Source organism: Pinus tabuliformis, chromosome 9 (assembly GCF_031772625.1).
Source record: "Pinus tabuliformis cultivar Carrire ecotype Pingquan chromosome 9, CPIR1, whole genome shotgun sequence".
Lineage (NCBI taxonomy): Eukaryota > Viridiplantae > Streptophyta > Pinopsida > Pinales > Pinaceae > Pinus > Pinus tabuliformis.
The window spans coordinates 887,011,969-887,084,057 of NC_142307.1; positions in this window are offsets into that span (position 1 = coordinate 887,011,969).

The window sequence follows — 72,089 nt, forward strand, 5'->3', positions numbered from 1 at the left end:
TTGAAATTCTTTGGTCTCAATTATATATGTAATTTCCAACAGTGGTCTTCATCATGGCCATCTTTTGAACAATTTTTACAGGTAAGTTTCTCTCCCTCTTTCTTGATAATAACATTCTTTTTTCCTTTGCCTTTAAACTTCCCCTTTCCTTTGTCTCAAGATTTAAAAGGTTTATTGTTGGTCTCTTGAGGAACATTATTTCCTCTTGATTCTAAATGAGTTTCCTGAACACATACTTCATCTAGATTGGTGGTATTAAACATAAGTATAGTATGTCTCAAATAACTATGTAATCTACCTATATACTTAAGGAGAGTATCTTGTGAATTCAAATCAACACCCAAGATTAAATATCTTATTCTAAATTCTTGTGTGTAACTTTGGACACTTTGACATTTAGCTTGTCCAAAATTTTTCCAATCCATTATTACTTTTTTCATGTAGGATAATGGATAATATTATCATCGTAATGTAGTTATAAAATCATTCCAAGAAGAGATAATTTTACCACTTTTCTTTAAATCTTCTTGAGTTATGGCCTCCCACCATATGAGAGTTGTACCTTCCAAGTGGAGAGAAGAAAGTTGGATCTTTGTGACATCATCATCAACCTTTTGAATCATGCACTATACTTTAATTTTATGAACCCAATTATCCAACTTTTTAGCATTTAATTCCCCATTGTACATAGGAAATTCAAACTTGACATCAAGCTTAATCGAAGTATACTTAGCATGTCCTATTTGGAGATGGAGGAGGAGTTCTATGAGATGAAGGAGTTGAGGATGGAGGTGTAGATGGAGGTGAAGGAGGAGGTAGAGGTGGAGGCTTGCTCCCATTACCACCATTACTTTTTTGTTGATTAGAACTTTCTCCTTGCAACCATGTTGTTCTCTCATTGTACAACACTTTCAACCTCTTAGACATATAATAGAAATCCTTTCTAAAAGCTCTCTCATCCTCCGAAATGAGTTATTGTTGTTATTCATGTGCGATCACTTGTGGAGTTTGCGACCTCCTTTAGCCAATTTGAGGGTTTGGTTCTTCAAGTAATCCTCCTCTTCTAAATTTAGACCTTGTAATCATTCAAAAAATGCACTTGAAAATTCTGTCAAAACTTCACAAAAACCATGCGCTGATACCAAATTGTCTCAAATTAAAAATGAAGGTTTCATGAACTATTTTGCAAGCTAGTTTATGTCTTTTAGGCAACGGATTGTGATTGAAAAAGCACACAAACTAAAATAAATTTTCCATATTTTTAAGAATTAAAATGGACAATAAGAAGCATCAAAACACAACAAATTCATGACAGAGTTCACCCCTCCTGGGCTATGTCTTCAGTTTCAGCTTCCAATGGTGGCCCTTCTTATTATATGCTCAAATGTTCAAATATGTCAACATAAAATGCTCAACTTGCAAAAGTGACACTGCCATTACATCCAGAATGCCCAAAAACCCTTGTGTAGGCTCCTCTTGGGCTCAATAAGGCTGAAAAATGGCCAAGATAGGCCTCCTTCAATCTACTTGCAACAACCTCTACAAAATTTCCCGCTCTACAAAACTTCACAACAAAACATCTTTTGGCATATTGGTAGAGTGGCCAAATAAAAACTTGGAGTTCTCAAGTTCAATCTGCTCTTATCAGCTAAATGGTCAATGTTTTGTTTAAACATTAAATAAATAAAAAAATTAATGGGTCGAGCCCCTCTGCCATTTCTCCACTCCCCACCTAGTAACATGGTGTTATATACAACCAAGGCGCGCAAGGCATAGGCCACGAACCTCCCTAGCCTCTCTTCTAGTCTTGTGCAATCAGTGAAACATGGGTCTGGGGCATGGGAAGGGTGCCACGCGCCTCACTCCTCCAACAAATATTTGGTGTAACATGTTGGCCGTGCAATCACCCAAGGGAAGTTTTGGGGCTTAAAACCCATATTTTGACTAAATCCGATGTAAAGACTCCGCGTTTTGTGGGCGTAGAGCACGAGCTTGTAAATGAGTCATAGGGTTGTCCACAATCATTTTTTAAAATGTAATGTCCACTTTAGAGATCTACCCATGGTCTGCGTACCATGGGATTGTATAAATAGAGTGAGGCTCTAAGTTGTAAATTAGTGAAAAGAAGAATAATGAAGTAATAGATGGAGAATTGAGTCTTATCTAAGTGTAGAGTCAAGTCGTTGGGTCGTAAAGTAGGAGAAGGCTCTGCAGCTGAGTGTGCAGAGGCCTAGTAGTCTGCAGCTGAGTGTGCAGACCCCTGCAGCTAAGTGTGCAGAGGCCTAGTAGTCTGTAGCTAAGTGTGCGGACCCTTGCAACTGAGTGTGCAGGGCGAGTCGAGTCTGTAACCATTGGAGAAGTAATAAAGAGAAGTTTCATATCATTTCTGTGTTTCTTTTTCCTATTTTGTGCATTGAATGTATAGGGTATAAATTTCAATTTCACTTTTTGTATGTTGTGCTAACTTATATGATTGTGTTGATTAAGTGAATATAAGATAAAGTATCTGTTTATGTGAAGTTAACTTACAATTATAAGAAGATAACTAAGATATGCGGTGTAACATGGGAAATAGTGTAGAACCCTGCCCTAGCAGCGCGAAAGCACCTCAGCCCCTGGTTAGGGTTGTGCGAAGGTGATTATAATAGATCGTGAAGGCCTCGCAGGTTAGGATAGTGCATGAAGTGACCTGCGCGAAGGTATTTACAGTTGGACTAAATCGACCCCTCAGACATCTCAAGGGTGCAGAAACTTGGTTCCATCATCCCCCCATACTACTTTGGGTGAGACCTAAGTTCATGCTCCACAGGCTATTGCCAAAGGGGACAATAGTGTAAGGATTTGTTTGGCTAATTAACTTTGAACCTGGGTCAGGCCCCCTCAGGCCCACAAATGGTTCCGTTGCTAGGACCAAAATCTGCATAGAGATGTCTGATGTCGTATCATTGGAATCCAACTAAGAAAGAAATTGAAGGTTGGTTGGATAGAAGAATTCACGAGTTCGCAGTGTAGGAGAACAAGAACCCACAACTGATAAAAGAAGAGTGGTTATAATGCTACCTATACACATAGATCCACGAAATCTTTTTCGCATCTTTCACTACTGAGTTGTACGAGTGGATCGCGAAGCTAGCAGATAGCGAAGGCAGGTGGAAACTAGACAATCTTATTGTGTGGACCCCAGAGTTGGTGTGTAGATTGGAAGCATCAGAGGATAATATCGCGCACGGATTATAGGAGGATTCATTACTAAGTTCGCGGTAGATACTTCAGTCAGCTATAGTGAAGCGGAGCGACTCTTTCTCAAACGATCACGAGGTAAGTACGTAAAGTCTCTAAATACTTGGATTAAAATGCTATTGTGTGAAAAGAGGGTTATGCAATTACCTTGATGTCCGGAGCTACGTGAAGTGGAAAAACCTATAGAAACAAAGGAAGTAAGGGACCAAAGAATAGCCTTTTGATTTCACCTCTGCGAGGGGACGAGGAAGAGCTCGCGAAGATCTCTCTGTGAAGTGCGATCCATATGATAAGGCAAAGAATTTTGTGCGTACCACCCCCACCCACACCACCACCAGCTTCACCGCCTTAACCTCCATCTTTGCCTATACCACCTCCTCCACCACCGCAAGTCAATATGGCAAGCACGATAAAGTTGCTTGTGCTCAAGGGAGTAGGAAATGAGGATCTGGACCAATTTTGGTTCGTTATAAGAGCCGTATGGGAAGCACAGGGAGTTACAGATGACAACATAAAGAAAGCGACACTGGTTAGTGCCCTGCAGGACCACGCACTGACCTGGTATATTAAGTATTCTAATGATAATCCAAATACAGGAATCACGGATATTCAATCAGCGCTAAACAATGAATTTAGCAGGCTGAAGTTAGAAGTGCGGTCGATCATTGGATTCAAAGAGATCACAATGCTACCAGGTGGAACTCCTTGGAAGTTGGATTAGAGGTTGAATTGTATGATTCGTGAAGCTAATAAGATGGACAACATTGCGAATGGTTCGTAGCATTGCTAACATCGCATTTGAGGAGCACGCTATCATAGCAGAAATTTAAAAACCAGGTAGAGGCCTAAGATATCACGATGAGGCTACATGAAACCCCGATGTAGGATCCTAACTTGGGAGTTCAGCAGATCCACGCGCAGTTGAAACACTTATGCCTTGAGATGCAGAGTTTGAAACAGGACGGGATAGCTCGCTCGGAAGTGTGTGAAGAGGTGTGGTTCATAAAATGCAAGGGTTAGGGTCATGATAAGGACCATTGCCTGGTGTTCGCAAATTACCTCGTAGGAGGAGGACCGATGTCGTTAAGACCAGAGGCACAAGCAGGACCTAGCGCAACACCTACTTTGTGGTGCACGATTTGTCAAATAGTAGGAAAACACACTACGGACAACTACCATTTGTTACAGAAGTATACACAGAATTCGTAACAGTTGTTATGTAATTTTTGTAAATCAATTGGACATGATGAGCACACTTGTAGAAGCTATCAGCTAATGATGATTAGAACTCCCACCTACAAAGTTCAGGTCGAAACCCGACCCCTAGACCAGAATGCAAGAGTAGCGTGAACAGGATTTCAGGGGCGCGGACGAGGTCGAGGTGGAGGAGGACCTGGAAGAGGTCACAGACAGCTGATATGCTACAACTGCAGAGGGCCAGGACATTATGCCCATGATTGCACGAACCCAATGCATCCATCATGTCTGTATTGTACCTTGTTTGGTGATGAGATGGAAGATTGCCCTATGCTGATAGCTAAGATACGCGACAAGGGAGCGCTACCACCTCCCCCGACTCAGAACCTGCAAATGATGAGGTCTGAGCCGCACGAGGAAGATCCAAATGTGAACATTGTGCTCCAAAGTGGAATCGCGATGGGAGAGGATAAAGGAAAATAGCCCGAAGATAGTACTTGGGTTCGCAAGACTCCGGCGAAAGAAGTAGAGTTTGATTTGGAGCGTGCTAAGGAAACCTTCATGGAAGCTAAGAAGAGATTTGTTGATGCCTCCACTTTAGGAAGAAAAGATAGACCGAAGCCGAAAATGAACCCATCTATGCTTACGACATTCCTAGAAACATGCATAAAGTTATTGCATGACAGTAAGGCTGTAAAGGGACTACATGAACTCATTAACAGATGCGTTGGGACTGCGCTAGGAGAACCGCGCGTAGTCAGGAAGAATGGAAAGCATGCGATGAGGACGGGAAGAGAAATGAGGCTAACCGTGCAGATTGGAGAATATGAGATGGACCAAGTAATTTTGGATTTAGGATCAGATGTGAATGTTCTGCCGAAGCAGATATGGGAGCGCATGGGGAGGCCTACGCTGCAATGGTCTCGTGTTCAGCTACGAATGGCGAACCAACAGAAGATAATACCCATGGGATGATTGCAGGGAATCATCGTGGATATTGAGGGAGCGAGTGCGCTAGCAGACTTTGAAGTGATAGAGATTGTTGATGACAACAATCCCTACCCTGCGCTCTTAGGAATTGATTGGGTCACTGATATGAATGGGGTGATTAATATGAAGAAGCGCAAGATGATTTTTGAGAAGAAGTCTCTGCGTGTAGTTATACCCTTGGACCCTATTGAAGGATCGTGGTATACAAAGCCGGTACGTGACAATGATAGTGACAATGATTTGGATTGCATCTAAAAAATAACCATGTGAGAGCAAGATTCGGTAAATCCCACCGCGGACTGACGGATCTCATGGGAGTGTGAAATCTCCTGTACGTTAGATTCTGATGAGGAGATAGAGTGATGGTAGAACCAATTACATAAGGTAACCATGCTGAACTGTAATATGATGACAATATCACTACGTTGTGTATCAACGGATGTGAGGGATCTGCCTACTTATGATGGGTTAAGTGAGGTAGATACCTTCTTGGACAAATTTGAAAGGGAGGTGCTAGAAAAGCAACGCTTCCAGGCCTTGAATTGGGTACTGTGTGCTACGCCTGCAAGGTGGTGGGGTACGCACAAAGGGAACTTTGAGGACTAGCACGAATGCAAGACAATGATGTGCACGCGGTTTGAAAAGCCTAGGGTGCGATCGACCGATAAATACAATGGATTGGATGGCTCGCACGTGCATCTATCCAGGTGGGTATAGGCATATGGCAAACAACCTGTGCGGATGCACATGAACTTCACATTGGGAGATACGGTCAATGAGCATGTGTTGGGAGGGAAATTGCACAAACAAATCCTCAAGTTGGGATGAAAAAATGTGGAGAGAAAGATCACACAGAAGGTTATCCATGCAGAAGCATTTAACGAGGTGTGCAAAGCACTGAACAAGGTATGTAGTGCGCAGCGAAGTGATTGGGACCTGCGCGTACCAATAGTTTTATGGGCTTATAGGACAACGTGCAAGAAACTGATGGGATAGGTGCCTTCTAGGCTAGCCTATAGAGAAAACGTTGTATTACCGATGGAGTATATCATGCCTAGTCCGCACGTAGCAGTGCTCACAGGTATGACGGATCATGGAACCTCGGAAGAACGGATCGCGTAGTTGGAAAAACTCGAAGAAGAACACTTGGGACCTAATGAAGAGAGTTAGTAGGGTGATCTTAGTCTCCAAGCACTCATGAATGAAAGAGATCGGTTGAGGGAGTAAAGCACCCTAGTAGAAGCAGAAGTCTAGAAGCTTGAGGAAGAAATAAAGAGGAACTTTCTTGATAAAAATCCCCTGGTGATAGAACAGGATAAGCATGACTACGTTGACAAACTTTGGGACTACCGCCAAGAGTTGATCATTTTTATGCCTTGTATTGGACCGTATGTTATTAAGGAGACCTCGAATAGGGGCATGATGCGGTTGTTGAAGTCAAATGGCAAACTCTTCCCAGGAAAAGTAACCGGTAGCAAAGTTAAATGGAGAACTCTTCCCATCTGACTAGCCACAAGAAGCACAGTCTTAGTGCTCCAGGCAGTTGAAAGCAGGTGCAGAACTATAAACTACTCTGCCCGAGAGTTGTACGATGTTAAGGCTACGCACAGGAACGAAGTGTCACAGGGTCTGCGACAACGCAAGGGTAATTGTGTTGCCACGTGGGTTAGCTGGAAAGTGGCCATTAAAGTCACTATTCACGATGTGATGCTTGGTTTGAGACCAAATGGAGCGAGCGGTAGGAATTTAAGGCAGGATTTATGGGCTAGATTTGGGAAAATCTGCCGCCAAGGGAGCATTAATGGACCAGATTTGGGGGGAACGGTCGAATTCAAATTCAAAAGGCGTTATAAATTGCAAAGGGCTACCCAAAAAACAACACTTGGCCATTTGAGAATTATGTTATTGCGCGCCCAGAGATATATGAATCCAGATCTGTTTGATCTTTTAAAGTCGGAGGCATTATTTGAGCACCTACCTGAACCATTGAGAGAATTGTGGAACAGCAGTATGACCACGCCAGAGGAAGCCATGGATATCAGAGAAATGGCCGTTGAAGAGGCCGCGCAGGCCATGAGGATAGGAGATGCCCCAAAAAGCACCGGATAGTTGTAGAAATCCCTAAATCATCGTGCATGCCAAGGACCAAGAAAGACAAGCTGCCTATGGTACCAGTGCGCGTGTCCCCTCGAAACCTATTGAGAACTAAATTGACCATGGAAAAAAAGGGGAAAGCGGTTAATGTGAAAACCAATGAGGAGGAGGAAGACCTTGAGGAAATCCTGGTCGAAGAGGAGGAGGACGAAGAAATAGAGGAAGAAACCCAGGGTGCAGACCCTCTGACCATGTTGCCCACATATGTTCCTCTGCGGAAGGGGAAAGCAAGGGTGCCCAAGGACCTAGATGAGAGCAAGAGCTCTCTACAGGCTCCGCTGCTACCCGATGATATCGTTTCTGAAGGAGCGCACTTGGGACGGGTGCCGGCTCTAAAGTTTGAAGATTGAGATCTCGCAGACCACGAGAAATTCCCACACTTGGGAACCACGCATCTCATGAGGCCGCAGAAAAACAATGCGGCGTGAGTCATAGAGTTGGAGCTGCACAAGTGTTTGCATGGAGTAGAGAAAGCAGGGTTGTTAAACATGCTCTGGGTGCCGCAATACCATTGTGCCCCAGTAAATATCTTTGTCATCAGGCATCTACTCTGCCTTGTGCATGATGCGTGTTTTTGATCCAAATCGGATCCATAGAAGACTGTCAAAGAACCATGACTGTATCAGGTCGGGACAAATCTCTAAAGAAATCCAAAACAACGATAAAAAACACCCCTAAACCAGTAGCAACGGCAGCTAGTGTGGAACGACGAGGACCTCGGTCAAAGCGCACTGACCGAGGCCCATGGAGACTGTGCAGGAGGTCAAATTAGCCCCTGGGAGCCCCAGATCGGGAAAAGGAGGTGGAATTTGATGCACGATTAGCGCTTAGCGCTAATCGCACATCGTTGGGCGAACAGGGCCATAATGGAAAAGCCCGAGCACTCGGTCGCGTGGGGGAACCAGAGAACCATGGGCAGAAAAAGGTAAAAGTACTAAAGTACGAAGGCGGGACCCGCGCTCTGGAAATCAGTGGTATTGATTGCAGCGCCCTCAAACGGTAAGAGGTTTTGGAGGAGAGCGGAGCGATTCTATACATCGATTGACGCGTGGCAAGCGAAGGTGAGAGAAAACAGCCATTGATCGCGCACTATCGGTCGAGCAAGTCAACCACGTGAAATGTGTGTATGGCGTCGGATCTGGAGGCCCCAGATCGGATGGCTAAGATCACGCCCGATGGAGGAAGTGGAATCGATGAAGGAATACGCCGCATTTTAGAAGGATTTGGAATCCGTTTGACCGCCATGGTGGAGGAAGAACGCATCCACGACGTAACTGAAGAAATGAACCGACGAAGCAAGCTGGTGCGAGTTAGAGGAGGACATGTGGCCACTCCCTGAGCGTTGATGACGACGCCGAACAGGGAACTCCAAGCGCAGCTGTAGAAGGTGAATCAACAGAGGCGGAAGAGGAATCGAACAGTCTTGGAACGGATGGCTAAAAGCCATGAACAGAGACAGAATACACACAGGAGTCAATCAGTCAGAGAACTCCGAGAGGAGGACTAAACACCGAGAGACAGAAACCAGAGAAGAAGACAGTAAAGCAAAGTAGAAGAGACAGAGGGCCGAGCTGACCAAAGGCAACATCGAGCACCAGAGAGCTTGAAGATTCAAGCCATCCCATAGAGGAATCTGTCCGGACTGAGCATCACATTTGGCTCTTTCCACTGTAGACCAGAAGGTCATAGAGCTGGTAGGAAGAAGAAGTCTGTGTACTCAAGTGGCTTGGGGAATCCAAGAACCACCCTACCAAGCAAACCTACTTCAGGAGAACTCACATTGAGTCCCTGTATTGTAATTTCTCTGCTTAAGACACAATAAAACAAGGCCACCACTGAAAGTTGGACCGGAGATGTAGCCCTAGAGAATAGGGTGAACTCCTTATTAAAATTTCTTGTGTCTTTGGGATTGCTTACTGTATTTCTCTGCTATCTTTCCATTTTATTGTCTATTTATTGGCAATCTGATTGATCCGTTGCTTCAATAACACAGTACACACACTAGCACATGAGTCTGTAATACCTTTAAACAATAAATCTTAACTGATGTCACTCATAGGGTGAATATCAGATCAAGTGGTATCAGAGCTTTAGGCTGTAAGGTTAGACAAGCTTGTGTTGGTTTAGCTGTGAATTCTCACAAGATCAAAGCTCAAATGAGGAGAAGGAGAGTTGGTGGAAACTAATCCTGAAATTGGGAGAGTCTATCCTTGAAAGACAATGTCAGAGGAAGGTTCTGTGGGGCTAGACCCTCAATTCATAGAGAGTTTCCTAGCTATAAAGTCTATGGTTGAAGAAATGTACAGAGACTTTAGAAAGCAAAAGGTTGAAGATTCATTAGGTTCTAAGCAAGATAAAGAAGAATATGAGTCTCACTTCCATGACCACTCTAAAGGAAAGGGGAAAGAGGAAAGCTTTCTCACACCTCCTAATAGCCTTGTGCATAATAAGAAAGCATCTTTGATTAAGTTGGATGTTAAATTTGGTTTGCCTATTTATGATGGAGAGCTAAATACTAAAAAATTGGACAATTGGATTAGACAATTTGATGTGTATTGCGGAGTACAAAACATAGACTCAGACAAGAGTGAGATTCAACTGGCAAGCCTACTCCTAGGAGGCACTGCCTTGGTTTGGTGGGAAGGCAGAACCCAAGCTAATATGAAAGGACATGGCAAGACCATCTCTTTCTGGAGTGAATTTGTTGCTGCAATCAAAAAGCAGTTCTATCCATTGGCCTACATGCAACAAGCCATGATGAGTTGGCAAACTCTTCGACAGTTGAAGGGGCAAAGTGTGCAAGGGTATACTCAAGAATTCGGAAAGAGAGCATTGATGTTGGGTATCTCATTAGATTCACCAGAGACTCTTTTGAAGTACATTGGTGGTCTACATAGCTACATGAGGCATACCATCCTCATGTTTAATCCCACTAGTATAGATGAGGTATCTGTACAAGCTACTCATCTAGAAGCTAGAGGAAAGAATGGAAATCCAGAAGTTGGGGGACCATCCCAACCCACTGTAAGCAAGAGAAAGGAGAAAAGAAAGCAGAAGTGGAAAGAAAGGAAGGCTAACACTACACAAAAAGCCAAAGCTTCATGCACTCACTATAAAACGGAGGGGCATGATGATGAGCAATGTTAGATTCTGCATCCAGAGCTGAGACCTAAGAAGTCCGAGGGCAAGAAGAAGAAGACAGCTGCAGCTATTCAGAAAGATTTGGGGTCAGAGTCAGGAGATGAAACAACTATAGCAGCCACAGGTATAAAAGGTAAAAATTCTGAATCATCTACTAGGAATTCTGCTCGATCTGTTATTGATGAAGAAAATGAGAGAAAAAGACATGAGCTTTTCCATATTCAGGTTGCTTCCGAAAAATTTCAAAAGATTGATACTTTTTTTGATAGTGGCTCACAAGTAAATCTAATTTCTGAAGCAATTGTAAAGAAATTGGTATTAGCAACTACACCTCACAAGAAACCATACCCTTTAGGATGGTTGAATGATAAAGCACAACTACAAGTGACTAGACAGTGCAAACTCAAGTTTTCTTTTGGGTTAGCATTTGTAGATGAGGTTGAGTTAGACATAATTCCTTTGGATATATGTGGAATTGTTTTAGGAAGTCCTTACTTGTATGATAGAAAGGCTATTTTCTATAGAGCTGAGAACAAGTATCTACTTGTTAAATATGGAATCGAATACTTTGTAAGAGCTCATAAGCTCAAGAATAATTATACTCTCATAAACTCAGGACAGATGAAAAGAATGATAAATTCATGCAAACAATTCTTACTGATGGTTGTAAAGGAAAAGAAACCTGATAAAACCAATGTATTTGAGGGCTGTAATGCTGAACAACAAGCTGATATAGAAAAGGTTGTTTCAGAGTATGATGTCTTGTTTCAAGAACCTAAAGGTCTACCACCCAAAAAGGGAATAGTACATGATATTATTTTGCAGCAAGATGTTCCTTTGCCTAACAATGGGATGAACAGGTTGTCTACTTTAGAGAATGCTGAAATCAAGAAGCAAGTGCAGGAGTTTCTTGAGAAAGGGTTCATCAGGCCTAACACATCACCATGTGGGTCACCAATCGTTTTGGTGAGAAAGAAAGATGGCTCATGGAGAATGTGCATTGATTACCGAGCACTGAATAAGATAACAATCAAAAATCGTTATCCCCTTCCTCACATAGATTATCTTTTAGATCAATTAAAGGAAGTTGTTTATTTCACCAAGTTGGATTTGCACAGTGGATACCATCAGGTCAGAGTTGCAGAGCAAGATGCATGGAAGACTGCTTTCAAAACAAAGCAGGGATTGTATGAATGGTTGGTTATGCCTTTTGGCTTAACTAATGCTCCTGCTACTTTCATGAGATTAATGAATGATGTACTCAGACCTTTTCTTGATGATTTTGTTATTGTGTATTTGGATGACATTCTGATTTTTAGTAAAATGTGGGAAGAACATTTAAAGAATGTTAAGCATACATTAGATGTTTTGAAAAGAGAAAAACTTTATGTTAAACTCTCAAAATGTGAATTTGGCAAAACATCTATAAACTACTTGGTTCATATAGTAGGGCGAGGTGAATTGAAAATAGATCCCTCTAAAGTGGCAGTCATTGTGAACTGGCCTAAACCCAGGTCTGCTACAGAAGTGAGAAGCTTCTTAGGAGCAACACAATATTGGAGGAAGTTCATTTCTAACTTCTCCTTGATTGCAGCTCCCTTACATGCTTTAACAGGATTGAATAAGGTGTTTCAGTGGGGAGGCAAACATCAGAAAGCCTTCGACACCTTGAAAGAGAAAATTAGTACAACACCTGTACTAGCACTGTCAGATCTACAAAGACCATTTGAGATCCAAACTGATGCCAGTGACTATGCCATGGGAGCAGTGTTGACACAGCACGGTAAACCCATATGTTATCATTATGAGACTTTTAATCCTGCAATAGTTAACTATCCTGCATATGATAAAGAATTGTATGCATTAGTTCAGAGTGTGAAAAAGTGGAAACATTACTTAATGGGCAAAGAGAAAGTAATACATACTGATCATCAGCCCCTTCAATATCTACACTCCCAAACTAAGTTGTAGCAATCAAGACATTACAGATGGATGGGTTTTCTACAACAGTTTCATTTAGTCATCAGATATAAAAAGGGCATACATAACAAGGTTGCAGACATGTTATCTAGACCCATTATAAATGCATCTACCATACTCAAGCATAATTCTGTGCTACATGAAAGCTACATAGAACAATATGTTCAGGATATGGACTTTAAATATGTATATGCAACTTTGAGTCAAGGCAAAAGAGTAGAAGAATTGGACTATCATGTGAAGGACCGACTCTTATACCATTGTGGGAAACTTTGCATTCTACAAACTGAGAGGATAAAGATAATTAGGGAAGCACACACTTCTCTCATATCAGGTCACTTTGAGGTAAGTAAAACAGTTGCACAGCTGCAAAGATTCTGCTACTAGCTGAAAATGAATGAGACAGTTTCTAGATATGTAAGAGGGTGTGCCATGTGTGCTAAAAGCAAGCCCAGTAATAGAAAACTAGGCTTGTACACTCCATTGCCAGTTCCTTCTCACCCTTGGGAAAGTGTTTCCATGGATTTTGTTGGAGGACTACCTAAATCTAGGAAAGGTCATGATTATCTATATGTTGTTATGGATAGGTTCAACAAAATGTGTATTTTGATACCTTGCAATAAATAGATTACAGCTGAACAAACTGCAAAGTTGTTCTTTAAACATGTATGGGTTCATTTTGAATTACCCACTTCCATTGTATCTGATCAAGTCACCCGATTTGTGGGAAAGTTTTGGTCGAGTCTGTGGGAACTGATGGACACCAAACTGAAGAAAAGCACAGCTTTTCATCCACAAATAGATGGCCAGATAGAAGTAGTAAATAGGATGGTGATCCAGTTACTGAGAGGATATTGCAGCAAACATCCTAAGCTTTGGGATGAACACTTGTGTTATGTGTAGCATGCTTACAACAGAGCCAAACACTCTTCTACATAGAGATCTCCTTTTGAGACCTGTTTTGGTTTCACACCAAGGTCTCCTTTGGATTTTGTCTTTGGCAAAGATACCATGGTTGATGGACACAGTGATGTGGACAAGGCAACTAGGTTCATTGAACAGATCCAGGAGATCCACCGGGCAGTACAGGAACAACTGGAAAAGAGCTAAGCCAAGTACAAGGCTAGGCATGACAAGCATCGAATGGATCATAGTTTTCAAGTTGGAGGCCAAGTCTGGCTGTATATCAGCAAGGACAGGATGCAAGGTGAAGGTAAAAAGCTAAAGCCTATCAAGTATGGACCTTTTAGGATACTTGAGAAGATTGGTGAAAATGCTTTTCGCCTTGATCTACCAACTTACATGCACATCTACTCAGTCATAAATGCAAATTGCTTGAGATTGTTTGAACCTTCAATGATTGAGTACCCTGAAGAGAAAAGTCAATTGCCTTCTATTAATGACCTGCTCCCTAAATATCTTAATGAATTGTAGGAAGACACAGTGTTGGACAGGAAGGTGAGGACGACATGCAGGGGAGATGTTGAGTACCTTAGGATTGGGCTCAAAGTTTCGAAGCCAAGCAGTGCAAATTGGATTGAGATTGGACAAGTGAGAAAACAATGCCCTCACTTAGTCGATGCTTGAAAACCAACTTTTGGTGGTCCAAAAGATTTTCAAGTGGGAAGGTCGTAATCCGAATCGGTTCCACAGAATACTGTCAAAGAACCATGACTGTATCAGGTCGGGAAAAATCTCTAAAGAAATCCAAAATAGCGATTAAAAACACCCCTGAACAAGTAGCAATGGCAGCCAACATGAAACGACAAGGACCTCGATCAAAGCGCGCTGACCGAGGCCCATGGAGACTGCGCAGGAGGTCAAATTAGCCCCTGGGAGCCCCGCTAGGTGAACAGGGCCATAATGGAAAAGCCCGAGCACTCGGTCACATGGGGGAACTAGAGAACCGCAGGCAGAAAAAGGTAAAAGCGCTAAAGTACAAAGGCGGGACCCGCGCTTTGGAAACCAGCGGTATTGATCGGGGCGCCCTCAAACGATAAGAGGTTTTGGAGGAGAGCAGAGCGATTCCATACATCAATTGATGTGTGGCAAGAAGAGGTGAGAGAAAACCACCGTTGATCGCGCACTATTGGTTGAGCAAGTTAACCACGCGAAACGTGTGTATGGCGTCGGATCTGGAGGCCCCAAATCAGATGGCTGAGATAGCGCCTGATGGAGGAAGCAGAATTGATGAAGGAATACGTCGCATTTTAGAAGGATTTAGAATCCATTTGACCACCACAGTGGAGGAAGAACGCATCCACGATGTAACTAAAGAAATGAACCGATGAAGCAGGCTGGCATGAGTTAGAGGAGGACATGTGGCCACTCCCTGAGCACTGATGATGATGCCGAACAGGGAACTCCAAGCGCAGCTGCAGAAGGTGAATCGACAAAGGCGGAAGAGGAACCGAACAATCTTGGAACGGATGGCTAAAAGCCATGAACAGAGACAGAATACACACAGGAGTCAGTCAGTCAGAGAACCCCGAGAGGAGGACTGAACACTGAGAGACAGAAACTAGAGAAGAAGACAGTAAAGCAAAGAAAAAGAGACAAAGGGCCGAGCTAACCAAAGGCAACATTGAGCACCAAAGAGCTTGAAGATTCAAGCCATCCCACAGAGGAATCTGTTCGGACTGAGCATCACATTTGGCTCTTTCCACTGTAGACCAGAAGGTCACAGAGCTGGTAGGAAGAAGAAGTTTGTGTACTCAAGTGGCTTGGGGAATCCAAGAACCACCCTGCCAAGCAAACCTGCTTCAGGAGAACTCACATTGAGTCCCTGTATTGTAATTTCTTTGCTTAAGACACAATAAAACAAGGCCACCATTGAAAGTTGGACCAGAGATGTAGCCCTAGAGAATAGGGTGAACTCCTTATTAAAATTTCTTGTGTCTTTGTGATTTCTTACTGTATTTCTCTACTGTCTTTCCATTTTATTGTTTGTTTATTGGCAATCTGATTGATCTGTTGCTTCAATAACATAGAACACACACCAGCACATGAGTCTGTAATACCTTTAAACAATAAATCTTAACTGATGTCACTCATAGGGTGAATATCAGATTAGCTTGTGGCTGGAGGAGCCCATCCCCATCATGGACCACCTAATCCATAGAATTACCCGACTCCCTTGTAAGGGGGAGGACCTAGCGGATATCTCGAAGGGTAAGAGCAACGATTTAGCCATCGTGGAGGCCATAAAGGAAAAATTCAAGCTGGAGAAAAAGAAGAGAGGGTATACAATCTCCGGTATCAACAATAAGGTAGTCAGAGTTGCCACCCAGATATTGGCTGGCAAGATTATTTGAAAGTGTCGTGCGGACGAGGTGCCCGCGCTAGTGATAGCACTTTCCACGTAGTGTGTGGAGGTGGTCCAGTTTAACTGGTTAGAGTAATTGTGCAAGGAGAACCTAGAGAATTGTCACAAGGCACGGGAATAGGGGAAGACCTTCCACTATGCATGGCTTCTGTTGTCCATAGTGCTGGTGGCTTGGGAATTTCATGAGGACATCCAATTCCCCACAATTGTGTGGGATCTTCCAAAGGCAGCAAAGTACACTTTGTTGTGGGCCACTAAAGACGAGCAGAGGATCAGAGACAATAAGATATTCTGGGTGTTCATGGAGATGAACATCCAAATGGGGATTAACTGCAAGTCGTGGTTATCGCCCACTGTCTATACTAGTCTACAAAGCTTCGTGGAGTTCAAGGTAGAATTCCATCACGTGTATATCATGGCATGCAAGGACCCTCTGAAGAAGTGGAGGTAGCTCCCATAGCTGGCCACAGATGATGTCATATTCACTATACTTGAGTCATGGCCACCGAAGTGGCATGCTCCAACCATCTCCGTATTGGAAATGGAGAAGTCGGATGCACAAAGGAAGAAAGAAGAGGCAAAACTGTGAATGGTGCAATTAGAAGAGAAGAGAAGAAAAGAGGCAGCCACAAAAAAGGCGCAGGAGTTGCGGGATGTTGCGAAGGCAACGACAAAATAGTAGAAGGCAGCTGCAAAACAACAACAAGTAGCAAAGAAGGAGCGCAAGGGCCATAAGTCATCATTGCCTGAGGAAGAGCCTGAGATAGAGGAAGGTGGCCCAGACCCACAAACAACATCTACACAGCTGAAGCGTCAGTGCCTGAGAGAGAAGGTGGGGCCACGGAAGAAGTCAAAAGCCTCCAAGACTTCTTTCGACCCAATCACCCTCGCTGAGGGGGATCTGCATGACATAGGGGAGACGGTGCACGACATCACTGCAGAGGCCCTCCAGCAGTTCGTGGAGGAAAACCAGATGGTGTTGGGGGCCCTCTGCACACAGATACAGGAGTTGCAGGTGCGCACTCCTTAGGTTGGTACTCTGTCAACCAGCCTCACAGTAGGAACGGTCGCAACTGAGGAAATGTTACGGTCCCGCATGACCAATACTATAGTGTTGCCAGAGGGGGTGCTGGTTATAGAAAATGAGGCCAACAGGCCTTTGGTCAGATCACTAAAAGGAGTGGGGATCAACATGGTTGTGCTCCCTCGAGAGACACTCTATGTTCTCCAGGACAGAGTAACTACAGAACTGCAGGCTAGGGAGGGCTGCACACTCTAGGTGTTGAGTGAAGATCAAATTAACATGGAATAACTAAGCCTGTAGCGCAACGAGGTCGTAATGCAGAATCGGCAGCTAGTGCAAGTGGTTGAAGAGGCCTGCAAGATGGTCCCTGAGTTGGCCATCCCAGTAGAGGCGTGCATCCGGAGGTTAGCAGCAGGGGTGCATGAGAAACGAGAAGAAATGGCTAAGGTTTAGCTGGAGTTGAACCTCTAGATAGCTGAGTTGTAGTTGAAGGTGCAACCTTCAACTCCACCAGAGGTGAGAGAATAGTGCACCAGTGCCATCACAATGGGAACAGAGGAGATCAGCAATGCAGTGAAGGACTGCACCAAACTTTTGGAAGAATCATTCAAGGTCCTCACCACTCTACAGGAGGACCCGAACATACAGCACTTAGAAACAGAGGCATGCGAGCTGCAGCAAAGATATGATGATATAAAAGGGACCACAAATAGTGGCCCTTACATAGAGGCTCGTGCGGATGCAACAGGAAAAATCACTCAAGGAGCAGGTAGATGCGGCGCAACATAAGGAAGCAGTTTTGAAGGCATTCGTATAGCCTTGGATCGATGAGGCATTCATCATTACAGCCTCGATCAAAGCCAAGCTCGCGCAGATGAAGGGAACGCAGGAGCATATGTAGGGAAGTAGTTTAGGTACCGCGGTCTCTGAACAGCGCGTGCAGGAGATACAACAGGCAACTGCTCAGTGCACTGCCGATCTTGCAGCAATTCAGGTAGAGTTGGGAGGTCTCCTTGCGAATATCTCCACATCGATAGAGTGACTTGAGGGCGAGTCACAATGTTTGCGTTGGGGACCTGTTGGGCGCGGGATCCCCCAAGGGAATTTTTGGGGCTTAAAGCCCTGATTTTGATTAAATCCGATGTAAAGACTACGCGTTTTGTGGGCATGGAGCGTGAGCTTGTAAATGAGTCATAGGGTTGTCCGCCCTCATTTTTGTAAGTGTAATGTCGGCTTTAGAGATCTAACCATGGTCCGTGGACCATGGGATTGTATAAATAGAGTGAGGCTCTAAGTTGCAAATCAGTGAAAAGAAGAATAATGAAGTAATAAATGGAGAATTGAGTCTTATCTAAGTGTAGAGTCGAGTCGTTGGGTCGTAAAGTAGGAGAAGAATCAGCAGTTGAGTGCGTAGAGGCCTAGTAGTCCAGAGTTCAGTGCGCGGACCCCTACAGCTGAGTGCGCAGGGCGAGTCGAGTCTGTAACCGTTGGAGAAGTAATAAAGAGAAGTTTCATATCATTTCTGTGTATCTTTTTCCTATTTTGTGCATTGAATGTATTGGGTATAAATTGCAATTTTACTATTTATATGCTACACGAACTTATATGATTGTGTTGATTAAGTGAATATAAGATAAAGTATCTGTTTACGTGAAGTTAATTAATAGTTATAAGAAGATAAGTAAGATACATGGTGTAACTTGGGGAAATAGCACAGAACGTTGCCCTAGCAGTGTGAAAGCACCTCAGCCCCTGGTTAGGGCTGCGCGAAGGTAATTATAACAGATCGCGAAGGCCTCACAAGTCAGGATCGTGTGCGATGTGACCTACACGAAGGTATTCATAGTTGGACTAAATCGACCCCTCAGACATCTCAAGGGTGCAGAAACTTGTTTCTAGCATCCCCCCATACTGCTTCAGGTGAGACCTCAGTCCGGCTCCACGGGTTGTTGCCGAAAGGGCCAGTAGTGTAGGGATTTGTTTGGCTAATTAACACCGAACCTGGTTCAGGCCCCCTCAAGCCAACATAACAACACATGATATGACTGTGGGCTGATGTTATCTCCATGCCCTTCTTCTACCCCCCCACCGATGGTTCCATGAATTGTGATTTGGCCTGGGGTCATTACCCTGGGCGTTAACCATTCGCCTTGACCTCTCAACGCCTTTGAATTTGGTTTTGGAATTACCACATGACATGTGGCTGGGTTAGTCGGGTGCGCTCATGGGCCTAGACCTCTCTCCCAACTGCTAAATCATGCCTTATTAAATATAAATTGTCTGTCATAAATAACAAGACTTAACATGTGGCCTAACAATAGAGTGATGGGATTATGACCATGAGGTCATGTGGTAAAATCCTATAGGGTTAATTGGTTGAAATACCAAACTTTTGGTCTCATTTAGAGTGCCACATGGTGCCCTAGGATTGGTCCACATGTCACTCTATGATTGGCCCATCCCAGAAAGCCTTGACCCAATAACGATGCACCAAGTGTCCCTGTATGACTAGTCCACGAGTCGAGTTCTGACGGCTCTAATACTGCCTGACCAACTGATGATGCTAGCATGACATCATCATATGGATTACCACGTGGCATACGTACACTACCCAGTCAACCCTACAAGTTGACCTTTTAGCTATTTGCCAAAAAAATAATAATGTGATAACTTCCTCATACAGTGTCGGATTGAGGCAATTCAAGCATCATTGGAATTAAAACGACGAGATATATGATTTGCCATTGGTTTTGGAATATTTTGAGCACTTCCATTTTTGAGCATATTTTTATCCCCTAGATCATCATGATTGGTTGGAGTTCACACTACAAATCTCTATATTCCTCTTTTTTCCTCTCTGATATTATTTTGAAGGTCTAGTTCAAATATATCAACTTCTTTCCCTATGTTTTAAACCTCTGTGGTCGTTATTCTGATTTCATTACTTTTTGAGAGGATTCAATTTCTGCTGGTGGTCTCTACAGCCATTATACCATATTAGGGGTGATCTAAAATTCACACTATTTATCAGAGAAGTATATGGGTTGTATCCTCAACAGGATCCTTAAAGTCGGTATTTCTAGATCTTTTTTCTTCTCACGATCTCATAGACATTATGCCTAACAAATTGCTTCCTACCTAGAGCAAAAATTGATCAAAGGCAAGCATGGTGACTAAAAGACTTGATATATTTCTCTCCTCTGAAGTTTTATGGAATTCAAGTTACTCCATAAAATAAATAGTGTCATAGGGAGGATTTATTATCACAGACCTATCTTACTACTAGTATGCCCAAGGGGGAATAGAAATTGCATCCCATTTCATTTCAACCCATCTTGGATCATGGAGGAGGACTATAGTTCTCTCATCCACTCTTCTTGGAACCTTTTTTCCTCTCATGAGCCTCTCTCATACATGAAACAATTCATTTCCAATCTACTTGCCATCAAGAAAGCCTCTCACTAATGGGAAAACAATCACCAAGCCAAATTAGGAAAGGAATTATGGAAAGTAGAAAAGAAACTCACAACTTGTCTCTATGTCCAAGCCATTATCCTGGTCACAGTGACATCCCTATCATATATTCTCTCATTAGAGGAGAAGTGTCATGTGTTGGTGCTACTAGAGGAAGAATGATGGCACCTAAAAAGTGAGTAGTTTGGTTAGCTTTGAGGGACAACAATACTAAATTTTTCCACCAATATACCAACTTCAAAATTAGAGGAATACCATCTAGGAAATAAAATCTGAGAATTGGAATTTACTTTTCTCCTTTGAGGAGAAAGTTGAGGCTACAACATAGTATTTCCAGTCTTTGTTGCAGGCTCCTCCAAGATTCTCCCTACAAGAAATTATCTAGGTGATCTCACTATTTACCCCTTCTATCACTGAAGATATGAACAATTATTTAACTACGAATGTCACCGAAGATGAAATTCTAGTCACAGTTGCTCCATGTAGAAAAATAAAAGTCCAGGTTTGGAAAGATTCACGGAGGAATTATGCCAAGGGTTTTATGACCTCCTCAAGGGAAACCTTCTTAAATTTGTCCAAGAATCCAAGGAACAGGACAAGGTTATAGATTCCATCAATTCTACCTTTCTTTACCTCATCCCCAAGACACAAGAGAGAAATTATTTTTCTAAATATCATCCCATAACATGTTTTATGTCCCATACAATATAATCTCTAAAGTTATCACATGCAGGCTCAAACCTATTCTCAGCTCCTTGATTTCTCCTAAACAATTTGACTTTCTTCAAAATATAAATATTATGGATGCAATCGTCATTTCCTAATGGTTTCTTCACCATTCTTATTCCATAGGTTCCAAAGACAATTCTTAAACTTGATTTATCCAAGGATTTCGATAGGGTGGATTGGACCTTCTTGCAACTACTACTTATATAACTTGGGATGTCATTATCGACAGTCAACTAGATTATGTGTTTCTTTAAATCTATTTATTTATCAACCCTCATCAATGGTGCCCCTTTAATATTTTTCTTTGCTTCCAGAGAGCTCCACTAAGGCTTCCCCTTATCCCATTGTTGACAGTTCTGAAAATATGTCAACCAAGGAGGTCTCCTCAGTATGAAGTCTCAATTAGACCTCACATAGTTTGGAGTAAGAGCCCCATCCAGAGTATCATCTTGACCACAATAACTCTAAGGTTTTCCTTGGCTATAATGAATAACACAAGAGAGTCTGCACATAACCTTTGAAATCAGCAAGAAATTTGACATTGTGAAACACCAATCACAATGTGTAAAAGGAGACTTTCACGAGAGGCGAGTAAAGAGTGAGTCTCTAGAATGAAAGTAATAGTACTATCTTTAGAGAGGCACACGAGAGCAAGGAAAGATTCATGAGTTATCTAGCGAAATAGTTCACATAGACACAACGATCATTAAAGAAAATAAAACACAAATTCAACAAGATAAGAACCAAATCCAATGAAGTAGTTCAATTTCCTTAGTACATATGAACACAATACATACCAAAAACATCTAAAGAATAGTCTTACAATATTCATGATACATGCATGAAAATATGTTGTCTCAATGAACTTTTGATCATTAGATGAAAGATCCAAGTACACAATTACAACGTCGAGTTCTTATCTCTAACAGTGGAAAATTAAATCACTTCTTGCTTCTCCAAAGAATGATCTTCTCTCCTATGCCAAGTTAGAGAAGTCAAGTCTAGCTTTCCAAAGGCTAAGCCTCCAGAAGCCCTTTTATTGAGATATGGGGTTTCTTTTATAAAAATAGGAATGAACTTTCATTTCCCTATGACTCTTGAGCTTTCCTCATGACTCTTAGACTTCTAATGTGACCTTTGGACTTCTATATGACGTTTGGACTTTTCCTAAAGATTGTTTTATCCATAAATGACTATGTGACTTTTCATATTCCACATATGACTCTTGGACTTCCACACATTAAATTTTTTCCTTTCCTTTTGATAATTACATCATTACATCCATAAATGATGTGGTAAGGCATATGGACACACATGACATTGTGATGGACCTTGTACAAGTCACAACTTGACAATGATGACATGGACTTATTGATGAAGTGGCAATGCCAAAGTGTTCCTCCCGTTTCTTTGTCTTCAATATTCATGAGAGATCTATTAATTACTTCATCTTTACCCTCCAATGGGTTGAATGATATGAAGTCTTCATATGGTCTTCATCATTGGTATTTTTTAATAAACTAGTGTCCCTTAATATTCTTGCTTGGTGATCATTTTGTTTTCCAGTATTCATGAGTATCACCTTGCATGGTCTCCTTGTAATTTTTCTTGGAAACCATCTTTTCATGTCAAGATACAATACCTACAAGTGAAATTCGCTCATGACAAGACGACATCATTTCGGAAAACCCCTAGTCTAACTCTCTTCCTAAAATCGACTCATTGTCCTAGAACTGAGTATTGGATAGGGCAGAAGGCTCAAGGATTGTGTAGCTAACACTTCCAAAGGCAAGGAGTGATGTACTGATGCTTGTGACCACTCAATGTGCAACATTGGAGGCCCAAGATATAATATTGCACAATTGGGGATCAAGGTGAGTCAAACTTTTTCATTATAATTGCACAATGCATAATTCAAGAGAGGGAGAGATTGGTAGAGGATTGCATATTTGCACAGTTCATGAAGGCAAGGAGACAATTTGTTTCTTGCAACTACACAATCCGCAGAAGGAAACTGGATGGGAGGCAAGGTTACACAATTCTAGAAGTAAGGAAGCAGTTATTAGGCACTATGACTACATAATGCAAAGTCCTTGGAGGATGTAACTATGCATTGCATAGTTCTAGGAAGCAAGGATGCATGCTTGAAACTTGTGATTTTGCAATGTGCAGTTCAAGGGGAAGAGAGAGCTCAAGTTGGTCGGGCATGAAACTTTCCAGAATTTGACTAAGTGTGGGATCAGTGAGGTAGAGATGAAACCAAGGTTGGACTTGAACATGATCACACACTCAACACAATCGATGACACAATATTAAACACTCAACACTCAGAATCAACATGATCCCCTTAATGTGACAACAAAACAACATTCTCATTCAAGTATGACACTTAAGATATACTTTACGACGATAGTTATGACACTAGTAAGACATTGCATAAAACTTTCAAAATGAGTCTAATACATGTCTACATGATATATAGGACCCATTGGTACCAAATTTTCCTCTTGAAATGAACCATAACTTTGCTTTTACAACATGCAACACTTCCCATGTCAAAAGATGACAATTGTGAAAGTAAGATAAAAGTGCTAATGACACTTGCAAAAGCGTAAAGAAAGTGAAAGTGACACGTGCTAGAACAACTATAACATTAAAATGTGACACTTATTAAAGTGAATGTAAGAAAAAACGACAGTTGCAAACATGAAATCGACACTTGAAAAAATAAAGGTGCATGAGAGCGATACTTGAGAAAAATCACCGAAGTAGAAGTACAATTGCAATCGAAGTGAGGAAGACTGTCAATGGAGGGTGCACACTAACTATCGTCATGTATTGTGCATTACATTTTGATTATGGATTATGCAGCCACTATCACTACTGATTGTGCAAGCCTTACCTTCAAGAGTTGTACAATGCCTATCTAAGATTACATACAAAGATGTGTGTTTGTGAATTCATCAAAGATAGAGCATGTGTGAGCAAGTGACTTTGACACTTAGAAGAAGACTTAACACTTTGTAAAACATTAGACAACCATGAAGTGACCATGGGACAATAGATCGCAAGATCCTCAGTAGGCTCCAAAATTCAAGTGTAAGCAAAATTTTGGAGGGTGTTTATCGCAGCGACAACACCCACCTACTATTTGTTCTAGTCACTAAAGCACTCAACAAGCTCCTAGACAATTTGAAATCCGTAGGAGACATTAAAGATATCTCTTTCTCTAATCAACTCCAAATATCACATCTTTTGTTTGTAGATTGTCCTTATTTTTTTTCAAGGGACTTGTAGAAATATACAACCTCTCAAAACTATTATGGGCTTCTTATATAAATTCACTTGCATGAACATAAATTATTAGAAATTTGTTCTTATTTGTCATAACATTTCTGACTCTTCTTTGTCTTTAGCCTTTGAGACCTTTCTTTTTCTATAGAAGCCTATGGAGCAAGGCCTCGAATACCCTAGCTTCTGCTTAGAACCCAAAAAGTATAGGAATTTTGACTGGAAGTGGCTCATAGAAAACTTTAACACGTGGATCTCATCCTAGTACAATCGTCTCCTCCCTTAGGGAGGTGGACTCATCTTACTAAAATATATCCTTCAGAGCGTTTCGATCTATTGGCTCTCTGTTGCTCAAGTTTTGAAAGGAATCCTTCACAACCTTCATAGGATTAGTTACATTTTTGTGGACAAGAGCACACACACATCTAGGGATAGCCTTGGTGAAATGGTCTAAACTTGTAGCTCAAAAAGAGTTGAGAGGTTGGGGCCTTAAGAACCCTTTCCACTTATCCAAGGCACTAGCTTGTAGAAACTTGCAAAGGCTATTGAATAAAAACAACTTATGGACAAAAGTAATGGTTTTCAATGTTATGTAACCATATCAAAAAATAAAATAAAATATGGATCAACGGCTTGAAAATTAGCCTCTTCAAGGGCGAAACCTCCTTTACATCACATAATGAACAATTATTGAATTATACAAATGACAAGACATCCTTTATATATATAGGAGTCTAAGGGGTCTCAATATAATTAGAGGATACATAAAAATTATAATAATGTAAGGACACAACAATAACATTAGTGGGATTCTATGGGGCACAACAATAACAATATGGGGGCTAAATGGTCATAACAATAACAGTAGGGGGCTAAACTAAAAATAACAATAAAGGGCTACACTAGTATTATAGGTACCTAGCATGCCCCTCTCCTTCAAAAAAATTGTTTTCCTCGACGCTTAGGTAGTTATGGATGCTTCTATATAAATTTTTCATCCTCCCACGTGGAATATTTAGTGGGTAAGTTCTTCCACTTAATGAGATACTATGAAATTGATAGATTGTGTAGTTGTGGGGTTATTTTTCCATGAATTCTTCAGGATCCAATATCATTTTTCCTTCTTCATCAAGTTCTGGCGGTACTGCCTGAACTGGGAGCTTTTCATCAATAACCTTCTTTAATCATTAAACATGGAAAACTGGGTGTACTGAGGAAGATGTAGGCAACTCCAATTTGTATGGCATAGTAAAAATCTTTTGTAACACCTTGTAAGGACCATAGTACTTCGGTGATAATTTATTATCCTTGTTAGCTTGCTTGAGGGACATTTGTTTGTATGGTTGTAGCCATAAAAATGCACAGTCACCTACATCAAAACTTCTTTCACCATGATGTTGATCTGCTTGTTGTTTCATTCGATTCTACGCCAGAGTGAGGTTATTCTTTAAGAGTTGGAGAATTTATTATTGATGCTCGATGTGATCTTCCACTGCTTGAACCTTAAAATTTTCTCTTAAAGATGATGTGATGGACAATGCATGATATCAATAAATTTCCATAAATGGGGTCAATTTTAATGCAATATGGAAGGAATTGCTATACCACCATTCAGTCAGAGGTAACCACTTGACCCATTGTGTTTGTTTATCAGATAAAAAGAAACGAATACATCCTTCCAAACATTTTTTCACTATATTAGTTTTCCCATCAGATTTAGGATGATAAGATGAGCTATGAGCTAATTAAGTACCAAGACAAGAAAATAATTCCATCCAAAAATTTCCAGTGAAAATGGGATCTTTGTCACTTATAATAATATTTGGGTTTCCATGTGGCTTTTGAATTGTTTCCATAAATGCAGTAGCAATTGTACTAGATTTAAAAGGATGAGATAATGTACAAAGTGTGCATACTTGGTAAGTCTATCAAATACCACCATGGTGACACTCTTTCCTTTAGACTTGGGTAAACCATGATAAAATCCATTGAGATATCCTCCCAACGCTTACTTGGAATAGGTAAAGGTTGTAACAGACCTGAGGTCTTAATTGTCTGAACTTTATTTTGTTGGAAAACCAAACATTCCGCCAAAAACTTTTGAATATTATATTTAAGACCATCCCAAAAAAAATCCCTTCTTGACCCTGTGGTAATTTTTTAAAAATATCAGATTTCCCTCCTTAGGGGGAGGTGTGCAATTCCAAAAGAATATTTTGTTTAAGTTGGGAATTATTATAGAGATATAAGAAATATTTGTACCATAATGAATCATTTTCCAGATAAATGTATCAGATGTATTGGGATCTAGCTGCAACTTTGAATGAGTATCCACACATCTTCGTCATTCTTCCATTCATCCCTTGCTTTAATTATCCAATCAGGTTGGATAATGGAAATGGCACAGAGCAATGCTTCCACATCCTCATCCTTTCTTGAAAGTGCATATGAAGCAACATTTTTTTCCATTTTTTGTAGATGATTTCAAAGTCATAACCCAACATCTTGGTGACCCATTTTTTCCTCTCTTCTGAAGATAATATTTGTTCCAAAAGTATTTAAAACTATCATGATTTTTTTTTACCTTGAAGTGTCTTCCCATTAGGTAAGGTCTTCATTATTTTACTGAATGTATTCCTAGCATTTCCTTCTCATAAATAGGTTTGTGTAAATAATTTCCCTTGATTAGATGACTTTCAAAAGCAATGGCTCTTCCTTCTTGCATTAAAAAAACACCAATTCCATTTCCTAAGGCATCACATTCCACAATAAAGGTTTTAGTGAAGTCTGGTGTAGCTAAGACCGATGCTTAGCACATTGCCTCTTTAATATGTTCAAAGGCCTTAGTTGCTTTTGGAGTCTAAGAAAATGCATCTTTCTTTAGTAATGTTGTTAGAGGTGTTGCTATTCTCACATAATTATTAACAAACTTGCGATAATACCTTGTCAACCCAAGAAATCCTTGAAGATGCTTTAAGGTTGTGGGGATTTTCCATTCCTTAAAGGATTTAATTTTTTTAGGGTCTACCTTAACCCCCTCATGAGATACAATATGACCGAAATATTCCACCTCCTGTACTCCAAAGAAACATTTGGAGGTTTTTACATATAATTGTTTTTGCTCCGATAGTTTGAGTACCCTATCAATATGTTGAACATGATCCTTCCAAGATTTCTTCTAGATAAGTATATCGTCAAAAAATACTAACTCAAATTTTCTAAGTAAGGGTTTGACATTGAATTCATCAAACCTTGAAATGTGGAAAGTGCATTAATAAAGCCAAAAGGCATGACAAAAAATTCCTAATAACCTTCATGAGTTATGAATGTTATTTTCGGAATGTCTTTTGTCTTCATTCTAATTTGATGATATCCTGAACAAAGATATAGCTTGGTGAAGTAAATTTATCCGTGTAATTCATCCAACAATTCATCAATCACAAGATTAAGAAATTTATCTTTAATAGTGAGCTTGTTGAGCTACCTATAATCCGAACACATACACCATGATCCACCCTTCTTGTCCGTTGATACTACTGGAGAAGAGAAAGAACTTTCACTAGGTTGAATTATACTGGCCTCTAGCATTTTTGCAATGATACATTGAATTTCACTCTTTTGGCAATATGGATATCTATAAGGCCTGGTGTTTGGAGGAAAAATTCCTGGAATCAAGTGAATATCATGATCATAACCATGAATAGGTGGAAGGACTTTGGGAGTCTCAAATACCTTAGAATGATTGTCTAAGACATTTTGGAGATCTGGATAAATAGATGATTTCGATGTTTGAACCTCTACTGATCATAATTGTGCAATTAAGCCTCATTTTTCTTGCTTTAAAATCTTTTCCATGCCATTAGAGTTGATTATCTTACCAGGTTTCCCTGTGATACCCCATAATTCAATTTCCTTTCCTTCCCAAAAAAAATTCAAGAAAAGTTCTTGAAAATTAAAAGCTATCATCCCCAAAGATTGTAACCATTGGACTCCTAGTACAACATCAACATGACCCATTGGAATGGAAAGCATTAGAATATTTAATACATATTCCCCCATGTTTATCTTGATATTATGGCACTTTCCAGAGAAATTTATAGTTCCTCCATTTGCAACCATCACTTGAGACTCTTGTGTTGGATATAGAAATGAATTCAATTCCTTGGTTATCTTACAATGAATAAAATTATTGGTACTACCTAAATTAATCAACATTATTACCTTTTTCGTCTTTGTATATCCTTCTACCTTAAGAGTTTGAGGAGTGGTAATTCCACCAATACATTACAATATATGGTTGGATTCATTTGTTCTTTCTCTAGGGTTGGTTCCTAGTGTATATCCTCTTCTTTTGATGTTTCTTATTCCTTTTATTCCTCCTCTTCACAGTCTATGTAAAATAATTTCTTCCCAGCACACTTTTTGTGGTTTCAACCTTGTAGGTTGTGGAAGGTTAGGAGCAGCAACACTTCCATATTTACAGTTGTGAGTGTCAGACTTCCTAGTTGCCATAATTGTTCTTTCAACTTTTCTTGCCACCCTGAATGCCTTGTCCAAAGAATCAGGTTCCCAAAGGTGAGATTCATGTTGGATGTTGTCTTTTAAAGTCCCTATGAAGACATCAATCCTATTCTCCTTTGGAATATCAGTTACCCTAATATTCAATTTTTGAAAGTTCTCAATGTGCTCTGCCATTGAACCCTTTTCTTTGAGATTTATCAATTGGCTAAAGAAGGTGTTTCTCTTTGTATCCTCATAATGTGCTATCATTTCCTCTGTAAAAATTGACCAAGTGACAAGTGGTTTGCAAGAATAAATCCATAGATACCATGCAAACTAATTGGGTTCTAAATATAAAGATGCAATGCATACCTTTTGTGTGTGTTTCACATCATGTAGATCAAAATATTGCTCCATCTGTAGTATCCATGTTATTGGATCCTTGTCATCAAACTTCCTCATATCGATCTTTGGAATGTGATTGGTATTCAATCCAAATTTAAAGTCTCTAAAATCATGATTAACAATCCTTTTGTTCTCATCATGAGTTCTATGGAATACCTTTTCACCATTAGGAATAAGTTCTTGTAGCAACTTTGTCAAACCTTCCTTCAAAACTTCCATATCAACTTTTATTTTTTATTCTAAATCATCCATCTTAACATTCATCATTGCTTCTAATTTATTTTTGGTTACTCTTTGTGAGAGAGAAATTTGTTGCACTTGCTCTCATAATTGTGATATATCATGTTGCATTTCTTCCTCTTCTTCATGTCTCATAGTAGAGCTTTCAAGTTTCTTACTAGGAGTATCCATTTTTCTTTCGAGACATAATGGAACCAAATAATGATATCTATGATTTACTATGCCATTTGAATTACTTCAAACTGAATTTTCAAGTAAAACTTATGCAAATTTAAAAAAATACACACCTTTTTCTTCTTTATTTTTGGCGTTTTATATTGAAACTATTGTATCTTTGTAATTTCAGATTCCTAAGGTTTGCAATTAGGTCCTGTGGTATCACTCTGATTCTTCTTTCCAATGCCCCAAGTCAGACCAATATTGGATTCTTCAATATAAAGTTATGCCAAATCTCCCATGATGAACTAATTATGGACTAGTTCAATAGAGCGAACTTGTATGGGATTCCACATGTCATTATTTCAATATTCGTCCCTAAATTTTATACACAAAAAACTAAATTCCAAACTTGTATGGGATTCCACGTGTCATTATTTCAATATTCGTCCCTAAATTTTATACACAAAAAACTAAATTCCACAAACTTTTTTCTACTTTTTATGAAATTCAAATCTGATGCTTGAATTGAAAGTTATGATTATTTTCCCTATGTCACCTATTTGAGTCTGAATTATGGAGCATGCAGAAACCCTAACTTCTTCGAACCATATCTCAAAAAATATAGCAAACCAATATCTGAAATTCCTACACAAAGTTCACCAATATCGCTCCACATGGTAAAAAATTCAGCTTCTAAAGCTTCTTAAAAAATGTTATAGCAAAAATTCCAAGATGGTCTTGAAGTAGCAAAACCCTAGAATCCAAATATCTGATACCAAATGTTATGCAACTAGATCATAAAACAGAGAAAAATATAGATCAACGAATTGAAAATTAGACTCTTTAAGGGGGGAACCTCCTTTACATCACATAAATGAACAATTCTTGGATGAAACAAATGAAAATGCCTCCTTGGTATATATAGGAGTCTAAGGGGTCTCAATATAATTAGAGCCTACGTAACAATAATAATGTAAGGACACAACAATAACATCAGTGAGATTTTATGGGGCACAAAAATAACAATATGGGGCTTCATGGGCACAACAATAAAAATAGGTGGCTACACTAAAAATAACAATAAAGGGTTACACTAGTATTATAGGGACCCAACATGCAAATATTTCAACGATCTTTCTATTATTGATAGAATTTGATCACCAAACAAATCCAACGGAGGACCCATTATCTAGAAATCAATGGTTTCATCCTTCCGCTAATTAGAAAATGGATTGCCTAGAACGTAAGGGACAAATCACGGGTTCAGATTGGACACGATTCATCAATGGGTGTTGGAAATGACTTCCAATTATTCCTCCTCTCCTCCAAAGATTGAAGGAACATAATATAGTCCACCTATTATATGTTGCATCATAGATTCCTCAGCCCCGAGGATTAGCTAGGTGGAAATCGACGCAGTCCTTTGGCCTCAATGTTAACTAGTCAATCGAATGGGGCCACTAACTTTACCAGTTAACCTGCATATTTACTACACTCAAACAAGACACCCTAGACTCCCTATGTTGGTTGAAGAATCCATTGATTAGAATCTTTACAAATAAACTTAGATACAAATCCAGTTTCATGGACTGGTATTATTCAGTGGTGGTGGAAGCTTATTTGGAAGGTCAATGCCCCACTGAAATCCAAGATCACCTCCTAGCTCGCCATATCCAACAAACTTGTTATATGGGAATTCTTATCTACACAAGGATGGAAAGGTCCAAGAAGATTCCCATTATGCAAGACTCATTTAGAATCTACATTCCACCTCTTTGTTAGATGCACTTATTCATCCCAAGTTTTATCTCCCATACAAGCTAAAGTCTCCCCCAAAGCTAGATGGTTTTCCTCCTCCATAGAGGGCTACCTCAGATAATGGCTCATGGACAGATCATTACACTCCTATTCTAGTCTCCCATATATTCTTATAGATGACACATTTAGCATGCTTGTGACTCCTTCCTTTTTCAAGACAAGGAGATCTCCCTGGAATCATATGCCTCCAAAATTATTACTCTTACTAAGGAACATCGATTGGAACATAAATATTCTCCTCAACATAATCCATAGATGCTAGAAATTGACTATGACATTCCTTATAGTTTCTTTGATGGGACCAATCAAGGGCACCTGCCCAGATGTGGGGTGGACATTGTCAAATATTTCAATCATTCCCATTTTTTATATTGGAGGTACACAGTTGGAAAAGGATCAAACAATAAAGCTGAATTTAGCGGTTTATATGTACTACTAGAGCTAGTGAATCCCAATAACATCTCAAGGTTGCAAGTCCTTGAAGACTCCAAATTGGTTATTGATTAGGCGAATGGCAGAGCCACTGTTCAGAACTTGGGGTTCAAGCATATCTTATAAGACATTAACTGGTCTCCACTTTTGAATGGATTACTTTCAACCACATACTGAGAGAATTAAATGTGGAGGTTGATGCACTCTCAAAAGAAGAACTTGGACTTCCCCTTGGCTTAGTCAGTCTACATGAGTTCCATAATGGCGTGGAAATCAACTCTATGGGTTTTCACCTCTAACATATTTTTTTTACCAAGATCTTCTATGGTTATGACTTTATGTAATGACTTAATGATAGTTGGATTTTGGTTTTTTTTACTGAATTGGTACTTTGAAATAGACACAGTTATGTTCTATGTTTTGTAAGCTAGTGATGGTTGATAACAACACTATTCACTTAAAAGGAATAGACAAAGTAACACTTATATATATATATATATATATATATATATATATATATATATATATATATATATATATATATATAGATAGATAGATAGATATAATCTTATTTTTTTCTCTTAAAAAATATGTGTCTCACATCCAAAAAAATATGTAATTTTTATGTTAAAAAAATAAATGTAAATAAATAAATTAATGCGATAATTTATGAATCAAATTAATATCTATACTTTAAATTTTAGTAAAGATAATTTGAAATTTGCACATTTGTTTTTGTGTAGTGACAATTAACCTTGATTACTTTATTTATAAATTTATTTTATTTTGAGTAAAAAAATACTAAAAATAGAGTGATAACTAACCTTTATTATTTTATTTATAAATTTATTTTATTTTGACTTAAAAGATAAAAAAAATAATAATAAATACACTTAATATAACCAAAAAAAATAAAAATAAGTAAAAAATAATATTTAATCTTAATAAAAAAATATCAAACATAATATAAATAGAAAAATAAATAAAATAGAAAAAAAAACTAATAAGAAAGATAAGAAACAAAATATATTAACATAAAAATATAGGTACACATGTAAGAAGCATTAAAAAGAGAGAGAATATATAGTGGAAATGAACCTATGAAGTAGGGTAAAATTAAAGACTTAAGTACTCAGGGAATGGGTTCACTACCCTATATGCACTATAAGAGAGTAATTAATTAACCCGATGTTATTTAAAATTAACTTTGAATTTTTAATGAATTTTTAGTTAATTGTTGAAGATTTCTTATCTTTCATCATTCGAGATACAATTGACTCTTGTGGGAAATCTCATTTGTGTAAATAGGTTGTTTTACCTAATTTACATTAGGTACAAGTCTTAAAGATAATTTAGTCAATAGATAACATCCGCCTAATACCTTATTAGGCAAAGGGATATTTCCGAAGTGTTTTATTACTACTAGATTCCATTATCTCCCATAATGGGAAGAGTTTCTTGGTCACACTTTGATAAAGAAAGTATTTTGTTTAAAAAAAACTCAAATATGGGCTATTGAAAATAATGTAACAATGACAATGTTATTATTTCATATTTGTGTCATTATTTAGGTTGGGATTATTTAGGTTGGGATCAGCATGGGCCAATTGCATTTTCTTTGGGGAAAATGTGTATGTCAATTCAATTCGAAAGATTAAATTGATTTAAATCTCTACCTAGTATGATTTAAAACATGATTCAAATCATGATTTTTTTATATATAATGGTTATGCCTTAACATTATATGTATATATGATGGTTATGTTTTGATTAAGGAAGTATGAGATTATATATAATGGTTATGTTTTAATATTATATGTATATAGATGGTTATGTCTTGATGTAGGAAGTATGAGATTTATGGTGACGATTGCAACAAGTTTAAATTCATGTCCGAGGATATGTTTGTCTACTTGAAATACACACTAAGAGAACAAGAGATGTTTATAAGGGGCCATTTTTCACAAAGTGACATTTTAGGGAATAGTAGTGAGTTAGTGCAAGTGTACAAAAATTTATACTAAAAAAATAGGAGAGGAGATGATAAAGTTGGTACAAATAAACTCCTCATATTAAGAAAATAGGAGAGGAGATGATAAAGTTGGTACAAATAAACTCTTCATACTAAGAAAATAGGAGAGGAGATGATAAAGTTGGTACAAATAAACTCCTATATGTATAGAAAATAGGAGAGGAGATGATAAAGTTGGTACAAATAAACTCTTGTAAGTATAGAATCTTGCATTAACCCTTTATTCTACAAAGATACATTGGGAAGTATTATGTTGGTAATATGTAGTGGTGCATAGGTTATCAACGCAAGTGTTTTACCTCATCAGCTCAAGATTTGAACCACTATAAAATAGTAAATGAGACATTGGGTTTGGAGTAACTTGAGGTTAATGTGGTTTTGGAGGCTTCTAGTGGTTTTGATCAAGTGCAATAGATGAAGGGTTTGTGGAGTGGTATGGAGTTTGTAGCTAATCGTTTGGACTTAGCCACTTTAAGTGTTGAAGTTCCTATTGAGTCTAGGGATCAACCTATAGAACTAATAAACACATAAAAATGGGATAAAAATGTTATTTGACGAAGGACATAAAATGAAAAAGTGGTTTTAGGAGAGGATCACATTTACAACAACTCCAATAATTCTCACATAATGTTCTTCTTAGTAGGTTCCACAACAAGTATATGTCAGAGTCAATTTAAAAAATTGGATTTAAAGTTCTTGTACTCTAATGCTTGGGAAAGGTCTAGGTTTTCATATGTTGACCAAAGGGTGGTTAGGTTTCAAGTTTATATTGGTAAAATATGCTCAAAATATCCTACATGGAAGTTGGTTTTTGGGCAAGCCATATCCATGATTCCAAGTCTCATCCACATGCTTGAATCCTAGAGCAAAATTTTTCAAGTTCATTTCCATATGGGTGAAACTCCAATGGTTTACCAATGCAGTTGTGGTCAAAGGGGGCATTGAAGGAAATGGGGGATTCCATGCAATAAAATATATACATTGATATATTCTATTTATTGAGTGTGATTATATCAGTAGCCAAAGTGATAGTGGAAAATGATGTGAGTGAGGTTTCTCCTTTGAATCTAGATCTTTATGTCGACAGTTCCTAATACATATAGGTTCTAGATTATATCAAAGTCCCTTTCTAATTTTTTTTTGTCCATGTCCATGGACATTAGGTGGAAGACATCCATGTTCTTCGAGCAAAAGAAATGGAGGAAGAAATTGGAAATAGTTGGGCATAGTCAAGGGGGGTTAAATAGAGAAATATTTGCAAAGATTTGGTACCGAGGTTGAAGTTTTCTTTGGAAGTGCCTAAAGTGGGTTAAATGGAAGTCTCCAAGAAGGAAACTAATTGAAATCCAATAAATAAACATGCAATAGGGATGTCTACCTTAAATTGGTACATAAAACTACATTTGGTGGAAGAGGAGATCTCAATTTTAGGGAATTCTAAACCACACTTGAATGCCTAGTCTCATGTTTCTCAATTAAAGTTTGTTGTTTCACATATTTTTGTTAGTCTTGTTGTAGTTATTTGAATTTGGAACCGGTTAAAAAAGAGGTTTGATTATGCCCATTAAAGAAACTAGGGTAGGTATCTAGGGCTATATCTCCCTCTAGGGGGTTAGGGGCTATGAACGAAAAGTTTGTAAAACTAGCAAGAAAGGAAAACACCTATTTTATTTCCCCATATGGTCACCCTTTTAATAAATCCATCTCTTTGAGTGATTATATTCTAGGGTACTTGAGGTCAATAAATGGTTTGAAGCATCATAATTCTTGTAGCTTTTAGTTGAGGTATGGAAAGGGGGAAATGAAGTTAGCTACAAATGTTTCATCTTATTATTTAGGGCTTGGGATAGACCCTATAAAGAGTGTAACTATGTCTTTAGTGGGGAGAAAATATTTTCTTAAATATGTAAATGTAAAGGCAACTAGAGAGATACAATAGGGTAATAAAAATAATATAGCATAGGTCTTTAGAGTAGGATAATCCCTTTTAAGGATGTTAAATAATGATTTTAAAATTGAATGTACGATATCTTGGTACTCCCTCTAAAACCTAGCCACTGTGTACTTGGTAGAAGTACACAAGTTGCATAGAATTCTCTAATAGAAGTCAATAGGAGAATGGAATAAGCTTATTGGGAAGTTATTACAAGATTGTGACTTATTAGCCTCAGATGCCATAGGAAACTTGGGGGATTTGGTTACAATTTGGAGAATGATTATTTCTCTACTAAGTGATCCTTCTTTTATATAAATCTTTTGGGTGGAATTCTTAATAAAGGAGTTGGGATTCAAAATCTATGTTATTAAATTTTATGGGACATATAATAATAGACAAGAGTTGAAGGATGGTATCTTTACATAGCAGTGGATTTAAGAGGGGTGTGTAATCATTAGTCCAAATGTTAATTTAACTATGGGAAAGGAAAAGGTGCTAGCATAGTGGGGTGACCAAGGGTTCAGAGTTAAACCAACAAAACCCCCTCATACACCAACATTTTCAACACTTGTGAGAAGGTGAGGTCTTACCCAAGGTATATTGATGGGTTTTCAAGAACCTTTGAAGGTTATTCAAAGGAAAAGGGGAATAGATAAGATGTTGATTCAAAATAACCCACCCTTAACTATGGTATTTGTCATACATCACAGGTATATTCATTAAGCATAATTGCATTCAAACAACTTTACAGCATGACTGGAAACATTCCCAATTAACCATGATGCAAATCGATCAAGTGAAAACACATTGTCTAACCAGCAAAGAAACTATTTGACATAAGTTCAATATGCAAGGGAAAAGCTAACTCCATTGAAAATAGGGGAACATAGCTTCATTCATTCATCAACACTTTTATTTGCATTATGCCTCAACCAGAAACTATCCACATAGGACATTAGACAAAAAATTTGCAAAGACCTTGTAGCTCATTCATACAAAACGCATATACAACCGAACCATGAAAAATAACACATAACCTACAGATACTTCATATCAACAAAAAATGACATTAATACACATTATAACAGGGTATCATACACATGAATGAGAGAAATAATACCATCATTTTCCATGTTGTATTAACCATCCAACCACAGTAAAATTAGCAGAATAAGTGTTCAAGAAGATATCAAAGGGGAATAGAATGAAAAAGAAACAAAGTCTAGCCAAACAAATAGTGTATAGAGAACCATCATCAAGCTACCAAAGTACTAACAATAGAGCAACAATAGAACGTAAACAACAATAGAACCATCCATAATTGGCAGTAGTTCTTTATATAGCTTTGGTCTTTAGCATTTCACTCTTGGGAATCTTCATCCATCTTCCCCTAATTAGTTTCCCAAGTACATGTTGATCTGCAACCAATTTCTTAACCATATTGGGTTGAACCACAACAAATTGCATGCCCACAGCTAACTAACCCATATAGCTAGAGAGTGAAATATTGACAGTCGCATCTTTCAATTACATCCCAATATTTGTGGCTTCTGGCACACATATGCGTGGTGTCTCGGACATATGTGCAGAATGCTTGTATGTTTATGTGTTGTGTATGGTATGCCTGATTGCTTCTATGTTGTGCACGGTATTCGTTATTTCCTCCTTACCCCATAGTTTCTCCATACTTAGCCAAATTTTCAAAATTTTGTCCTTTTTCCACCTTGGCCCCAATAGGCCCCCAACATTATTCATGGCTCACCCCCAATCCACTTTTCTCTGATTTCATGCAGAGTTAAGGGATTACCTGCTTGGTATTTGATTAAAATTATTCAAAATTTTGTTTTTTTGTTGCCACTTGTTGTTTTGATTCCTCTTCTTGACCAAGAATAAGTTCTACTACTTTGACAGGCATGGGCATTAAGAAAAAGACCTTATTTTATTCAATTATTTGTTTTGTTGTGTTTTTTGCCACAACAATGTTGTTAGTGACCTAAATTGCTTCATCTTGCAACTCTTCCAGTCTTTGTTTTAGCACCTATTGATTTTTCCTTAGCTGATTAATCTGATTTCCCAAAGTTGCACTCTCCACCAAGCTAGTTAATGTTAGGGTAGTGACAAAGTGGTTAGACTGCTACAAATTGTTTCACTCCTTTGCTATGCATTCTAAATTTGAGATACAAATTCCTTTAACTCAACGTTGTCATTCATCTTATTCCAAATGTCTAATCCTACCTCGTACAATTGACTACATTCTATGGTAAATCCTCGAAAACTCTTGAACGATGCAAAGACTTCATTCTCCTTTTCTCTCCTTTGCACCTCTTCTGGTGGATTGGCCTGCTTTACCTATAGTTGTAATTCCTCCACCTTTGATTTTATGCCTTGAACAACCTCCTCAATTTTCGATAGCTTCACTTTTGCAGGAATGTCAATATCCATTAGGACACCCATAAGTTTGTTGTATACTTCCTCTGCTACCATTCTAAGTGTTCCCTCTCTCTCTTTGGCATGTTGTCACGCTTCTATTTATTGCATCTGTATCACTTGAAAAGCCTCATGCTCACCGATGAGCTAAACCAAGTTCATCGAGGTTGCTTGTACTCTGAATTGTAATTCCTTTGGAATATGCTATTGCAATATATGTAAAAAAAAATCATAGTTAATTGTGAAAAAATTAAGTCTTCCTGGTGTTGGACACCTAATCCGCTAAGGATTGGTGTGATGGAATGTGAACAGTCTAAGGGAGTCCAAGAGACCTTGGAATACGAAACCAAGGGTCATATGAATGTAATATAAATGTATATCATATGAATAGTAAAGGCATCTAATGTTCTATCTTATTTTTTGTCGATTCCATGTGTGTTTAACATGGTATCAGAGCCAAGATCCCAGTTTAAGCTTCTCCTTGAATAGTGTTGGCCTGTGTTGCATACAAATCTGAAAATCAAATAAAAAACGCTCATTGCCATCTTTTCCCGTCAGTGAGGTCTCCAATTTTAGTAATATTTCCCTATTCTCTCCTTAGTCTGCGATTTTATTCTGTCTAAGGCCCGTTACCTCTTCCTAGTCTATAATTTATTCAGAACCTTTGTGTTATATGGCTATATGCGCTGGTTGGAGAGCATGAGATGAATGATTGTGCTTTGAACAAGTCACTGGTTTGTGTGTTGTATTGAAGGGAACCTAAAATGTTGAAATTGTCTTCTCCATATGTGCGCTTAACTATCTTCTTCATAAGAATTTTGACCCAAAATTGGAGTTGAATTCTCTGCCCTCTATTGAAATAGAAAAAATGTGCAGTCTCTGTTGACAATGTCCTTTGACCGCTCTTCCATTCTGAAATTATCTATCTCACGTGACCATTTCTGTCAAAAGGATTTTCGATGAGCATTTCACATGCCACTTACATACTTTCAATTTACTGCAACTAGAAAACACTCCTCATGCGGTCTTTGTGATAGTTGTTACTGCTCGACCTTGAATTGTCCACCGCTATGGAGTATTCAATTTGCTCCATAATGTAAAAAATGTCAATTGGATGAGAGCATGTTCCTTCACTTATTTTCATAGACTTTTTTCTGTTTTCATCTTTGAGAAATCATTGATCTCAAGATAGATTATAATGTAATCTAATGCCGATATGGAGTGAGATTTATGTGTTTCATTTGTGAAAGGGATCGTTCACCGACTGGTACAATCGCTTTATTCTTCTCTCGGGTTAATGGGTAAGCTAATGCCGAACCATAGTGTAAAAATCGTGAGTGGAGAAAAATCAAGTGTAAGCTCTCACTCATAAGGCATGGTCTTGTTTCTTTTGATCCTTGACATTGAGTGCAGGCATTGAGAGGATGCAAAACACAAAATCCACGGAATCACCAACTCTACGTCCATCTCATTTGGAACACCACCTCTCTGAAACTGAAATCTGGTCCTGCTGAAAGTTGAAGACAATTCGACCATAGGGTTTGAACTTGGGTCGGACAAATAAAAAAATTTAAATCGTATTCTGTGGATAGAGTTGTATAGGGGTGTTTCTATGGTGATAATTATGCTAATTACAGTGTTGATCCACGTGTTGGTTGATTGCACTAGCATAGTCTATCACTGACATTGTTTATAGAGTTGTCACATATTTGTTCATTTATTTCTTTCTTGGCGTGTAGAAAAAGATGCATTTAGAAATCACCAACGCAATTAATGTGAAGTCCACCTGGAAGGTATCAAGAAATGGAATTAATTCATCCATGAATTCTCAAGGATTACTGGTTTACTATTCAAACCGAATATAAAACCTAATCGTTCTCTCTCAATAGGTCTTCAATGATTCAGAGCTCTAGACGCCTGGTCCTTCATGATGGTCGATGCTAAAGAAATAGAAATTTGTAGCCAACCAGTGTATTGATTAAAATCCATACGATGTGAATGGATTGTTGGATGTGTATGTAGATGAAGTAGTGATTTATTCATTCTCTACATTAAAGAATGAGGCTAAGTATCATTAAACACTCTTCAAACCCTGCATCGATTATGGTTTATGCGCTGTGAGTACATTGAACACGAATTAGGTTCATTCTTTTGAACCGCCAAAGCATACAATATTATTTGAGTTGAATTAGTTCATGGTGTTTCCATTCCACCAATTTCATGCTAGCGCTTACATTGCAATATGATGGAAGGGCACAATTACTAAAGCTTCTCTCACATATTGAACTCTCCAAATGAACTTATTGTTTATTGACCTAGAGTGGAGAAGTGTGTTTTTTTCAAGTCCATATTTCGTGTAGGAATTTATTAATTAGCGGACAAACAGGAAAATCATTTTTCAAGGATAATATTTATTGCCTATAAAAGATTATTGATTGAGTATATTTCCTTCTTATCATTGGGAACATTTAATTTTTGAAGAATATTGCATTGCTAGCTATTTACCCTTACAAGTACATTTGTGGTCATTTGTTGACCTGAGTTCGTTGAATAATAGTGAAAATTCATGGTTGATTAGAGTTACTGAAAACTATAATCAAGTCCACTGCTGACAGTATAGTCAAAATTAGCAAAGCCTCTCTTTCGAACATTCAAACCTATCTGCAAAATTCACATGAAAAGATAGAGTTTCTACAAATTGAATCACAATTATAGAGAGATGAGTTACAACAACGTAAGAAACATTTTGAACTTATTGAGATTGAAACAAACTACCATTAGCTGCTAGAAAGTGTTCTCCATCAACAACTAGAAATTGATCAAATCAATAAGCCCATCTCGGGAGTTGATTTTCATGCCGATGTAGATGTTCAACCTGCACTTCCCAAGCCAATCATCAAGCCTTGGGAAGATATTGTCAGCTAGAAGCACAACACAAGTCTTGGATATGATAAGGAGGCGTCCTTTTATATTCCAGATTACTCAAAACCCATCAAATTTCAAAGTGCATGATTTCTTCATGGTAGTTCATCTTCACCTGTTCTAGATTCTGCTCCTCCACATTCGCAGCCAAAGTTGTCAAATGCCAACATTGTGACTGAGTCAACCATGTGAAAGATCATTGTTTTGATCTTCATGCATGCAAGAATTGTGGTCAATACACTCATTTTTCAAACAAATTCTTCAAAAACAAGCCTCCTGCAAGAACAAAGATTCAACTTGGATGGATCGCTTCTTAGTAATGGGCTTCGACAACCAAGAAGATATTTCATTTATATGTCAAAATTTATTCTAGAGTATTAAAAATTCTTGCAATTGAGTTTTCTCCATCATCTCACCTTGTATATGATAGGGGTGGAATTTATGGTTATCTACAAGTTTCAAAGATACATCAAGCGAGCCTGAGCAACAACCTGGACCTGTTGCCTGGGCCTACAGCTAGAGATAGCCATACCCAAATTCAGAGTTGTATCCAGAGACACAGAAGCCCCTGAACATTCATATGCTTGGTGGCCTACCTTAAACCACTACAGGTTGTAGACCTCCCTTCTCCAGGTTGAAGGTCTCCCTCTCCAAAGCATTCGAAACATTTCCTATAGTAGAAGACTTCAACTTCTTTCCAGATTTGGAAGAGCTCTGGGAATCGCACTAAGAATTCATTTGGTTGGTGGCCTTCCTTAAACCATTGCAGGTTGTAGACATCCCTTTTCTAGGTTACGGGTCTCCCTCTTCAAATAATTAGGGACACTTCCTCTAGAAGAAGATTTCAGCTTCTTGCCATATTTGGAAGAGTTCTAGGAACTGCACTAAGCGTTCCAGTGTTGGTGGTATTTTCCTCTGGGATGATTCTAGGTTAATTAATCATGCCAAAGCATCTAAAATGTTTTGTTTGTTTTAAAGCTTTTTCTGGATGACCAATGTTATGAACATTTTGAAAACAGGTGCTTAAACCTTAACAGTTGCCAAATAAAATGAAAGGGTTGTTTATTTGTCTAAAATAGTTAATTGGTTTTAATTGAATGAATAGCAGAGTCTTAAGGAATTACAACTTACTAAATATTCAAACATAATATTTAATTGATTATAAGAAGGAAAGTAGGTAAACAATGTTTTCCTGGTCAACAAAATATATTTAATCTAATGCATATGGGTGTGACAATTTATTGATATAGAGGAGTTTATAATAACAGACAGTTTTATAAACTAATCCCTAATTATTGTTTATAACTTCATGGGGGTTTTAAGATGGACCGATGTTCAGTTTGATCTTACCCAGATTTCTGCATAAAAACTTAAATACATCAAGAAAAACATAATGAAATGAACACATAAGAAAAAATTACAAGGAGACAAACTATTTGAGGAAAATTTAGAATCCTTTCATTAATTTGAAGAAAATCTCCAGCTCGATTGCAATTCTACTTTGAAAGCTCATCCAAGGGTTCAACCCTTAATAACTTGAAGGAAGAGTTATTTATACAAAATGAAAGATCTTCTAGAGACATTTTTAAACAAAATACAAAAATAGTACAAAATTATAGGAATTCTAAAACTGTTGAGTGTTGGCGCTATCTTTAAGGAATCCATTGGTGATCTGGTCCCAGAAAATTGTTTCCTAGCTGTTTGTCAGTTCGTGATGAAAGTTACTCAATAATTTCACATAGGTGATCCCACCTATATTCACTTGTTATAGAAATATTAACCAACTTCCTGTAAACTTCATCAACCTCAGTATACTTTTAAAAATTAGGCAGATTAACAAATATATGTTTGATTTCATGCTTAATTATTAAATAAAAATCCAAAGCTTCTAATGTTTCCTTCCCTGTAAGGCGACCCTTTGTACCTGCGTATCTAGCTTTATCAGTTGCAATTGCATAAAGTTGTTGACAATATTCCTCCAAACTGATCAACCTGTCATCTAGTGTCACTAATCCTGGTAGTCCTCTTTCGTTGAATAAGTTGAACTTGAAATGAAACCTTTGGACAACAGTTTTCAAGGCTTGGCACTTAGTCTCTAACTGAGTCATGAGATTATTTTTCTGCACAACCTTCTTAATCTCCAAAATAGTTTCAGTCCTATCCATAATCTGAATCTGCTCCAACTCGGATCTAGTTTTTGAATTTAGAACTTTAATCGTGTCTGCGGCTTCACTTGGTTTATCTTTAAGAATTTCTCTAACTTCTTCAATAATTGTCTCGCACCTATTTATCAGCTCTTCCTATTCAAAAATAATCTTTATGGAGGGCCAAACTTTAGTTATAGCCCGACTGATATCTGCCCAAATACTTTCCTTGGCTTGGGCCAAGGTCTGAGCCATTAATGACCCATTTTCGAACTCTTCTATCCTTCTGGTCAATCTATGGGCCTTTTGCATCTCTTCGATATAAAGAGTGTCATTTTTAATCTTCCTAGTCTCCAGATTCTTAAATTTCTTGTGAAGCCTTTCATTCTCTTATCTCTGGAGAGACAGTCGTTGGGTCATGGAAAAGGTATGCATTTACTATTAACTTATTATACTTTTCCTTTATTCTTATCCTTTCTATATCCCAATGCGCTAATATATTAAGAATTTTCGGTAAGAAATACAGAAATTATCTGCAGTTACGCTTTGGCTAATTATTACCTTCCTTTCTGTAGGAAAATCACAAAAGGGACAAATGCTGTTCCCTGTGAAGAAATAGCAAACATCGACAGGCTAAGGAAGGAACGCGGCGGTTGCGGATACGTCTAAAAGCAAATCAACAGTATCAACTCGCGAGAGATCTCTGAAGTTAGAAAATTGAGTGAATCCCTCAGGATCGAGAGATCCTAAGGGATCATTTTTATCATTTATCTTTTTACCCCTTTCTCATTATAAAAGGCAACGATTGTAAGCAGAAAGGGGACGACTGTTGTTATTATTATTGTAATTCTTAATTACAGACTTTCGTTGTAGTGAAGAACGCAAATACGTTGTAATACTCTTTCATGATTAATACATAAGAGGAGTTTTTGTTCCTTTTCATTTATCTGAAGTAACCAGCAATGTACGCTGGCAGCTAAGGGCCCGGCTTCTGGTGGAATTCACTGCTTCACCTGTGTCATATATTTTCAATTATTGCAAGTGTGACAGTTTGATAGTATTATTGCTTTCTACTATTTTATTTCGTTGTTGTTCCTTATTTCTTTGCATTGACAGAATAGCTCTGTTTTATATAATTTACAGCATTGTTGTTTAATTAGTTTCCTTTCGCTTTGGATTGAGTTTCCTAGATAAATATCCTGCTCGATGTAATCAACTGTAATGAGTATTAACTAATGAGTAGTGCATTTGATTTAAATTCAATTAGTTTCTAAGAGAAGAGTTATCATTGTTGTACTCTTAACTGATACTGTTGTTACTTGAATTGCATATTGTTGTTACCTGAATTGTTGTAGGATTTGATTTCATTAAAGGATTGAGTTTTATTTTAATTGAAATTAGAATTTACTTGTTGCATCCATTTACTCTTGTATTTAAAAGATCTATACTGCAATTTAGAAGCATTACTCTCTAAGTTAAATAGTTGCCACATACTTTGTACACTCTTGAAATAGAAAGACTTGCCCAGATTGATAATTAATGTGAGGATAATTAGGAGTTGAAAAGGCACCTTTTATCCATCAACATTTTTGCACCGTTGCCGAGGAGAGTGTAGCCATTTCTAAGGAGTAATGTACATCTGATGATTGTTGTTGAAGAATAATTGCGTTTTGAAAATGGAAGGTAAGAACCTACATAACGAGCAAGTAAAGTTCCTGCTCCTCCGCCTGCTTTTCAGCACAATTACAGAAATCTAAAGTAGGTATTTGCTACTTATCTGTTGGGAGAGAAATAAGTATTAAAAACAAAAGGTAAGAACCTGCGTACAGAGCATGTAAAATGCCTGCTCCCCCGTCCGCTTTCTAGCAGAATTGTTAGGAACTTAGGGTAGAGATAAACATTTGAATTGTTTGCATGAATGACTAAGAAGAAAAAAACCAAAAACAATCCAATTCCACTACCCAAACCAGACAGATCTAAGGGACCAGTGACCCTTGGATGATCAACATTCATAGACGACATCTTAAAGAAAGTCGAATCTCAACCATCAGTAGGTCCTAGAAACGTTCCTTCTAGACAACCTAATGTCTCCCTCTGGGCCACAGGCTCACCATCTGTAGCCTACGCTGAGGTCCATAGCAAAATAGTGGGAACTGAACAGAGTTTTCAAGAGATTGAAAATTCGCGCCCAATTTCCTCACAAGAAGGGAATTCTTATAATATTCGTGAAAAAGGAGGAGAAACAGGGGAAACAGAGGAACCAAGATCCCCTTAGGTAGTAATTCAATAAGGAAGACCTAGTATCCCAGATTGAGGGAGTGCTATTAAGATCATTCCCACCCCTTCTAATCATCCTAGGAATAACTCTCTAGAGATCTCAGAAGGGTATTGGCACATATTTGATCAAATGACCAACAACCCACAAACACCTCAAACCTCTACATTGCAATATCCCATTGTTGACACAGTAGTCAACGCACCCATGAAAGCTATCCCTCTCTAAAATATTCCCACCTTTCATGGATTAACATCAGAGGATCCAGATGCATTTCTGTTTGAATTTGATGTATTATGTCAGGGTTATGATTATACCACCGACCCCCAAAAACTAAAATTGTTTCCTTCCACATTGAAAGGAGCAGCCTTGCGTTGGTTTATGGGATTAGGTGGTGGCACAATAAATGATTGGGAACAAATGAAAATTGCTTTCCTAAAAAAATATCAGGGCTATTGTAGATCTAGGGAATTGAAAGACGAAATATTCTAAATGGTAGCAAGACCCAGTGAAACATTAGAAGAATATGTGGAACAATTTCAATATAACCTCCGGCGGTCTCCCTATGCAACTTTGCCTTTACCTGATAATGTGCTAAAAACTACATTGATTAAAGGGATGAAAGAACAGTGGATAGAAACATTAAATATTATGGGAAAGGTGATATATATCAAGAAGAATATGCTGACATTATTAAATTGTGTATCAGGTCCTCAAGAGGCAGTACGAGATTGAAACCAGCAGAACGCAACATGACCACTAGGCACAACAAAATCTCTGGTGGAGGTATAACTCATGCAGATATTGGAAACCTACTGGAGGATTTTAAAACAAATATTTTGGAAACTTTGACAACCCAATTGGACATTACACAAGCCAAACAAAAGCAGGAAGAAGCAGAACAAAACTTGGTGATATTCTGTCCTAGATGCAGGAAGAAGCATAGTCACAAAGAATGCCCACTAGATATGGTGCAAACTTGTGCCATATGCACTAAAGATCATACCACAGAAAGCTACCCATCACTCCCAGGGTTAAAAGCAGTCTATAAGGAGGCAGAGGAAGAAACAAAACCAGTCTACCTGCTAAATCAGCATTGCCAATGGCAACCACGACAAATAGGTACGCCGACTGATCCATCTTCTTTCTTTCAAACTTCACAATATAATTCGCAACAATACCCAGGATCCATGTGGCAGAATCAGCCACCTTTTTCCAATTGGCCACAACAACCATTCCCTATGCCATCTTGGCCCAACCAATCAAATCAAAATAACAATTGGCCAAATTCCTCTTACTTCCCACCGTTTTGGCAGAATAATGCATATCAATCCCAATGGCCACCCTCGACTTCACAGAACCAAAACTGGCAGTCAAGCTGGCAAAGACCTACAAATCAGCCAGCAAGAACAATCCCCCTACCTCAACCCACACTTCCAGCACCCTACACATTGCAAAAGAACCCTCAGACCAACCTACGACCGTAGCTCCCAACCCAACCCAACCCGAACCCCAACAACAGACCGGTTCAATCTGTGCAAATTATTGAAGGACCAGAGCCAGAAACCGAGTTAAGGGAGTGCAATGAGCTTCAATTAAGATCTGGGTGGATAATAGAATTAGAGGGGGATAAAAATAAACAAATTGAAGATCAGTTACTTGTAGAAAAAGCACCACAAGTGGAGAACATGGTTAAACAGAAAACTCACGATCAAACGATCACCTCTTCTCCACCATTCCCAGAAAGATTAATCATACCACACCCACTTGAATATCCCGATTTTGATCTTCTGGGAGAATTGAAAAAATTTTGTATAAAAATACCACTCCTCCAAGCTATTCAAGACATTCCAATTTATGAAAAAACTATTAAGGAATTGTGTATGAAAAAGCCAAAGAGGAAAATAAAAACAACCCCAACTGTCCATGTAGTCAGTACCTTATCTGACTTACTATCAGGCAGAGAAACACCTGTAAAATATGAGGACCCAGGAAATCCTATAGTCACTATGCAAATAAATGGATGATCCTTCCCCAATGCATTAGTCGATTTAGGAGCAGCAATCAATATTCTTACAACCACAACTTGTCAAAAGCTTGGCATTACATCCTTGGACCCGACCACGACCGTGTTGGAACTGGTTGAGCGATCAATAGTCAAACCAAAAGGCACATTACAGGATGTGTGGTGTTAATAGACTCCTGGGAATACCCTGTAGACTTTCTGATCATCAATCCTAGAAACTAACTCGATGGACATCCCCTAATTCTAGGTAGACCTTGGCTAGCAACTGCGGATGCTTACATAAGCTATCGAACAGGAAGCATGACTATAGAAAGAGGAAGAAATGTGAAGAATTTAGCCTTATATCCTCTAACTCAGCCAAGTTTAACAATAATCAAAACCAGAAAACAACCTGTATCATATCTAACTGAAAACATTAGATCACCACTAACCATAGAAGATGCTCTCGAATTTAAGGATCAAACAGAAGATGACATCATTAACACTTACATTAACCAACCAGATGTTGTATCCCATCTAAAATGTCAAATGATCGAAGCAGCCCTTGATAATGAAATAGAAGAAGATCCCATAGAAGATATTAACGATCAATCAATACCAACAACTTCTTTTATAACAACAAAACCATAGAAATTGATCCAGGAAAAACTTTGAATATTAACAAAAATCTGACTACTGACCAAGAGCAGAAGCTTGTTCAACTCCTAAGAAAATATAAAGAGGCCTTTGCATGGGATTACCTAGACATGAAATGGATTGATCCCCAATTATGCATGCACCACATTTATACAGAGAAAGACGCCAGGCCCATTCAACAACTTCAATAGAGGTTAAATCCTCATCTTAAATATATTGTTAAAGCTGAACTACAAAAATTGTTAGATGTAAACTTCATCTACCCCATATCTGATAGCAAATGGGTCTCTCCATTAATAGTGGTGCCGAAAAAGAATGGAAAGTGGCATATATGTGTTGACTATAGAGAGCTTAATAAAGCAACCCAAAAAGACCATTTTCCCCTTCCGTTCATTGACCACGTCTTGAACACATTGACAGGGAAAAAATTCTTTTCTTTCCTAAATGGCTTCAGCGGATACAATCAAATTCAGATTGCCCTTGAAGATCAGGATAAGACTACCTTTACCTACCCTTGGGGAACATTTTCTTATAGGGTCTTACCTTTGGGGATGTGCAATGCACCTACCACATTTCAAAGGGCTATACTTAGCGTTTTTTCAGATTTAATAAATGAAGGGCACGAGGTGTACATGGATGACTTTACACCTTACGGAGATGACTTCGAGCCAGCGTTACAAACATTAGAGAAAGTTCTGCAAAGATGCATTGCCACCAGACTTTGTTTAAGCCATGAAAAATGCCACATGATGATGACCGAGGGCCTCATCTTGGGTCACTATATCTCAGCAGCTGGAATCCATGTAGATCCAACAAAAATTCAGATAATTCTTTTAATACCTACCCCTTCAACACAAACTGAGGTACGCAGTTTCCTAGGATTTTCTGGCTATTATAGAATATTTATAAAGAATTTTTCTCAAATTGCTGCACCACTATATGCATTAACAGGAAATATTGATTTCGTTTGGACTGATAAATGTGACAGTGCTTTTGAAGTTTTAAAACGACTTGTATCAACAGCCCCAGTATTAAGGGGCCCAAACTAGGATTTGCCATTCTAGATTTCATCTGACGCTTCAAACACAGCCATTGGAGCAGTTCTTGGCCAGGAGGAAGATAAAAAGCCATATGAAATATACTATATCAGCAAAAATCTATCTCCTGCTGAATTAAATTATACTGTTACTGAAAAATAATTTTTGGTTGTAATCTATGCTATCAATAAATTTAGACATTATATAACAAGATACCCTGTGGTTTTATACACTGATCACTCTGTTATTAAATATCTAGCTAATAAACCTATTACAAATGGAAGAGTAACAAGATGGTTGATTCTTTTGCAGGAATTTGATATCACTATCAAAGGTCGACCAGGAAAAGAAAATCTAGTAGCAGACTTCCTTTCACGAATGCTAAAGACAGATGACTCAGCAGCAGTAGAAGACCAGTTTCCTGATGAACATTTATTTACTGTAACTGTGAAAACACCGTGGTACATGGATGTCACAAATTACTTGGCAGTGGGCAAGTTACCCAAGCACCTGACGCTTAATGAAAGAAAACAAATAGTACAATGCAACACGTGATTCTCTTGGATCGAAGGCTATTTATTTCATACAGGGGCTTATATGCACATTAGAAGATGCGTCAGGGAAGACGAGATCTTCGACATCCTGAAAGCTTGCCACGATGGGCCTTGCAGTGGAAATTTTGCAGATCGCAGGACTAGTCACAAGGTATTATAGATGGGCTATTATTGGCCCACCATTTTTAAAGATGCCAAGAAGTTTGTCCAGGCATGTGACAGTTGCCAAAGAATGGGATTCCCTAGGCATTCTGATGAGATGCCCCTGCACCTGTAGATATTCATTGATCCTTTTGAGTGATGGGCGTTAGATTTCATCGGTCCAATAAACCCATCATCTAATCAAAAGACATATATATTAGTTGCAACAGAGTATGCGACTAAATGGGTGGAGGCAAAGGCACTACCAAGGGCAAAAGAGGACTTGGTAATCCACTTTCTTTTCCAACTATTCGTGCAATATGGCTTGCTTGTAGAGGTAATTACCAATGGAGGAACACAATTTATAGGCAATAAGATTGCTGCAACATTAAAGAATCATCATATCATGCATAGAATCACGACTTCATACCACCCGTAGGCAAATGGCTAGGTAGAAAGCACCAATAAGGTAATCAAGGCAATACTCACAAAGACAGTTGCATCACATAGACGTGACTGGGCTACCCGATTGCCAGAAGCCCTGTGGGCATACCGCATGACATGGAGAAATACCACAGGATATTTCCCATATCAACTAGTGTTTGGCAAAGAACCTATCTTCCCAATTGAATTTGAAATCCAGACATTGAGGACAGCTCAGGAGGTAGGCTTGGACTTAAATGAAGGACAGATTAATAGGCTACATCAAATTAGTGAATTGGATGAAATCCGACTATCATCTCTTCAGCACACTGCACTGATCCAACAACACAGAGCGAAATGGCATGATGCCCTTATCAAAAAGAAGATATTCCACGAAGGAGATTGGGCACCCCTGTATGAATCTAGGTTCCAAGATTTCCTGGGAAAACTCCAGACCAAATGGTTAGGACCTTATAAGATAAAAAAGGTGCATGATAATGGCACCCTCACATTAGCCACCATTGATGGGTCTAGCTACTCTTTTAAAGTGAATGGACATTGAGTACGACTCTATCACAAACCGCTTACCAAGGAGTCATTTTGCCAACAATTACGGGAAGATTCCACCATACAAATTCTTGTTGAGGAGGGTAACCCGTCCTTAGCATCGACCTAGTGAATAATTCATTTGTTTTTGAAATTTGTACATAAATTTTTCTTTCTATTTTGATTGAATTTGCTTGTATAAATTGTATATAAATTCTCTTTTTTTCTACTTTTCCTTTGTTGTTCCCTCTAAGGAACAGCTGTTGTTCCCTTTAAGGAATAGTTGTGGTCCCTTCTAAAGAACAACAATGATCTTATGGATTTTCTTTGTGATGTTCCCTTTAAGGAACAGTTGTTGTTCCCTCCAAAGAACAGTTGTCGTTCCCTCTAAGAAATAGCAATTTTGTGTACAGATTTTTGTGTTGTTCCCCTTAAGGAACAGTTGTTGTTCCCTCTAAGGAATAGTTGTCGTTCCCTCTAAGGAATAGCAGCCCCCCATATATTTGGTTTTTATTGTTCCCTTTAAGGAACAACTGTTGTTCCCTCTAAGGAACAACTGTTGTTCCCTTTAAGGAATAGCAGTTTCGTATGGATTTGTTTTCCCGTTGTTCCCTTTAAGGAATAGTTGTTGTTCCCTCTAAGGAACAGCTGTTGTTCCCTTTAAGGAATAACTATTATTCCCTCTAAGGAATACCAATCCCGTATGTATTTTTTTTCTCGTTGTTCTATCTAAGGAATTACTGCTATTCCCTTTAAGGAATAGCTGTGGTTCCCTCTAAGGAATAGTTGTTGTTCCCTTTAAGGAACAACAATTTCGTGCATATTCTTTTTGTTGTTCCATCTAAGGAACATCTATTGTTCCCTCTAAGGAATAGTTGTTGTTCCCTCTAAGGTGTTATCCTCCTGCTGCAGCAGGTATTCATCTTTCATGATCGACATTTTTACATGCCAAATACGTCATACTTTGCATACTGCAATGTTCCATATTTGCTACAAAGGCCAATGAAGTGTCCATGAGAGTGTGCTAATCTAAGTACCACTGTTGTGTTCCATTTTTGATGAGTTTTCAGTTAAGGGAGGGCCAAACAGCTTAATCTTGGTTTCCCTAGGTTTCAATTTCTTGTTGTAGAATATAGAGAATAATTATCTGTCCAAACAGCTTAATCTTGGCAGATTTGTAGATAGGTAGAGAAACAAGGGTGCTCAACAGCTTAATCTGAGCCCCTGGATGCAATAAGTGTAGATTTAGATAGGAGGACAACAAGAAAGAAAGGTTGAAAAGCTGGGTATTCTAGTTCAAGTGCACCCAAACCAAAAAGAAGAGAAAATGCTAGGCAAGTAGGTCGGGTAGGTAGCTTTGTGGTTGCAGAATCATGGCATGAGACCCATTTTGCCAGTGTCATATCTATTCAGATCACAAAGGCAATGCAATTTTCCCTTGGAGGACTTCAAGCGAGGCATGACTAACCCCCCCTTCTTCTTATTCCCCAAATCATTCACTAACCTCCCCAAAGAGGTCAAGATCTGCTTGATATCTCTTAAGTTTCATCATTTTCCATATCATTGCCTAAGTAAAGATCTGCTTTGCTTGAGGATGCTTATATTTCTTATACGAGTCATTTTCCCCTTAATAGTCTAAGATTTGCATACTTAGCGCTCTCTCATCACATTTCATATTAACTGCTAACTTTATTATGTAACTCCTTATCTTTTTCCCCTCCCCCGACTAACGCTATGTTAATAATTATATACTTATCCCTTCCTCTGGTTGAAATATAACCATAAGTATCGCTTGGGAATTACTAAGTTTACTTGAAACTTAGTAAGAACCCTCATTTCGCTCAAAAAACCATCTTCCTAAGGTGTTTGGACTCCTTCCAAAACACAAAAGCCCCCTTCAAATGCCATCGGACTCATTCTGATGCATCAAGAACCCTTCCAAAACTTAAAAAAAAGCCTCTTCAGATCGCATTAACCCTCCTCCGATGAGTTTTCCTCTCCTCCGACGCGATATCGCTGTCGGAGGTCGCATCATGCAATCATCGGCCCGCCCCTTTATACTTTCCCGATATCACTTCGCCGATGCGATTTCACGATCGGTAGTCGCAAGTTTTTTTAACTACATACAGTCGCCCCCCTCTCATCTACCGATGCGATATTGCTATCGCATCCGAAAGCATATCGCATCGCGATCCATTCATTTCCGCAATACTTCCCATTATCGCATAGCCGCATGCTGCGTCGCCTTTCCGAAATTGGCGATTGCTCCCATCGCATCACATATATAATAGCCATTTCCCCCTGTCCTGGCTGATTGCCGATCTCCGTATTAGTTCCCGTCGTACTGCCACATCACCCTGCCACGTCACCCTGTCGTGCTGGGACCCAATGCTGATGTCATACTGACGTCATCATTAAAGGAAGGCGCGAAGGGTGCAAATCGTAGCAAAGAGAGCTTGGAATAAAAAACTAAGGCAGATTTCGATGCGTGATAGAGGCCCGAAAATTCGCAATTTTAACAAGATTTCTTCATTTATGATTCCTATTCAAATCGGCCAGCACCAGTAGCATTCCAGAAGCCATGAAAATCATTTGCAGCAGCCATTCTTTCCTTGAAAGGGCATAAAAGAGGTGATTTGACAGTTTTAAATACGTCGAGGGAGAGAAAATGGCCCGATTCAAGTGTCAAAGAGTATCAGAGGAAGGATGAAGCCTTGATTAAATTAAAGAGTATCAGATCGAAGCAGGCGAACATTAAAAGCCCCCAAGCAAAGTCAAAGAAAGCAGTACAGCCATTTAAAGGCTCTCAGATCACAGTTAATACACATCAAAGCCACTCAAGAGCAGGGGATCAAAGCCCAAAGCACAGTTATGGCTGAATGAACCGCACAGAGCCATAAGGATAGATTTCCACTCATTTTTGAGGCAACTGGCCCAGCGCGGCCCTTAGATATCTTCTTGCATTTATTCCACGACAAGATTAGAGTAAAGAACTCATTTCCCTCAGATCCGTTTAAGATCTGCTGTAATGGATATTTTTAGATATTTTCCCTATATAAACCACCCTAATTCATTGTTTAAAGGGTTGGTTGGTTGAGTTGCTCCACGAGAGACTCGCTCTGTATATCTGATATGTTTTCTTTAATCAAAGACTGCTGAAAAGCTTGGAGGATGGACTGTCTGATGTGTTTATTACTATTCTGAAGAATGAATATGGAATTCTTGTGCTGCAACATGACTCAATAAGTGTTTTCTCCCTCTGTTTTCCATTTGATATATGCTCATATCATACATATATCGCCATCTAAATAGCAGATAAAAAGATTAGTTTAGAATTTGCTTGACTGCACTCTATGCTCAATTTCTGTTGTTTCTTTATGTTTTCCTCTGAATTGGTAATGAATATGAATTCCCTTTGGCTCATATTTCTCCTAATTCATCCATGTTTGACAGTTATCTAGGAATTCTTTACTGCTCCTAGATAGAGCTCATTCGCCTTCCCTCTGTTAAGCTGAAAGAGAGATTCTTAACTGCCTCTCATTCCTTAGCCTTCAATCCATCTCCATTTACCTTGAAAGTTGTTTCATGTGTAGTTATCTTGCTCCATATTTCTCTTGTGACCAAGAAAACGCGTCAGCAGTCCTAATCCTTGACTCCATGCCAAATGGTTTGAAACTCTCACACTATACTTACCTCTCTACTTGGAAGCTTCATCCATCCCACCAAAATAAAAAAAACCCCCTTGAACTCAATAACTAGCCTAAAATCACCATCAATAAAGCTAAATCATAAAGAGAGAGCCCTCTCTGACTGCTGGTAGGCTAGGACCTGCAGTCCAAAGATTGGTTTGTGGTTACCTCAGCCGTATCCTTTAAGGAGCTTTAAGGACAACTTGAGTGATAACATAAGGAACAGCAGTTTCGTTTGGATTTGTTCTCTCGTTGTTCACTCTAAGGAACAGTTGTTGTTCCCTCTAAGGAACAGTTGTTGTTCCCTCTAAGGAACAACAGTTTCGTTTGGACTTGTTTTCTCGTTGTTCCCTTTAAGGAATAGTTGTTGTTCCCTATAAGGAACAGCCGTTGTTCCCTCTAAGGAACAACAGTTTCGTTTGCATTTGTTTTTCCATTGTTCCATCTAAGGAACAACTGTCATTCCCTTCAAGGAACAGTTGTTGTTCCCTCTAAGGAACAACAATTTCGCGTCCAATTATTTTTCTCTTTTCACTGTTCCTTATAAGGAACAGTTGTTGTTCCCTCTAAGGAACAACTACTATTCCCTCTAAGGAACAGCAGTTTCGGTGTGCAATTTTTCTTCTTGATGTTCCTCCTAAGGAATGGATGTTGTTCCCTATAAGGAACAACACCGTCATGTATATATCCTTTTGTTGTTCCTGACACGGAACAGCACCGTCCACGCGTGTTTTCATTCGTTGTTCCTTATAGGGAACAGTTGTTGTTCCCTTTAAGGAACAACACCTTATTTGTGTGTGTTCTCTTGTTGTTCCCTACAAGGAACAACACTCTTTGTGTGAAGTTTTCTTTAGGAAATAAGCACTTTGTGAATATTATTTCACTTTTTATGATCCTCTATTAGGCACAAGGGTACAAATATATATGAAAGGACAGAAATCTGAGAATTACTGGAACAAGCAAGTATTGAATATTATCATCTTTAAACAAGATTGCTTCGTATTGATCGAAAAAGAAAGGACACAACCATCTATATCACTTCACTGTCCTCATTTCCATTATAAATCAAAGTGATTGATTATTTGTACCATGTTGGTTCTTCCCTAAACCTTATAACTCTCTCTATTCATTATCATCAAATAAGGTTAAGGGCATACTTTCTTCTATTTGATATGTTTAGACTTCTTCCACCATTCATACTCCTAAGGAGTGTTGAACCACTCTCTATGTATAAATAGGAAGTGTTGTTCTAAGTGGATATGATCCAATGGATGAATCAAGAAATAAAAAGTCCTTGGAAAAGGAGGTCTCATCACGATCCGACCTGCCCACTATGGCCACCACACCACGGATATGATCCAATGGATGAACCAAGAAATAAAAAGTCCTTAGAAAAGGAGGTCTCATCACGATCCGACCTGCCCACCTTTTGCTCCTTCCTAGTGAATGGCAATGTGTTCATCAAGTCACCAAGCCAGCATATTGGTCTCCACTCTGATAGCATAATGCACTTTCCCTATTTTACATAAAGGACCATGGTTCCAAAGGGTTAGAAAGCAACTCTATCAAGGCTATAGATGCCTGCAGGCAACAGAAGCTCTATTGATGGTATTGAAGTCATATTTCCAACATCAATAGTTATTATAAGTCCCTTTCCTTATTTGGTATCTTTACTATAGAGCGATTATGTTCGTAATTTATGTTGAACCTTTATGCATGGATATCTTCTAAAAAATCAATCATAATAAGCTTTAAGTGGAATGATGACAGAAAAGTATCTTTTTTTGTGTCAGATGTCCTTTTTCCCTTTTCGAAATCACCTCATAGCATCTCCTCACTAATTGATAATTATCGTATATGCATTGATTTCAACACTCCGATATCTCTTGCGATCCTTTCATAAATAGGCGTACCTTACCACTCCCATCATCCCTGTACATCGCCACCAGCATGATTTTATTTCATTCATTCAGTCGAATGCGACCTGTCATTTCAAAGGGGGGTGAGGGTGACTCTCAAATTACTTATGCATGTGTGTCAGTCCTTTATTTGGTTATGTGATCTGGAATTTATCCAAGACAAAGAATTAAAGGTATTACAGACTCATGTGCATGGATGTGCCTATGTTACTTTATGCAATGGATCGATAAGATTGCAAAATACATAGACACTGAGGTAGTTAGAGAAAACATAACAAGAAAACATGTAATACAACAAGTTTAATAAGGAGTTCACCCAATACTCCTAGGCTATGTCTCCTGGTCTAGCTTTCAATGGTGGCCTCTCTATTATGTTTTCAAAGCAGAGTTTCTTTACAACAGTGAGCTCAATTTGAGTCTCACTCAACAAATATGAATCAGTAGGATTTGAGTACATAGACTCTCCTTACTGGTACTTGACCTCTACTGGTCACAATAGTATGAGCCCAATCTGAAACTCATACATGACAGGCCTATACCGAGGAGCTCACTTGAACCTCTCAAGCTTTCTCTGGAGTGCACAAACTCTCTAACTCTTTCTGGCTTTGTCTGGCTCGATGTTGCCCTCAAGTTAGCTCAGCTTCTTCTCTCTGTTCTCTGCTCTTAGCTTTCTGTGTCTAACTAACTCCTCTCTGTGTTTGTGTGTCCTCTACTTTTGTCAGTTCATGGATTTAAAGCTAGTCTACTTTCTGTCGGTTCGTTTCCGCTTCCCGGCGTTCTGGTTTTCCTTCCTCTGTCCGTTTGAACTCCCCTATTCTCCGTCATCATCATTATGTAACGCCTCACAGGGAGGTGGCCACCTATTCTGCAACGGGTGACTGTGTCAGGTTCCTTGGACACATTTGAACAATCGTTATTTCTGTTTTCTCCAAGATGCCTGCGAAAATGAATCTTCTACCAACTCATCATCCACGTCAGACTTCAAATCCCATGTAATCTTGCTTTACAACCTTGTCAAATCTGGTCATTTATCGAGACACACCTCTGCCATTGATCTGGGCCCCCCAGATCCTTCGGTCGTAGTTCATATCGGGCGGGTAAGTAGCATGACATTTACCCGTCCAATGTGAGTGGTTTTCTCTCTCTTTTGTCGGACGCGTGGCACTCAATGTGTGGCATCGGAAGGGACTTGGTCGAAATTTCTTACCACCTCGAGGCCTTCCGATATCCTACCGGTTTTATGGAATCCATGGAACTAAATTTATTTCTTTTCCGCATTTCATAGCCATCTCGGGTCCAGGCACTTCGGGGCTTTCCTTCATTAGGGGGGGGCCTTGAAACCACCCCCATTTCTTGAATTAGCCTTTGGTTTTGCCAATTTGCGCCAGTGCGCATTACCATGGGCCAATGGTTTGCGCACTCGACCGAGGGTCCTTATTGCTCTGCACTGATCACAATTATAACCATCACGAGGATTCCTTCTGATAGCTTGATCTTTCTAAGACTTGAATCTGTTTGGCATAATTTAAACGAGTTTATGAAAACTTAGAGAGTGTTTAAGATCTAATTCGGATCATGGCCTTCCTACTGAAAAAGCTTTTGGACCACCGAAAGTTTATTTTTTAAGCATCAATCAGGTGAGGGTACTGATTCCTCGCTTGCCCAATTTCTATCCATTTCGCACTGCTTGACTTTGAACCTTTGAGTCCAATCCTGAGGTACTCAACATCCCCTTTGCGCGTAGTTCTTACCTTCCTGTCCAAAATTGTATCTTCCTGCAATTCATTAAGATATTCAGGCAACAGATCATCAATAGAAGGCAATTGACTCTGCTCTTCAAGATCTTCAATTAATGAAGGTTCAAATAATCTCAAGCTATCTGCATTAACAACTAAGTAGATGTGCATATAAGCTGGTAAATCAAAGCGAAAAGCATTCTCACCAATTTTCTCAAGTACCTTGAAATGTCCATACCTTATTGGCTTCAGCTTCTTACCTTCACCTTACATTCAGTCTTTGCTGATATACAGCCAGACTTGATCACCGACTTGGAAACTATGCTCCATCCGATGCTTGTCATGCCTTGCCTTGTACTTGGCTTGGCTCTTTTCCAGCTATTCCTGTACTGCCTGGTGAATCTCTTGGATTTGATCGATGAACTTGGTTGCCTTGTCCACATCACTGTGTCCATCAACCGCTATGTCTTTACCAAAGACAAAATCCAAGGGACACCTTGGTGTGAAACCAAAACAGGTCTCAAAAGGAGATCTCTGCGTAGAATAATGTTTAGCTTGGTTGTAAGCATGCGGCACATAACATAAATGTTCATCCCAAATCCTAGGATGCTTGCTACAATAGCCTCTAAGCAACTAGATCATTGTCCTGTTGACTACTTCTGTTTGGCCATCTGTTTGTGGATGAAAAGCTATGCTCTTCTTCAGCCTAGTGTCCATCAATTCCCACAAACTTGACCAAAATTTCCTAATAAATCGGGTATCTCGATCGGATATAATGGAAGTGGGTAATCCAAAATGAACCCATACATGCTGAAAGAACAACTTTGCAGTTTTTCAGCTGTAATTTGTTTGTTACAAGGTATTAAAATACACATTTTGTTGAACCTATCCACAGCAAAATATAAATAGTCATGACCTTTCCTATATTTAGGCAGTCCTCCAACAAAGTCCATGGAAACACTTTCCCAAGGATGAGAAGGAACTGGTAGTGGAGTGTACATGCCTAGTTTTCTATTGTTGGGCTTACTTTTAGCACACATGGTACACCCTCTTACATATCTAGAAACTGTCTCATTCATTTTTGGCCAATAACAAAATATTTGCAGTTGTGCAACTGTTTTACTTACACAAAAGTCGCCTGATATTAGAGAAGTGTGTGCCTCTCGAATTATCTTTACTCTTTCTATTTGAGAGGAATGCATAACTTTCCCAAATGATACAAGAGTTGGTCCTTAACATGATAATCCAATTTTTCTACTTGTTTGCCATGACTTAAATTTGCATATACATCTTTAAAACCTATATCTTGAGCATACTATTCAATGCCACTTTCATGCAATACTGAATTATGCTTAAGTATAGTGGATGCATTTATGATTGGTTTGGACAACATATCTGCAACTTTATTGTATATGCCCTTTTTATATTAGATGACAAGATGAAACTGTTGCAGAAAACCCATCCACCTATAGTGTCTTGATTGCTAAAACTTAGTTTGGGAGTGTAAATATTGAAGTGGTTGATGATCAGTGTGTATAACTGTCTCTCTTCCCATTAATGTTTCCACTTTTTCACACTCTATACTAGTGCATACAATTCTTTATCATATGTGGGATAATTAACTACTGCAGAATTAAATGTCTCAGAATGATAATATATGGGTTTACCGTGCTGCATCAACAATGCTCCCATGGCATAGTCATTAGCATCCATTTCAATCTCAAATGGTCTTTGAAGATCAGGTAGTGCTAGTACTGGTGTTGTACTAATCTTTTCTTTCAAGGTGTTGAAGGTTTTCTGCTGTTTGCCTCCCCACTGAAACACCTTGTTCAATCTTGTTAAAGCATGTAAGGGAGATGCAATTAAGGAAAAGTTAGAAATAAATTTTCTCCAATACTATGCTGCTCCTAAGAAGCTTCTAACTTTGGTAGCAGATTTGGGTTTAGGCCAGTTTACAATGACTGGAACTTTAGAGGGATCTATCTTCAATTCACCACCCCCTACAATATGACCCGAATAATTCAAAGATGTTTTGCCAAATTCACATTTTGAGAGCTTAACATAAAGGTTCTCTTTTTTCAAAACATCTAGAGTCTTCTTGACATGCTTTAAATGTTCTTCCCATGTTTTACTGAATATAAGAATGTCATCCAAATATACAATAACAAAATCATCAAGAAAAGGTCTGAGTACATCATTCATTACTCTCATTAAAGTAGCAGGAGCATTAGTTAAGCCAAAAGGCATAACCAACCACTCATACAATCCCTTCTTTGTTTTGAAAGCAATCTTCCATGCATCTTGCTCTACAACTGACCTGATGATAGCCACTATGCAAGTCCAACTTGGAAAAATAAACAACTTCCTTTAATTGATCCAATAGATCATCTATGTGAGGAAGGGGCTAATGATTTTTTATCGTTATCTTATTCAATGCTCGGTAATCAATGCACATTCTCCATGAGCCATCTTTCTTTCTCACCAAGACAATTGGAGACCCACATGGTGATGTGCTAGGTCTGATCAACCCCTTCATGAGCAACTCCTGTACCTACTTCTTGATTTCTGCATTCTCTAAAGCGGACAACTTGTACATTCCGATGTTAGGCAATGGAGCATCTTGCTGCAAATTAATATCATGTGCTATTTCCTTTTTGGGTGGCAGACCTTTAGGTTCTTGAAACAGTATATCATATTTTGAAACAACTTTTTCTAAATCAGCTTGTTGTTTTGCACCACATCCCTCAAAGACATTGGTTTGATCAGGTTTCTTTTCCTTTACAACCATCAGTAAAAATTGTTTGCATGAATTTAGAATTCTTTTCATCTGCCCTGAGTTTATGAGAGTATAATTATTCTTTAGTTTATGAGCTCTTACAATATATTCGATTCCATCTTTAACGAGTTGATGCTTGTTCTCAAATCTATAGAAAATAGCTTTTCTATCATACAAGTCAGGACTTCCTAAAACAATTCCACATATATCCAAAGGAACTATATCTAACTCAACCTCGTCTACAAATGTTGACCCAAAAGAAAACCTAAGTTTACATTGTCTAGTCACTTGGACTTGTGCTTTATCACATAACCAACCTAATGGATATGACTTTCTGTGAGGTGTGGTTAGTAATCCCAACTTCTTTACAATTTCTTTAGAAATTAAATTTACTTGTGAGCCACTATCAAACAAAGTATCAATCTTATGATGCTTGGAAATAACTCGAATATGAAAAATCTCATGTCTTTTCCTCTCATTTTCTTCATTATCAGTAGATTGTGCAAAGTTACTAGTAGATGCTTCAGAATTTTTACCTTTTATACCTATGGCTGCGATTGTTGTTTCATCTCCTAAGTCTGATCCCAGATCCTTTTGAATAGTTGCAGCAATCTTCTTCTTCTTGCCCTCGTACTTCTTGGGTTTCAGCGCCAAATGCAGAATCCAGTAGTGTTCATCATCATGCCCATCCTTCTTGCAGTGGGTGCATGAAGGCTTGGTCTTTTGTACAGTATTTGTGTTCCTCTCTTTCCATTTCTGTTTTCTTTTCTCCTTATTCTTGCTTGCAGTGGGTTTTGATGATCCCCCAACTTCTGGGTTCACATTCTAACCTCTAGCCTCTAGATGTGTAGCTTGAATAGATACCTCATCTATGCTAGTGGGATTCAACATGAGAATAGTGTGCCTTAAGTAGCTGTGTAGACCACCTATATACTTTAGCAGAGTTTTAGGTGAGTCTAAAGAAATTCCTAGAATCAAAGCTCTTTTCCTAAATTCTTGAGTGTAACTTTGTACACTTTGCCCTTTTAATTGGTGAAGAGTTTGCCAGCTCATCATGGCTTGCTGCATATAGGCTAGTGGAAAGAATTTCTTTTTAATTTCAGAAACAAATTCACTCCAAACAGAAAGAATTTTACCATGCTTCTTCATGTCAAATTGTGTCTTGCCTTCCCACCATACCAAGGCGTAGGCTGTCCAGCCTAATCTTACTCTTGTCTGAATCGATGCTCTGCACTCTGCAATAAACATCAATCTGTCTAGTCCAATTATCTAGCTTCTCTGCATTCAACTCTCCATCATATATCGGTAAATCAAATTTAACATCTAATTTAATCAAAGATTGTTTAGTAATCTTCGGCAAAATCACATAATCAATCTTTTTTCGACGCGTTTCGAACCAACCAATGTGGTTCATCGTCAGGACAAGTTGAAGAACTGATCTAGCTTAGCTTGATTAAATAGAGTGTGCAGAGACTCCAACGGCTATATTGCAACGGCTAATTTTGACCTGAGGATCATAGTCAAACTAATAATTTTATTATTAATAGAAACATATTATCATTAGTTAATTGAATAATAAAATAAATTCATTGTTTAAATATAATGGTCATTATATCTACATAATTATTAAAAACTTATATTTTTTATTATTCTTGAATTATTTAATTACAAATAAATAGTGTTAAAATACTATTAATCTTAGAATTTAGTTATAATGGTAACTGTGTATTTATATAATAATAATTGTTTATATCCAAGGATCCAATGGTAAACTAGACATAATGGTCAATAATAAATTATGGTAAATTAATATTGGTAAACTAAATATAATGGTCATTAATTATATCTTCATATAACCTATATTATTATTCCCAAATTATTTAAATATAAATAAATAGTTATTAAATTACTATTGTTCTTAGAATTTAGTTACAATAGGTAAAAGTTTAAATCCAATAAATCATTTTAATTTAATATTAAATGTAAAGGCCCATTCGAAATTAAACTAGTAAGTACTATACAATAATCTATATTTTTTCCTAATAATTTATAGTATTCTAGTTAAATCATTAATATTCCTAGAATATAGTTACCTAAGGTAAATACCATAATTAACGTGCATGTTTATTACTAATAGTATATCCATTAACTCAATGTTATTGGTATATTTCTAATAATTTCTTGTTTATCATTAAAACTAAGGGTCAATTGGTAAAACTAGATCACCTCTTATCATTAATTTAAAAATTTTTATTCATTAATTAATCAATAATTAATTCTTAAAATTAACTAGGTTATTAGTTAATTATCTTATTACTTATAAGGTTTAAAAAAGGGGGGCCTTTATTAATACGATATAAGGAAATCAGTTAAAGGTAAAAATCAATGAAAAAATCCAATCTAATTCTCAAATACCCCCTGGAATAGGTTAATACAATAATTAGCCCGAAATTACTTAATAACATAATAATACCCCAAGCACTCCATAATAACCTGACACACCCGCCAAAACCAGAACTTGAGGAGAGGGAAGACAGAAACCCTAAGACTTAACACAGGGGAAAGGAGGAGGCTAGGAAGACAAGGCTGGGACCCAGCAACTGCTAATCTTCCAGCCATCATCCCTATTAAGATTGTTCGGCCTTTTCTTAATCTCCAGGGCCTCTCTAAATTTGTGATGGTGAAACTGCGCAACTTTGGCAATGACTTGAGCATCTTCTATACAAACATGATGCATAGTCTTCCCCGCATGCTCAGCCAGGGCTGAGGACTTGGTCCTACCATGTCTTAAGTCAGCTGAATGCTCTCTAATCCGCTGATTGATAGAGCGACCAGTCTCACCAATATAAGGGGTCCCACAGGAGCAGGGAATGACATAGACGCCCTTCATGTCCTTAGGGTCAATAGGGTCTTTTACAGACCTGAGTGAGCTACGGATAGTGCGGAGAGGTCTAAAATTTGCGGGCACATCGTACTTCCTCAGAACCCTCGCAATCCTATCTGTGGTCCCTTAGATGTAAGGAAGGTTCACACCCAAGATATGGTCTTCGCATCATTTCCCTGCTCAGAAGTTAGGAGTCCTTAGCACGCTTGCCACACGTGCTGTAAGAATTTCGGATGAGGAGAGCCTGGAAGCGGAGAAGGCTCATCTCCTTGATGTCTTTGAGAAGAATGGTTATAATAGGCTCCTAGGTCAAAAAGCCTTCCTCAGGGCCAAGAAGGAGCCTTCAATCCGAAAGGTTCCCAAAGACCATATCTTGGGTGTGAACCTTCCTTACATCCAAGGGACCACAGATAGGATTGCGAGGGTTCTGAGGAAGTACGATGTGCCCGCAACTTTTAGACCTCTCCACACTATCCGTAGCTCCCTCAGGTCTGTAAAAGACCCTATTGACCCTAAGGACATGAAGGGCGTCTATGTCATTCCCTGCTCCTGTGGGACCCCTTATATTGGTGAGACTGGTCGCTCTATCAATCAGCGGATTAGCGAGCATTCAGCTGACTTAAGACATGGTAGGACCAAGTCCTCAGCCCTGGCTGAGCATGCGGGGAAGACTATGCATCATGTTTGTATAGAAGATGCTCAAGTCATTGCCAAAGTTGCGCAGTTTCACCATCGCAAATTTAGAGAGGCCCTGGAGATTGAGAAAAGGCCGAACAATCTTAATAGGGATGATGGCTGGAAGATTAGCAGTTGCTGGGTCCCAGCCTTGTCTTCCTAGCCTCCTCCTTTCCCCTGTGTTAAGTCTTAGGGTTTCTGTCTTCCCTCTCCTCAAGTTCTGGTTTTGGCGGGTGTGTCAGGTTATTATGGAGTGCTTGGGGTATTAATATGTTATTAAGTAATTTCGGGCTAATTATTGTATTAACCTATTCCAGGGGGTATTTGAGAATTAGATTAGATTTTTTCATTGATTTTTACCTTTAACTGATTTCCTTATATCGTATTAATAAAGGCCCCCCTTTTTAAACCTTATAAGTAATAAGATAATTAACTAATAACCTAGTTAATTTTAAGAATTAATTATTGATTAATTAATGAATAAAAAAAAAATTAAATTAATGATAAGAGGTGATCTAGTTTTACCAATTGACCCTTAGTTTTAATGATAAACAAGAAATTATTAGAAATATACCAATAACATTGAGTTAATGGATATACTATTAGTAATAAACATGCACGTTAATTATGGTATTTACCTTAGGTAACTATATTCTAGGAATATGAATGATTTAACTAGAATACTATAAATTATTAGGAAAAAATATAGATTATTGTATAGTACTTACGAGTTTAATTTCGAATGGGCCTTTACATTTAATATTAAATTAAAATGATTTATTGGATTTAAACTTTTACCTATTGTAACTAAATTCTAAGAACAATAGTAATTTAATAACTATTTATTTATATTTAAATAATTTGGGAATAATAATATAGGTTATATGAAGATATAATTAATGACCATTATATTTAGTTTACCAATATTAATTTACCATAATTTATTAATGACCATTATGTCTAGTTTACCATTGGATCCTTGGATATAAACAATTATTATTATATAAATACACAGTTACCATTATAACTAAATTCTAAGATTAATAGTATTTTAACACTATTTATTTGTAATTAAATAATTCAAGAATAATAAAAAATATAAGTTTTTAATAATTATGTAGATATAATGACCATTATATTTAAACAATGAATTTATTTTATTATTCAATTAACTAATGATAATATGTTTCTATTAATAATAAAATTATTAGTTTGACTATGATCCTCAGGTCAAAATTAGCCATTGCAATATAGCCGTTGGAGTCTCTGCACACTCTATTTAATCAAGCTAAGCCAGATCAGTTCTTCAACTTGTCCTGACGATGAACCACATTGGTTGGTTCGAAACGCGTCGACAAAAGATTGATTATGTGATTTTGCCGAAGATTACTAAACAATGTTATGGATCACAGAAGTCTAAACTCCTTAATCAAAGATGTTTTCTTTTTGTTTTCAGGGCTACTAGGAGGTGTGAGAAGTTTTTCTTCTTTCCCTTTTCCTTTAGAGTGGTCATGGAGGGGAGATTCTTCTGCTCCTTTATCTTGTTTGGAGTTTGATGAATCTTCAGCTCTACCTTTCTTAAATTCTCTATACCTTTCCTCCACCATGGATTTCATGGTCAGGAAACCACCCATGAACTGGGAGTCTGATTCCAAGGGGTTTTCTTCTGACATTTTCCTCTTAGAGTGGACTCTTCCAATTCAGGGTTAGCTTCAACCAACTCTCCTTCTCCTAATTTAAGCTTTGATCTAGTTAGCATTCAATAACAAAATCCAGCACAAGCTTGTCTAACCTTAGTAACCTAGAGCATTGATACCACTTGATCTGGAATTTATCTAGGACAAAGAATTAAAGGCATTACAGACTCATGTGCATGGATGTGCCTATGTTACTTTATGCAATGGATCAATAAGATTGTAAAATACATAGACACTGAGGTAGTTAGAGAAAACATAACAGGAAAACATGTAATACAACAAGTTTAATAAGGAGTTCACCCAATACTCCTTGGCTACGTATCTTGGTCCAACTTTCAGTGGTGGCCTCTCTATTACGTTTTCAAAGCAGAGTTTCTTTACAACAGTGAGCTCAATTTGAGTCTCACTCAACAGATATGAATCAGTAGGATTTGAGTACATAGACTCTCCTTATTGGTACTTGACCTCTACTGGTCACAGTAGTATGAGCCCAATTTGAAACTCATACATGACAGGCCTATGCTGAGGAGCTCGCTTGAATCTCTCAAGCTTTCTCTAGAGTGCACAGACTCTCTGACTCTCATTGGCTCTGTCTGGATCGATGCTGCCCTCAGGTCAACTCAACTTCTTCTCTCTGTTCTCTGCTCTTAGCTTTCTGCGTCTAACTAACTCCTTTGTGTGTGTGTGTGTCCTCTGCTTCTGTTATTTCATGGCTTTAAAGCCAATCTGCTTTCTGTCGATACTTTTTCACTTCCCGGCGTTCTGGTTTTCCTCCCTTTGTCCGTTCGAACTCCCCTATTCTACGTCATCATCATTGTGTAACGCTTCACAAGGAGGTGGCCACCTATTCTATAATGGGTGAGTGTGTTAGGTTCCTTGGACACATTTGAACGGCCATTATTTCTGATTGCTCCAAGATTCCCGCGAAACACAAATCTTCTGCCAACTCATCGTCCATGTCAGACTTCAAATCCCATGTAATCTTGCTTTACAACCTTGTCAAATCCGGTCATTTATTGGGATGCGCCTCTGCCGTTGATCTGGCCCCCCTAGATCCTACAGTCATAGTTCATATTGGGCGGGTAAATAGCATGACGTTTACCCGTCCAATGTGAGTGGTTTTCTCTCTCTTTCGCCGGACGTGTGTCACTCAGTGTGTGGCATCGGGCGAGACTTGGTCGAAATTGCTTACTACCTCGAGGCCTTCCGATATCCTGTCAGTTTTGTGGAATCCACAAAACCGAATTTATTACCTTTCCGCATTTCATAGCCAATTCAGGTTTGGGCACTTTGGGGCTTTCCTTCACTGAGGGTATTAGAAACCACCCCCGTTTCTTGAATTAGCCTCTGGTTTTGCCAATTTGTGTCAACGCACATTACCATGGGCCAACGATCTACGCGCTCGACCGAGGGTCCTCATTGATTTGCGCTGATCACAATTGCAACTATCACGAGGATTCCTTCTGATAACTTGATCTTTCTAAGACTTGAATCTGTTTGGTATAATTTGAACGAGTTTATGAAAACCTAGAGAGTGTTTAGGATCCAATTCAGATCATTATGTCGGGCTATGTGACATTCCATAATAGTAAGTCTTTAACGGTATTTATGCTGAAAAATATCATCTGATATAACGATCATAACAACTTGCTGTTCCATCACTGGCTCTGTCTATTGATGTGTTACATGTGCTAACTTACCAATGTGTCTAATTCAGGCCATATGGGAGGAAGAATAGTGCGCAGGGAGCCGTTGATACTAGCTGTTTCTGATGTCACCAGAGAAATTCTAGTTTGAGCCGAGTGGGTAGCATATTTCACATGATTTCAGAAACCCAACAAAATAATCACCATAGAATTCCTGTAGAATTTACAAAATGGCCATTCTATGGTGAGGGGCAGACAAATCACAGTCTCAAATGCTGTGATTGCAGAAGTTTCTAGATTACCAGCTGAAGGACCCGTGTGGACGAATAAACAACTGAAGCTGCAGGATGCCATTGAAACCTTTAAAGACGAAGGGCAAGAGCTAATCATCAAAGGAAAAGGAGTTCGACCATCATCCCTTGGAGAACCGTGGGGAGAACTAGCCAGAGTCGTTCAGAATTTCATTACATGCGATGGGCGCAAAGACGTGATAAGGCCACAACAACTTAAACTGTTAGCAGTTTTGAAACAAAAATGTTCAGTAAATCTACCTACATATTTGAATTTCTTACTGCATGATTTTGCTGAAAGAATAAGGAAATCCTGACACATAGAAACAGTTGTAAGTCATCATTGTTTAATTAGGTTGATAGTTAGCTACAACCTCGCCCAGCAGCAAACAAGTTGGGAAGAATTAATATTCACCATAGAAGGAGGGTTAGCTTTACCTGCTCCTAACCCTGTTCCAAAAAGGAAAAGGACTACCCACACAACAAACATTCCACAAAAATGTAGACACTCTGCCAGATTAAGGACAAGCTTGGGAATAGCTGAAAATCCCCAGGGTAGCAGCAGCCAGCCCATAGAACTATCTAGTCTAGAAAATGAGCAATATTTACAGTTGGAAGGATGGGATGACCTAGAGTCAAAACATGAGGAGGAAACAGAGCACTCTAGTGAAGAGGAAAGAAATGAAATAGAACTCCCCTCAACACCAAATACAAGTCCCCCACGAGACTTACTGCATGATATTGAATTGGCCCAGATTTTGGCCAATATGAATGAATTTATACAGCCCGGAAGCCCGCTCAAATTTAACATTGGAGCAACGAAATCGAAAGAAAACTCTGGCCACAATAGGAGCATACCAGAAAATGTAATCTATGAAGTATAAATAGGAGCAGAAGTCACTCAGGAAGAGACAGACCAACCTGGCGATATACCTCCAGAACAACCCAGCCAGGTAGACCTAAATATAGAAAATATAAACCAAACAGAGGACATGGAGATAGACCAAGAAGATGAAAATCAATATGGGGACATAGTTCTTTTAGAGCAGATTCAAGACGAGCAACCAGGTTCGTTAGGAGCAGAAATGACCAGCAAAACACTCGCTCCACCTAAAAAGAACAGAGCCACAATTAAAAAGCTTAGGAAGGAACAAAAAAGGCTGCGAAAAACAGTGAAGAGGCTCAAACGAAAAATAAGGGCGTTATCAGTAGGGAATGTCCTAGACAAAAACCTAGAAACAATAAACGCAGCCATCCAAACTGAATTGCAGGAAATGGAAGCTACGGGGACTCAAACTGAGCCCATACTCACTGAACCTGTTAGGGAACAACATGAAATTTTTTCAGAAACAGCTACCCAAACAAAGGCTATACTTTCTCATGACTTAGCCATTTAGATAGAGATGGCACCCTCCTATAGCACATCTACCCAGACAGATGTTTGGGCCTCTAATAGCAAAGAAACACAGGCAATCAACATCCATTCTCATAGCAGGAGTACACAGACAAATACCCAAGCCAAAGATATCATGATGAGCAATGACCCCAGTATAGTGAATCTTCAAGCAGATTTAGCCCAGGCTCAGCTTACCATAGAACACCTTAAACTAGAAACAATCCCCCAGCAAAAATACCAGGAATTACAGAGGCAACTTCGGGACATGAACATCTCAGAAAGTGAGGAATTTGATAAATATCGAAAGACAGAAGAGAGGACTAAGAAAATGAAGCTCAGATTAGAAAAGGTCAGGAGTCAAATGGATACTATTTTCTCATTATATACTGACGTATTGACATGCAGATCTCCTGCCAATAATTATGCCCTATTTTTGCTGGAAAGATACTTACAATTGAAGATCAACGCTGTCAAAGTTGGAAAATCGATAGAGTTGAAAACAATTGAGGATTTTATAAGTTGTTGCAAACATCATGGGGTAAAAGTTCAGAGGTTGTTGTGTGAATTTTATTTACACAATTTTGTATTAGAGGAAGAAACTGAAAAGAACCCCAGTCCTTTTGTGGGGGATGTACAATTTCAAGCTTTTATTTCATTCGTTGTTAACCAACTGAAATGGTTCAAGGCTCATAACACGTTCTAGAGGTAGGAAAATGGACTGGACCTTTGGGTTAGAGGTGAACCAAAACACCCGTTACAAATGCTGGCCAATCACAAAAGTTTGATGAAGAGGGAAGGAGTAATCAAAATTCTAGGGCTTATTCAGAAAGAAATTGTCCAAAAGGGAGTAGAGTATTTCCTCGCCATTCAGGAAAGCTCCTTGGCTGAAGCCAAGTTCAGATGGACAATTTCCAATAACAATGTACAGAATAGAGAGCCATTTAATTACAAAAATTTTAAACTGGCTGTAGAACGTTTTGTCACTTATAGTAATCTCATCTTAAGGGAAGGTCCTTATTGGCTAGGCTGTCGGTTCCGCAGCCCTATTATTTGGTATCCTGATGAGGGGTACAAGGCTATATATGAACTGCCTGAAGGACAGACAGGGCACATCTTTGAAATCTTGGCCAAGAATCATGGTTTTAGACTGCTTTACGACATTCCTTCTCCAACTTATTCCTTGACTGCTCTGCATACGAACTACATGGTTTTCATGAGGACATGAAAAAGGGTAAGTAGGGGAGTATGTTGGGTCATGGAAAAGGTATACATTTACTATTAACTTATTATCATTTTCCTTTATTCTTATCCTTTCTATATCCCAATGTGCTAATCTATTAAGAAATTGCGGTAAGAAATACAGAAATTATCTGCAGTTACGCTTTGGCTAATTATTACCTTCCTTTCTGCAAGAAAATCACAAAAGGGACAAATTTTGTTCACTATGAAGAAACAACAAACATCAAAAGGCTAAGGAAGGAACGTGGTAGTTGCAGATACATCCAAAAGCAAATCAACAGGATCAACACGAGAAGGGAAAGATGTCTGAAGTTATAAAATTGTGTGAATCCCTCAGGATCGAGAGATCTGGCGGGATCACTTTTATTATTTATCTTTTTACCCCTTTCTCATTATAAAAGGCAATGATTGTAAGCAAAAAGGGGACGACTATTGTTATTATTATTGTAATTCTTAATTACAGACTTTCGTTGTAGCGAAGAACACAAATATGCTGTAATACTCTTTAATGATTAATACATAAGAGGCGTTGTTGTTCCTTTTCATATATCTGAAGTAACTAGCAGTGTATGCTGGCGGCTAAGGGCCCGGCTTTCGGTGGAATTCACTGCTTCACCTGTGTCATATATTTTCAATTATTGCAAGTGTGATAGTTTGATAGTATTATTGCTTTCTGCTATTTTATTTCATTGTTGTTCCTTATTTCTTTGCGTTGACATAATAGCTCTGTTTTATATAATTTACAACATTGTTGTTTAATTAGTTTCCTTTCACTTTGGATTGAGTTTCCTAGATAAATATCCTGCTCGATGTAATCAACTGTAATGAGTATTAACTACTGCTATTAGGCTCTCAGATTGATATCATCGTTGTTTTACAGAGTAGTGTGTTTGATTTAAATTCAATCAATTTCTAAGAGAAGAGTTATCACTGTTGTACTCTTA